The sequence below is a fragment of the Corylus avellana genome, chromosome 2, assembly GCF_965113065.1.
Source record: "Corylus avellana chromosome 2, dhCorAvel1.hap1.2, whole genome shotgun sequence".
In the NCBI taxonomy this organism is placed as follows: Eukaryota; Viridiplantae; Streptophyta; class Magnoliopsida; order Fagales; family Betulaceae; genus Corylus; species Corylus avellana.
This window is the reverse complement of record NC_142491.1, coordinates 34,788,811-34,849,758: the sequence shown is the minus strand read 5'-3', so window position 1 is coordinate 34,849,758 and position 60,948 is coordinate 34,788,811. Positions and strand designations below refer to the sequence as shown.

Below are 60,948 nucleotides of genomic sequence, written 5' to 3'. Positions count from 1 at the left end.
TTGGTTAATCCACTATTGACACCGAGTCTAACGTGCTAGTTTTCAATGAATTTTTGTAGAGTATTTTTACTTGGTTGACTCAGGCTATGGCTGCTACAAGGGGTTCCTTACCCCGCATCGCAATGAAAGATACCATCAGGAGACATTTCGTCAATCTCGGATACCGCCTAAGAATGCTATGAAACTTTTTAACTACAGACACTTTTCCCTATGTTCAATTGTTGAAAGAACGTTCGGAATTCTGAAGAAACGTTTTAAAATCTTGAAGTGTATGCCTCCGTTTTCCATGCGATATCAGCGATATTTTGTGATCGCGTGTTGCACCGTGCACAACTTCATTCGAAAGGATTGCGGTCTTACGGATCTGTTATTTGTTAACGCTTTAAAGAAGATATACGGGGAATAATGGATTGATGTCTCGCAGGTGGCAACTATGCCACCTGTTTCATACGTTGCACGTGATGTACCACCGGACCGATCTCGCCAAAGTAAAGAATTCATGGTAATATATCGGGATGCAGTGACAAGTCACATGTGGCAACCGTAAATTCGGGCTAATTTACAGCTCCTTTCATCTTTCCCGTGTTTTGTTTAGTTGTTTGCCTATTATAAAAACAATTTTTTTTATGTTAAATATGCGAATGGTGGTTGTGAAAACAATCTACAGAAAAGATTGTCTTTCTCTATTATTTTAGTATTGCTTTGTTTTATTTTATTTTTTATAGTCACGAATATCTGCAATACTCTTTTATTTAAGTACTTATAATAAAAGAGAGGGTTATACTGATTAGATAAAAACAAAAAGGAACATAAGAAGAAAAACTAAGGGAAACACTTGAATACAACAATTAAAATACATTAGCATTGAAGTGTAGAGCCAAACATAGACCGTCTATAGTGAGTCAATGAAAATAGGCTAGTTTCGTAACACTATGTTATTACATATAGGATTGTCTTATAGCCATAAACATTTTCCTACAAGGGCAGCCTACGCCGAGCAATATCCTGAGGTATTCCAAAAATGAAATACATGAGCATTGAAGCTAGAGCCAAACATAGACCGCATAGTGCAATAAGCAGAAAATGGAGTCGACTCTCAACAGCTTCTTTATGGCGAAGTTGATCCTCCAGCAACTTATTCTTTGTCTTCAGCTCAGATATCATCACGCGGGTACGATCATTGACAGGGTCATCAACCCAGTCAAAAAACTTGCAATGTGTTCCAGTTCCATCTTTAAATTTAGGGCACCCAAAGTAGCGACGACCCGGGTTATCTTTACTCGATGAGGTCTGAAGCGGACATGGTAGTCCGTAGAAGCATACATGCGTCTCCTGGTGACCATAGTTGGAGGCAGTTGATGAACGGTCTGACATCTACAATCACAGAACCACAGTTATGACAAAATGTATGGGTTTTCAATTAAAGGTCGTCTATTATGTATGGTTCAACTAAATGTTATCTATTGAAATTAGATAGTGAGACTTTTATAGTTAATTTCGTATTAACAAATGAAGAGGTTGTTTTATATTAAATACGCTTCATTTGTAAGCCGAAGTAAAAAGAGACCAATTGAAGGAAATTATTATCAAGCTTTCTGAGAATTTTGCCATAGTTGAAACTACTACTCATGCAGACACAGCTTAAGCCAGACAAGTGCAATTTTTGGAAATTATATCACATTGCAGATGCCCTTTAAACTTTGATTACAAGTCAAAATAGATACATGCAAATGAGACATAAAAAAACAAATAAAAAAAAAAATCGGAAAGTAAAAAATTGTTCAGATGCCCTTTAAACTTTGATTACAAGTCAAAATAGATACATGCAAAGGAGACATAAAAAAAAAAAAATAATAATAAAAAAAAAAATAAAATCGGAAAGTAAAAAATTGTTAATTATGCTATGTTGTTATACATTGTTCAAGTAGTATTGTCTTGTGTGATAAAGTTTTGAGCTTTATTCTTATCAAAAAAAAAAAAAAAAAAAAAGGACAAAAAACTTATGAGCTTTATTCATTTTTGGGTAGTGTTTTGGTTGTTACTAAGACAAATGCTTATGAATCATCCTCTATTTTTGCTTGAGAGGCATAAAACACAGTTAAAAAAAGACATAAGTACGGGAAAAACAAACGCTCATGGGTCTGAATCTAAAATCTGTTATGTCTCAAGAAAATTACTTGAGTTCGGGCTTTAGTAAGTGGAGCCGTGGTGGAGGGCCTTCACAGTTGCTGGGTGACAGAGGAAGAAGCAGCTCAGACAAACGTTGGACACTGAAGAAGGACTCACGTTCACTGAGGGACAAATGAACTAAAGGAAAATAAGAAGAAATATGCCTTAGTCTTGCAAGGGCATTTTAGGAAGAATAGAGATTAAGTGTGTTGGGCGCATTTTTTAAAGTTTTGCTACTGTTCAAAACTCAGAAGCTTTTTGACTTGCGTTCCTTTTGGCAGGCATACACTTCTAGAATGTACAATAACTTGCCCAATACCATATGCCCAAACACGGTTGTCAAATGAAGCCCTAATAATGTAAGTAAAAAGAAAAAAACACCGTCAAATCTCACGTTTAACTCCCGTCAATTTCTTTTGTTTATTTCTACCCAAACCCAAACCCCACCCCAAGCCGTCTTCTCTCTTTTCTCACCATACCCAAAATCAATTATTACATTGCTTATCCTCTGGACCTCTGCAACATTCTTTTGAAGTTTATCTCCAGTAAGATGACTATGGAAGTGTTTTGAAGCTCCTTGAGGATGAAACATCATTTACACTGCAAGTTTTCATCCTCGGGGGAGTAGAAACCTCAATTCTCTTCTGCAACAAAGCCTCACAAGCTCCTTCTAGAAGAGTTGAATCCGAAAATCATGACATCTACTGGATTAAAACCCTCAACTGCAGCACCAATTTCCACTCTACCCACAACACATTCAGAGCCACAAGCAAAACGATTTTTTACACAAAGAAGAAGAGGGGGAATTGGGACGGTGGAAGAATGGGAATGAGGCAAAAAAGATAAAAGCAATTTTGCTGGAAAATAGATTTTGAATTTCATCTTCATTAACCCCTTTCTTCTTACATCATACAACTTACAACCACCTCCAGATTTCAACTAGTGCAGAGTATAACTGCGGCCTCAGACTTGTCGGTAACCCTTTGAGCCCTGGTGGATAAAAAAAAAAAAAAAATTAACGGGAGTTGACCGTTAATTATTATTATTTTTTTTACCTTACACTTTAAGGGTTAAAAAACCCTTAAAAAATAAATCCCAGCGGCAGAGCAAATTACCGCAGACATGCGGTAGTTTTGTCTACCGCATCATGCAAGCCTGTCCCAATTTATATTAAACAGGCCGTCCAAGCTATTCAAAAACAAAAAAAAAAAAAACAATTTTAATTTCGTTTTTCGTTCGGCTGGTCTGCTCCGTGGCCACCCCATTCTCACGCTTCTTCAGTTCTTCTCTCCCTTTCTCTTCTCCCTCTCTCTCTCCCACAGTCTCTCTCGAATGCTCTTTCTCTCTCTCAGACGCTCCAACTCCAAGGCATAAATAGCATTTGTAACTTGTAAGAGTAAAGGTCCGGAGATCTGATATCAGGTGGGTTTTGCATCCTTTGTTTCCCTTAAAATTGATTTGGGGTTAATTTTATGCATTTATCCTTGATTTTTTTTCCCCTTGATGAAATAAGAGCACCCAAAAATTGTTTATAATTTGAATGGGTGTAATGTCTTTTCAGGGCAGAAAATAGGTGGTCAGGAACTGATTGTGGCCTGGATTTTTACCAGCGACACTGAGGTATCCCAAGATTTCTGATCCCCTTCTTTATTGGCATATTCTTTTTCTTCTCTAGTTTTTAGTGTTAGACATGTAATTATTTCTCAATTCGGCGAACCTAGTTACCCATATCAAACAAACAAAAAAGAAAAGAAAAAACCCAATCTGGACTAAAGGTTTGTTAAAATAAAAATGGGTTTTCGGTGACTGAATAATTGGACTTTGTTTTTTTTTTTTTTTTTTTTTTTTTTTTTTTTTTTTTCATTTAATGGGTGGTCATGAACTGCGAAGTATGGATTTTTGTGTTTTAGAGTGTAAGAATCTGCTTACTTTTTTTATTCGGGAAGTGTTATATTGCTGCTGTTGTGCTATGATATTGTTTAGCCTCTTTAGGCTTTTGATCAAATTAAGGGAATAATACATGTTAGTGGTACCCATTATAAATAGTTGAATTTGTTCTGTTATCGGTAACATATATTGGTAATTCGATCATCTATCTTATAAACTTTGATTGTCTCTTACGGGGTTGTGATTTTACTTGAAAGGACCTACGTGTTATCTTATTAATATATCAATATTGATACATATTTATGAATTTTCACTGATATAATTTTTGTTACACACATTGTGTAATAAAACATTTCATTTCTATTTTAAATTCCGTTTATCATATATAATATATAAAGAAAAAAAAAAAGAAAACACCGGCCCCTCCAAAGATCAACTCCTGGCTCTGCGACTGGGCGGGTGATATATGGAGGCTATTTCCACGTATCATTTGTTCTCTTCATTTATTTCCCTCTTTATTGTTATGTACTATCAGTTTTTGACATTTTCATATGATGCCACTGAGTTTTTTGTGTTGGGTATGATGCATCAAGCTGCAAAGTAACATCAAAGCCATTTAAAATTGAATGAATGATTGTTGCTTGTGGACATAAATATTTCTCATGTTACAATAGTAACTGATGCTTGTGGAAGGTTAATATCTTTCATGTTCGATAAATACAAGTAGTCTTTCATCAAGGCATATGAATTCAAATTCTATTTTTCACAGTTTTCTTATAAAGTTGCTTGTTATATGGCCAATCTGTTTGCATTAAATATGTATTTTAAGATACATTATATGTTAGACAAATTACTTAGAAAAGTTTAGCTGTTTGCAATGTTAGATCAAGGAGAGATAGAGAATCAGTATTTAAGTTAGTTTGATTATACCATATTTGGGGTATGAAGCTCTTAATATGTGTCTGTAGTAGGTTTGTGCAACATGTATGTGGAAATTTATCAAAGCATGTTTGTTGGCGCTGTACGATACTCTATTGGATGCTTGAGTTGTAATTAGTTGAGGGAATATAATTGGGATCACTATAAAGGAAGACATAACAAAGGGAAGAGAAAAAAGTCGATTTTCAACACAAACTAAATTGTTGAAGCTCTTCAAGAAGTTTCTCAAAGTAAATGTGGCAAACATAGTTAAGTTATAGTAGAACTCCCATTATTTTTGTTAGTTACTATAAAATGTTTGTCAGCTTTTAAACTTATAGTAGGGTTGTTATTGCAATATAAGATTCAATAAATTTCATATCCAATTGGATTTTCCCAATGAATTCCACATCGATCTAAACAATCGAGCTATAATTCTTTGAAGTTCTAAATCCATGAAATTTAGCGGCATGCAATCTGAAGCTGACAATCCTAAAGCAATACCAATTCCACGACTATCTAGGAAGCCCCGTTTCCTGACTTGACCCATAAGAGGATGCCTACACCATGTTCGGATCATTTTCCTTCTCCTTGATACAGAGGTCTTCATGGAGATGGAAGGTATTTTTAGTTTGAGAACATGTGGATACAATTAAAGGGTTTTGTAGATAGGGCGAAACAACGGTGAGCTTCTTATCACTTTCATTGTTCTTCGAGTTACATTTTGGCTCGCAAACTAAAGGCTTTGAAAGCTGATTTGAGAGTCGGCAACGAGGAGGTGTTTGACAATGTAGAAAGAAAGAAAAAGGCTCTTTTGGAGGATTTACAAGTTTTTGAGGGTTTGGAAAAAGGGAGTCTTAGCTGAGGATGAGAAATTGAGGAAGGCTACAATGATTAATGATTTGGAGAGAACAACACTTCTAGAGGAGGTGAGCTGGAGGCATAAATGATTTACCTATATAAAAGAAAAAAGAGTTGGCAAAAATTCCATGTTGTGGTTAATAGAGGGTGGCAAGTGCACAAAGTTCTTCCATGAGTGGCCAATTCGAATAGGAGGAATAATTTCATTAAATAGTTGGTGGTTAATGGTACAGTTTCTTCAGATTAGTCTAAGATTAGAGAACACATTGTACAGTTCTACGATAGCTTGTTTATTGAACAACACTATTGGCGGCCTAGGTTGGATGGCCTTGCTTTTGATTCCATTGAGGAGGATGAGACTTTTGGTTTGAAAGAGCTTTTAGAAGACGGGGTCTTTGAGATGGTGAAAGCCCTGGAAAGTGATAAGGCCCATGTCCTTGACGGTTTTACTATGGCATTCTTCCAAGCTTGTTGGGATGTTCTTGAAGTAGATATCAGGAATGTTTTCCATGATTTTTGTGCTAGAGGTATGTTTGCAAAAAGTTGCAATGTCACCTTCATCACTCTCTAAAAGACATAGGGCATTTGATATGAAAGACATTCAACCTATTAGCTTAGTGGGTGGAGCTTACAAAATTGTTGCCAACATACTAACCAAAATTTTGAAAATGGTATTGGAGAAGATCATTTCCATGCCTCAGAATGCCTTCATCAAGGGGAGGTAGATTCTAGACTTTGTTCTCATTGCCAATGAGTACCTTGATAGTGGGATTAGATCTAGGGATCAGGTTTGCCATGCAAGTTGGATATTGAAAGGCTTATGTTCATGTCAATTGGGACTTTTTTTATTTTTTATTTTTTATTTTATTTTTTATGTTGAGGAGATGTGGTTTTGGGGAGAAATGGTGTTATTGGATAGCCTATTGTATTTCTTTAGTGCACTTTTATGTTTTGGTGACGACACTCTGACAAGCTTTTTTAGTAGTTTTCGTGGCTTTAGAAAGGGAGACACTTTGTCTCCCTTGCTGATTGTTATTGTAATGGAGGTGTTAAATAGAATGATTTTTGCTTGAGTGAACCAGAATTTCTTATTAGGCTTTTCGGTGGTGTCAATGATGTTGGTGCCTTCAACATTTTCCACCTTTTATTTGCAAATAATACTTTTATTTTTTGCGGGGCAAATCCAAATCATCTTCGTAAGTTGTGTTTGTTCTTATTTTAGGTTTGAGGATTAATCCCATGTATGTAGTGTTTATAATGTTGAAGGTATGTCTAGCATTTTGGGCTGTAGGGTCTCCTCTCTACCTATGAAATATCTAGATCTTCTGGTGGGAGCTTTGTTTAAGGCCAATTCCATTTGGATGGCATCATTGAGAAGATAGAGCGCCCTTTGGCTAGATGGAAGATGATGTATTTGTCAAAGGTTGGGATGGTTACCTTGATTAAAAGTTCTCTTATCTAATCTACCTACTTCATGTCTCTTTTTCTCCTCTTGATTGATGATGCCAATTGCATAGAGAAGTTGCAGTGGGACCTTTTGTAGGGTGTTATTGGTGATGAGTTCAAATTGCACTTGTTTAGTTGATCTAAGGTTTGTTCTCTGGTCTTTGAAGGTGAGTTGAGGTCTGTTTGTCAACCGAGCTCTTTTGGAGAAGTGGCTTTAGCGTTATGTTCATGAGAGGTTCATGGGTGGGCTATGGAAGAATATTAGGAGAGGTTGTGGGGATTTTTTTAGTCTTACTAGATTTGAGGTCCGTGATGGCTCCACAATTACATGATGGCATGATATGTGGTGTGGTGTGGGGATCAAGCCCTCAAGGCAATTTTTACAAGTTGTTCAATTTGGCCCATTGTTTTTATTTTGACAAGTAATGTTGTATATATCAAAAGGTGTAGAGGGGTGCAACCTTTAATATGAGAGAACGCCCAAGTAGAAGAAGAAAAGAAAACAAGGGAATCAGAAAACTAATCGCTAAGGGAGCTAAACAAGCAGCTATCCAAGTAAAAAGAGAGAAAGAAAAAGGACTTGAGCTCCTCCAAAGACCTCTCTTGATCTTCGAACATTCTCTCATTTCTTTCCCTCCATAGACACCACATAAGGCAAAGGGGGACCATTTTCCACACAACAGCACTCCAAAAACGACCACCCGTCCACCAACATGCAAACAAATCCGCCACACTATTAGGCATAACCCAAGAGAGCTCAAAGCGACTGAAAATAGCATACCATAAAGCATTGGCAATCTCACAGTGGAGGAAAAGATGATCGACGGACGACTCTTTTGATTTGCGTAAGCAACATCTATTAACGACAATGAGACGTCTTTTCTGATTGTAAGATGCTTTTGTAGCATATCATTTAGACTTTTCTAGTGATCAATAGAATGTTAACTTTCTTAGAGTGGCTTACGACTAGGAGGTGTATTTCTTTATCTTGTTCTTCAATTTATTATACTCATTTGGATTGAGACTGGGTGACGTAGACAAACTTTGTTGGGTACTTTCCAACAGAGGGTTGTTGGATGTTAGATCATACAATAGTACTTATTCCCCATAATGACACTCTTTTTCCTTGGTGGAGTATTTGGCGGAATAACGCTTCCTTGAGAGTGGTGTTTTTTTCTTGGTCGGCTGCCTTAGGGAAGATTCTAACCATGGATAACTTAAGGAAGCATCATGTCATTGTGTTGATTGTTGTTGTATGTGTGAGAAGAGTAGGGAGTCAGTAGACCACCTTTTACTCCATTGTGGGATGGCTAGTGCTTTATGGAATACCATCTTCAGCCTTGTAGGGTTGGCTTGGGTTGTGTCTAGTCGAGTGGTAGATCTTTTTGCTTGTTGGAAAGGGCAATTTGGTAGGCTTTGGATTGTGTTAATGCAGAAGATGACTTAATCTTGCCTTATGCGATGTCTTTGGAGGGAAAGAAATTATCAAAGTTTTGAAGTTTGCGAACGGACGATGGTGGAATTAAAGAATTTTTTTCTTCAAAACTCTTTACCACTGGACAATTTTGCCTTTAGCAAAATTGTCTTGACATTTTGTCTTGACATTCCCTAAGTTTTCTTTTCTGATGTTCAACTCTTGTTTAGATGATGTTATGTTTCAACCCCATTGAAATTTCAGAAACATAAATTTCTTTTCTGATGTTCAACTCTGTTACCCTTTACAGATTATCAATGGCAACCACAGCTTGTTTTATCATTGTGAGCAGGAATGACATCCCTATATATGAAGCTGAAGTTGGATCAACGGCTAAAGTATGGCATTCTCTATTTCATCTTTTTATTACTCCTTTCTTTCTCAAACAGTAAATTATTTGTGCCTTTTGAATGTCTCTTTTTCATGTGCTAAAAACTATTTTGACTATGAACTGAATGAAAACGTTGGGAAGGCATACAGATCATGATGTTGACCATGATAATGCTTTTAAGCATTATATTCTTTTTCCTTGTTATTAGAGATGGAATGCAATAGAAATCTAGATTCCACATCCAGGTGAATATTAAACAAAATTCAATTTCAATCAGAAAAAAAAGGTTTTTTAACCAGGGTTAGTTTTGAAAAATATGGATTAGTTTGGCATTGCTTACATGACTGTAAAATAGAAAACACTAAAAGTCACAAAAAACTATGGGCCTATTTAGAAATTCTGAGAAAAACTATTTGTTTCCATTCAAGAAAATCAAAACCATTGAAAACATCATACATGTAAGGTTTCTTTTTGCCAAAAATAATTTTTCAAAAATCTACTGCACTCCATCTCTGATACCAAGGAAAAACAATATAATGCTTAAAAGCATTATCATGGTCAATATCATGATATGGCTTTCATTTGGATTCATTGTATTGTTTCATGGAGTTCTGTTACCTTCCTTGATGCATTTTACCATCATGATTATTTTGTTTCTCTCTTGATTTTTTTGAGCTTATTATATGTTTTGTAGATTACTGCCCTTTTACAAGCTACTTGTTCAAATTGTATTTCCTCATAACAGAGAGAAGATGCTGCTCAACTGCATCAGTTCATATTACATGCAGCTTTGGATATTGTTCAGGATCTTGCATGGACTACTAGTGCCATGTGAGTTCTGTTCCTCAAGATAATCTATATGTCAATGTTTTCCAGAGTAACACCTGCGCTTTGCTCATTATTCTCATGTTGCACTTATTTTTATCATCATCGTACCTCCTAACAATCTTCTTCCTTACATTCTTGATACAGGTTCTTGAAAGCAATAGACAGGTTTAATGATTTGGTGGTGTCAGTATATGTTACAGCTGGTCATATCCTCTCTACTTGTGGACTAATTTATAGATGGCATAAAATATGAGTTATTTCTTTCTATTTTTGTCGTAAAAGAAACATAACTTTAATTTTTTGTTTACATCTAATACTCTGACATCATGCATTGGCAAGACTTTGATTCCTGTTTTAGTCGTGCTAACTTTGATGTCTAAAATCACTTTAAACAAATCCCCCTGTTATATGAATCCTCCAAACTGATGAGGCCATCTTGTTGGATCTTCTCTGGTCAATGGAATAATTTCAGTGGTCTCTTGTGTTGAAGTTGGACTATTTTAGCCTCACATTTATATAAAATCCTTTTCCCTAGTTTAAGCAAGGTGCTTATTTAGAATCTGAGGATGATATGGACTTAGTGCTATTGTCTTACCACACATGAAGAAAAACACATTGGATGGAATATGTCTTGTTTGTCGTCATTACTACCCATTGTGGTATTGTTTCAGCATGCTACAAAGCTGTGAGAGTGAAATGTCTCTAATTTATTCTTGTAGTTTTCTGTGGTATACCAGTGAAAATATGATATTTTCTTTGACCAAGCTTACATACGCGATTTATGCTGCTTCATGACTCTCGTAATGATGATGGAATTAAGAGCTTTTTCCAAGAGGTTCATGAGCTCTATATAAAGGTAAATTATCACTTTCAACTTTTGTATTCAATTCTTTTTTTACCCTCTCATACTAGTTCTTTTAGTATGTAACATAGCATGTTCTTTTTGGTGGAATGAAACAGAACAAAAAACAGAAAAGAGTGGTAGAAAAAAAAAAAGGAAATGAATTGAGAAGAGAAATGAAACAGAATGTAGAATTTATTTGCTATACACGATTATTGCAGTGTTCTGATACCATGAAATGAAATGAGACTGATGAAATTGAAATAAAATGGGGCTACTGATTTGCATAGCTCATTCCGCTTCATCCATTAAATAGAAAAAGCCAAAATACATGAACATTCTGTACTGTGACAGCCATAAGAGACAGCTCACTAGGATACCTGCTCTTCTTCTAGAGGGTTTACATTATCACTCCCTAGACTCTTCGAAAATTAAATATTATTCAACAGTTCACTGTAACATTCCTCAACTCCCTTCTTTGAAATTGGTATGTAGATGTCACCAATTTATGCCTTATGCATGCTCATGACAAGTCTAAACTGATATATGGCAATCAGAGCTTTTCTAGGTTTGTTGATTTCAGTTCTTCCTATTGTATGGCATTGTCGATTCTGACATTTCAGCATTCTCTTACAATATTTATGGCTAGTAATGTTGAAATAATGGCTATTAGAATTAGATCTGTCAATAGGCATCCCCAACACACATTCAAGATGATTAGTTTGTAATAGGTAGCCATCATTAGCTGCGAAAGGGCCCCCTTTTTTTTTTTTTTTTTTTTTTTTTTTTTTTTTCTGGAGAAAGGCATCTATGATGATTACATCTTATTCAGCAGACTTATTCTGACATTGCTTTCCATTTTGAACGAAATCATTTATTGGCTTATATGGTTTTTGGGAATTTTCAGATTCTTCTTAATCCCCTCTACTTGCCTGGATCTCGCATTACATCATCACACTTTGATACAAAAGTTCGTGGCCTTGCACGGAAATATCTGTAGAGTTCTTCATGCTCATTTGATTTTGGGAATGAGTTGCAAGTTTCAATATAGCTGGAGTTAAATCTCCCTTGTTTCTGATACTTTGATGTTTTGGATAATTCTAAGTTTCAAAGGCTTTTATTTTAGGGGTTTGTTATTTGAACAGTGCATGAGATATTTGTACCTATGTTACTAAAAAAAGTAAATACTAAAATTTGTTCTCATGGAATATTCCACTGCCATTAGCTACTTTCATCCAGTTGAAACCTTTGCCTCTTTCTTTTGTATCTACTGCTTGATTTGACGACTGTTTTTGGAGCGGTATTAGCCATTGTCTTCCTCATGTCACCCGCTCCAGTGATGAATATAGACACTCAACAGTTTCCTATTTTGGTTGTCCATCTGGCTCTGGCAAGCTACCAAATTCCATTTGATCTGGGTACATTATATGCTGGCTAATTGGCTAATATAATTTGATATGGGATATATAACTTATGACTTTGTCCAGGACAATTGCCTCACATAATCTGATTTATGGTACATTTCCATAAGTTGGCCAATTTTCCAATATATTATGTTGAGGTATATTATCATATCCTAGCCAATTGCCCAATATGTTCTCATTTGGGATACACAACCTAATGTTGGCCAATTGCTCAATATAATATAGTTGGGGGTATATGACCTTACTCTGAACAATGTCCAAGAAAGTACGACTTGAGGTACATGATCGTGCTCTAGTCAATTGTTAACAATTTGTAACAATCCCCTAAACTCTTGTTAGCATAGTTCATCTAGATTGTTATTGCCCTAGTGGAAACCCATTTTGTTGAATCATTAGGATGAGCTTGGGATGTTTCTCGAATTAGGCTTTCATTTAGTTTGGCATTTAATATGGGCCGACCCTTTTTAGTAGGGGTGTGCATGCGATTGTGGTTAGCAATTACTGCCTCTAGCCGCTAACTACAATCGCCTTAGGCAATTATTAGATTTTCGTAACCATAACCGCATTGCATTAGGGGGTTAATGATTTTGAGCGGTTAGCGGCCTTTTAGATATGAGCCTTTCTTGGGCTTATTTTAGATGATTCTAGGACTGTTTTGGGCATGTGTTTAGTGTATATTTTTTTTCTTCTTTCTTTTAAGCTTTAGTGTTTTAGATGAAAAAAGAGTCAATTAATTAATTTGTATACTAGAAGAAATTAACATAGAAAGAACAGTGAAGAATAAGTAAAAGAGGAAACCCTACGGCGTTTTGGTGTATAATGTATATATATATATATATTAAGGGTAGGTGAGCAGCTATTATTGGCTTTGTCTACTCTAAAACTACAAATCACACCGTCCTTAATGATTAGTGATTTTTGCATATCCACCGACCAAATCGATTATGTGGTTAGCGGTTAATAACCGCCCACTTGTGCATCTTTATTTCTTAAGTCCAAAAATGTGAGCCTTCGACAAATCATCTTCATATAATGAATAGATGAATCTACCATTGAATTTGTATAGAGTTCACATGAGTCTACAAATTTCATAGTAGATCTATTGAATTTGTAAAAAAAAAGGTTGAAAGATGGTTGTGTAACTCCTCTATTCATAAATTTTTTTTTTTATTTTTTTTTTTTGACTTACAACTCATACATATTAAAAAGAGGAGAAATGATTGATATCAATAATTTGCCTATATTTTTTCAATATTTTTTTACAAATTTAATAGATCAATCATTAAATTTTTGGGTTCCACCATTAACTTATGTGAGATCTACAAATATAATAATTAATTTGTAAAATAAAATGAAAAAAAATAGAGAAAACCTTTTATCAGGACCATCCTTGATAACACCCCTTTTACAGCTCCCAATCAATAATTGACACATAAGCAAAAACATAAAAAAGTGTACAAAAATAAGTTGGACCAAAATACACTAAATTTTAAGGTTATAAAATCCCTAAAGGGTTAACCTTCCACCTCTAGGCTTTAATTTTGAATCCAAAAAAGAGTTTTGAGGCATTAGAAACGGGTTTTGAGACATTAGAAATGGGTTTTGGGGCACACGAAACGGGTTTTGGGGCATTAGAAATGGATTTTGAAGCATTAGAAACGGGTTTTGAGGCGGGTGGCATGGGTCCGTGGGTCTGACCTGGGCCTTATTTTTTTTTTTATTTTTTTTTCTGATTTGGTGTGATTGTTCTCACTCTTATTTTTTGCATTTTTCTTAAATTAATGATGTGTCACATAGTAATTAAAGGCCATAAAAAAGTATTATCATGATGGATGTGATAATAGGGGCTCTCAAAAAAATATTCACTCCAATCATTTTTCTAAAAAGAAACATAGGGTCTCGCAACGCTGACTAGCCCAGCCCAACGAAACAAAACCTATTTGCTGTGGGCATAAGATTTTTGGGCTTGCTACGGTGGTAGAAACGTCGGCGTCCCAATACTCATCATATTCTCTCTATGAATTCTATAGTTTACTCCGATTGTAAAAATTAACAGAGAAACCATGGATTTTAGTCTCCTCACAGACGCCTTGGCGTCCAACTCGTACGAAAAGATCGCTGATATCTGCGACAACCTCTTGCTTCAGGCAATTCTTCTTCTTCTACTTGTCCTTGCTTTGGGTCTTCTTCTTCTTCTTCTTATTGGATAAACCCTGAGCCCTTATTTAGTTGTATTCTGAACAGGCAGCGGCAGAGGGCGTTGCTTATCAGGATCAATGGCCCTACGCCATTCATCTTTTGGGCCACATTTACGCTGATGATATGTAAGTTCTTTTCTTTTTTCCTCTTCAGTATTTGGAACTTTAGATTGCTGAATCCGTGAGCTCCAAAACCCTACTATATGGTCTTTGAGTGTACGGTTTGCGGTTCTGCATTTTTGGGCTTTTGCGTTAATGTCCTTGGCAATACAGGGTTTGAAGGGTTTTATTTATTTATTTACTTTTTGAGGGGTTTCGAGCCAACCCTATTTGCTATTAAATTTTACGGTTCTGGTATGATGTCCTTTTCCTGATTGAGGTTTTGGAATAAACCCTGTTTTGCAACAATGGGTTTTGGTTTTTTTGTTCTTCAGTGAGTGGGGGTCTTAGTTGTATTCAGGATTCTTTTCTGTGGGGGTGGTATATTGCAGAAACAGTGCGCGGTTTCTCTGGAAATCAATACCTTCTACAAGTAAGGAGAGCCAACCTGAATTGGTTGCGGCCTGGAAAATTGGTCAGAAGCTATGGACACGGGACTACGGGGCTGTGCATGAGGCTATTCATGGGTTTGATTGGAGTCAAGAAATTCAAGGTCTTGTTGCTGCATTCTCAGGCAAGTTTTTTAAATTACATTTTACACAATAGCGTTATTCGTATCTACAGATATGTAGGCTAGTATTTTAAATTTCATCTTGCACAATGGCACCGATTAGTATCTAGACACTTATTTTTCTGTTTTAATTGTTTTTTGGTGGGGAAGTATTGATGTTCAAGAGTTAAGAATCAATCATTTGGATGGTGGATGAATGATAGCGAGACTATATATGTTTTTCATTTATCTCTGGTGGCTGGCAAGAATCTTGATACTTTGTTATTATTGATATTGAATCTAACTTATCAGATAGGGTTTGAGTATGAGAGACTTATTGACCACAAGTAAGAGGGGCAGTCTCTTTTTTTTTTTTTTCCTTCCGGCGCCCTTTCTTCCATTTTCTTCTTCTTTTTCCTTTTGATTTCTCTTCTCTTCTCGATTCCGTAGTTTAGAAGCATTTTTCTTTCTATAAGAACTAAATTCATATGAAAATGAACAAGCAAATGGGGTACAAGAGATTTAGGAAGCATGTAACCCTACATTGTTTCAGTTTGCATGGATGAAGCAAATGAAAGTGCAAGTGGACAGGCATTCCGAAGTTAAAGGGTTAATGAAAGGATAAATTGATTGTATAATGAAAATTTGTTCTTGGGAGCTTTAAAGGGTTGCATCAGGAGGGGATGTTGTCATGTGGTTTAAGAAACCTACTTGCTTCTTTCTCCCCTAGTTATTTGGCCCGCAACTGTGATGGGGTATTCAAGGTTTTTTTTTTTTTTTTTTTTTGTGTGTGTGTGGAAGCCAAAATGTTTATGCTTTTGGCAGAGGAAAGGTATTTAGTGTTAAGAATTGTTGAAAGGAGTAGGGATGTCTCTCGTGCATTCATTTGGGAAAGGTTAGTGTGGCATGATTGTTGGAGACGGTGGGGCTATAATTTGAGGAGGAGGATTGAAGGAGTTTGTGAAATCCTGGAAGGTTGGCAACACTCCTTTTATTGCACAAAGATGCCCAAATCGTCATGGTTGATATATGGTTTTGGCGGAATATGGCAGTGTTGGCCTTTGTGTTGATAAGGTAACGCCTAATTCTTCTAATTGAGTACTGATGGTAAAAAGGGGATTGTTGGGATTGAATCTCCCTCCGTTTTCATCACTCTCAGTGCAGCCTAGGGTCATTTGTATCATGGTATGGAGAGTGGGTTGGTTCCCAGGGAGGGAGATGCTATTTTTTTGGGTGTTAAAGATTCTGCTACTTGGCTTGATGTGTGTTGTGTAGAAATTAATGTCATGTTCGAAATTGGTGTTATACTCTTTGGAGGAACGCATTCTTTGTGACCCTCTGAATTGTTGTTCCTCTGGTGTGTTTGTCAAAATTGAGCGTTCAAAACCAAGGGCTTCAAGTTGGGTCCTACAGTTGGTGAAGGACATCCACCATTATGTTGGATTATCATGTGAGGGGTTGGAAGGAGAACTCATGGCGTTGCTAACAATCATTGAAGCGAGTCATAATTGAGACGAGTGGGTTTCTAACTCCAATTCAGCCATCAGAAGTAAAAGAGAATTAAAAAGATTGTCATGCTCTATCATTTATGATTTTATAGATATTGACCGCAAGGGTTAATTGGTTGGGGACCACACCTTATGAAGCAAAAGTCACTAGTTTGAATGTCTCATTCCCCCTCCCCTGTTCAAAAAATTTATTTAATTTTGTTATTAATCGAAATAATATTATAAGTGTTAAGTACCCCTAGGCATCCAAGAAATATACAAGAGAAAATACATAACTAGAAGAAGAAAAAGAAAAGGAAATCATGATAATTAAACATCAAAGGAGAAACAACATTGTCTTAAATACAGAGTATTGAAAAAATAAGAGTTAAGCTTCTCCATTGTTTTCTCACGGTTTTCAAAACTTTTGTCATTTCTTTCCTTCCATAGATACTATAAAAGGCATGAACACACCATCTTTCATACAACAACATTAGTTCATCAACAAGCGTACATGTCCACTACTTGTCTAGGCATAACCCAAGGTAGCCAAAAGCGCTTGAAAAAAATTCCATAAAGCACAAGCAACCTCACAATGGAGAAGAAGATGGTCTACGGATTTCCCTCTCCTTTTACACATACAACACTTATCAACCACAATGATATGACTTCCTAAGATTGTCCATTGTAAGGTTCTTTCCTAGGTCTGCCGACCAAGCAAAAAAAGTTGCCTTCAAAGGAACTTAGTTTGCCAAACACTTTTCCAAGGGAAAAGAAAGCCATCGTTACAAACTAGGACATTTTCAAGGATCTAACATCGAACAACCCTCTTTTGGAGGGGAGCTTTATTCTCTAGTTTCATCTGTTCCTCATCTGACACTTTTTCAATTCCCTTGTCACTCTCCGTGTCATCCTTCATTTATGTTAGTTGATTTTATTGTTGCTTAGTGGGACCCTTCTTCAGTTCCTCTATTGAGGGCCTTGCTGAGTCCAATAAAGATGCTATTCTTAAAGATGAAGACTTTCCTGACAACTATGAGGGGAATAGCTGATATAGAGGACTAATTGCTAAGGTTGAACTTTAAGTGAGTAAATTTAGACGCTCTTCTTAAAGATGAAGACTTGCCTGACAACTATGAAGGGGAATAGCCGATCTAGAGGACTAATTGCTGAGGTTGGACTTTAAGCGAGTAAATTTTAGTGAGGCCTGAGGAGTGTTCTTTGTTAAAACGAGAAACCCCCGCCATGTTGAAAGTCTTATAGCTTACAGAATATTTGAGTCACTCTTTGCTAAACTAAGAAATTATGTGAAGAAGAGGTCCTATATTGGTTAGAAGCAAAAGAAGATTACAGTGAATGCAAGTTGGAACATTCAGATTGATTTAAGCTTGAACTAAGATGGTCAGTGAACTCTTGAAACTAAAAGTCGGTGCTCCTTAATTGTCATGTTTATTGTTCTGAGTATGTTGTGTATTGATGTTTTCTAGTAACATGTTGGATCATGATGTTACAAGAAGCCATGCTTTTTTCCAGATTACATGGATGGTGATAGTGAGGATTAAGTGCTAGCTGGTGTATGGAGATGGTATGGGATAGTATGGAGATCAACACCATAGTACTTCAGAATGCATCAAAGAATTAGCAGACAGCTGTGGTGCCAATAGTGATGCAAATGACAAGTTTGAAGTAATAGAAAATGAAATATCAGCCTAATAGTATGGTTGGACTCAATAATGAAAGAAATCATTTGAGGTAGCTATTGAAGAAAAAGTTGGGAAATGCTGGATATTCAGGAAGAGGGTTTCAAGTGTCAACGACCTCAACATGATTTTTAAAGTCATGTCAAATTTGAGGTGGGAGATGGCACCAAGATTAGATTCTAGCATGACCTATGGTGTGGGAATCAAGCCCTAAAGGAAGCTTTTTCGGATTTATATAGTACTATTGTTAAGGATGCTTCCGTAGCAGATCATTTGGTTGTTTTATTAGAGCGGCTCATGATTGGGAGGTGGATGTCATTGCTTCATTTTTTAATTATTGTACTCCCTTGGATTGAGATGGGGAGGTGAAGACAAGTTCTGTTGGGCCCCCTCCAAGAGAGGGTTGTTTGACGTTAGATATGTTTACGTTGTCCTTGAAAGAGTTTTTGGTGCAGTAAGGCCTACTTGAGAGCAACCTTCTTTGCTTGGCTGGCTACCTCGGAGAAGATTTTCACCATGGATAACCTAAAGAAGCAGCACCATGTCATTGTGGTCTATTGGTGTTGTATGTATAAGAGCAGTTGGGAGTCTGTGGATCATCTTTTTCTTCATTGTGAGTTTGCTTGTACCTTATGGAGTTCTATTTTCAGTCGAGTTGGGCTGACTTGGGTTATGCTAGACAAGTAGTGGACTTGTTTGCTTGTTGGAGAGGGGTATTTGGCAGACCTTAGAGTGTAGTAGTGTGGAAGTTGGTGCCATCTTGCATTTTGTGGTGTATTTGGCGTGAAAGAAATGATAGATGTTTTGAGGACCATGAGAGGACGATGGTGGAATTTAAGTCTTTCTTTTTCAATACTCTTTACCTTTGGACAAATGCTTTAGACTTTCTTAATGTGCTTGGTCTTTATGACTTTCTTGATCTTTTTTCTCGTTTTAGTTAGTTGTTTTTTCTTGTATACTTTCTGTACTTGAAGTGCTTTTTTTTTTCTTAAATTATTGCAGCCATTGAGTAGAGGAACAGAAATGTTCTGCAACTTGTAATATCTCCTGATCCTGCACTAGTTAAAATTGTATTCTCTTGCTTATGTATGTATCTGGTATGATGCCTCGCTGACCTAACCACAATGATGTAAAGGGAACAAGGTGTGTTTTCTCAGTATAAGTTCCTGTAATGATGACAAATAGGAAATTACAAAATCCACTACGTCTTAGTTATAAAGTTCTTGGATAATTTTGAATTCAATATTTATCAATAAAATGGTAGACAAAACACTCAAATAACGGTTTTTGGCAACTTTAGTGTATTGTTTTCTATCATATTGCATGACTGACCTTTGTAGCTTTGTGGTTAGGTGGGCAAATGGTGATCTCTTGATCAATAGTTTGTGGTTTGCCATCTAACGATTTTCTGTTATTGGGAGAACTAAACCAAATTTCCACAATCTATCTCCATTTTCAAAGCACTGCCTGATAATCTGGAATTACAAATCTTCCTTTACTGTTACCATGTTAAAGTTGATTGGCACCATGACTGATGACACTTAGGATTAACAACTCAGTATTAATCTTCTTCTGAACCTTTTGCAGAGCTTTACACAAAGAGGATGTTCCAGCTGCTGCTTTCTGCATATTCTACAATAAGCATCCAAGACACTGCTCTCTTTCTGGGAATGAATGAGGATGATGCCACTAATTGTAAGTTTCTTGATTATCTTTGTTCGACTCAAAACAGATATGGCTGCGTTCTTAACTCGGTGTAGAAATCTCTTTCCTTTGTTCCAATCCTTTCTGATTTAAGTCGGTAATCTTATTGGTTGTGCTTCACAATTAGAAAATACAAAGATAAGTAACTATGGAAAAGACACATGAAAGAAAGAGAACCTCAAATATATGGAAGCTTCATACACTTGGTGATGGATGGGTTATCAAAAAAAAAAAAATATTTACTTGGTATTTCCCCCCCCTAAATTTCTTTTCATTTGCATAATTCATATTGTCAATTGAAAAAATGTTGTACTGCCTAAATAGCCAATTGAAAATCCTGAGAACCTATGCCGGACCTTATGGGAAAAGGTAGCCCTGGGAGAAAAACGAAGCTTAATGACGGTCCAATTATGCTAAGTTGATTTGTAAATGCAATAATTTGCCATTTCCTATAATATTGTGATGGTTCTACTGAAGAAATATTTGAGTTAGGAACCTAATTGTTCGTTGAATGAATGCTTGCTTGAGTGTTGGGTTGTTCCCTTAGCTGCTGCTGCTGCTGCTGCAAAGTAGTGTTAGGTTTTTGTCGTCTAGGATGATTGCAGATGACTGCATGTTGGGTTTTTGGATGTTATAGAGCATGTAAGATAGACTGCTAATTAATGGGCTGTTTTCTTGGTTGTCATAAGCAGATGTTCTACGGCTAGGTTGGGTTGTGGACCCCGCTTCCCGAATGCTTACGGTGAAGAAGCAGACTATTGTGACGGAGCAGAAACTAGATGCCACTAAATTGCAGCGATTGACAGAATATGTCTTCCACCTTGAGCATTGATCCACTTTTCAGCAACTTCTCAGTTCTTAAGATTTCTTTCTGGTTCCATTGCATACTTGAAACTGGTTTGCCCATTGGGGTCAAATAAAAAAAAAAAAAAAAAAAGGTTCCGCTTGTTATTATTATTATTATTATTATTTTTGGTCTTTTCTTTTTAAAACAAAAAAATTAACAAATGATCTAAATATAAAAATAATTTTTACTTTTACGTCACGTTAGAATATTTTTAAGTACTCTTTTCATGTGTGTAATTTATCTTTTTAATGTGGAACTAACTTTTTGGGGGTCACAATCATAGGGTGTTTGAGTGCCACATAATGTTATTAGGTTTCTTTGATATCATTTATAACCAATCAAGGGCTAGTTACATGTGTTATCATTACAAAAAGATTAGTCAAGTTGCAACTCAAGTTATTTAAAATTACTTATAAAGTTCAGTCTCACTTAATGAATAACTAATGTGGAACTTAGAATTCATAACTTTTATAACTCACCTTTTTTCGTATGAGCAATTTATCTTTATAATATGAGACTTAAGTTTATGGGAAAATGATCATTTTTCATTTTAAATCTCCTCAATTTCCCCCATTTAGTGCATTTAGAAGGGTAGTGTTATCCAAATTTTTTCGAGATTCAAATTTTTGGATAACACTACCCTTCTAATGTACTAAATGGAGAAAATTTGAAATGGGTAGGATCCTTTTCCAAGTTTATGAGATGTCACGGGATGAAAGCTTATGCCATGTTTAATGCATAAATGTTGATACGAATTTAAGACATTTGCCAAGAAAGTGTCGATGTAGAAGAATTAGCATTACACTATCTTGGAAGAGCGTGTGGCACTCTTGAGAAAATAGCCCTGATCTTTTGTATTATAAATATGATTATAGTTTCAATGATTCTTATGTGTTTCAATGATCCTGATGTGTTAAGGGAAAAGATGTTAATATGCATAATTTGTTTAGTGTCCGTTCGGTTTAACGATTTTTCAAAATGTGTGGTTTGAGCACAGTTGTCGATCATTTTGGAAGGCAGAAATAAGAATCAGTAGAAAGGAAGAAAGAGAATATTTTTTGAATCTCAAGCCACAGAGAGAGAGAGAGTGACAAGAATTACATTTGCTTCTTTGCCTTCGTTGTTATTAATGAAGTATGGAGTGTGTCTATACATGAATGAATTTTCTGGTTGTAAAAAATCCACGGCAACTGGCTAATTCCCCGAGCCATTTATCTCCTCTAAAAAGACTAACCAATTCCCAAAATTGGACCAAAGGTACAGTGAAAAAAACCTTTAGATACACAAGAATCAATATCTACAAAAAGAAAGGGGACAATTCCCAGACGTGCTTCAACCTCGATATGGACCGACCTACTTCTCTACACAACTCTATTAGAAGCTACAAAGACAATGTCCGTGTGAACCAGTCTGATAGGCGCTCTATTTTCTCTGACATTTTCGCATTTTTTCCAAAGAAAGATTCGGCATTTGACAGCATGACTCTGATATCATGCTTCAGTGCCTCCAAACTTCGATAGTAATTGTTCTCTAATCTTGACAGGATCACTTCAAGAGACAACGGAACAGGAAACCTGGAAAAAAGCATTCAAGAACCCAAATACCTTTTCAACTTGGAAAAAAGGAACATTATAGGTAGATAACAGTAAAGCACGGCAAGTGTATGATGTATCAGCATGCACTCCTAGTTGATGCTGTGGTTAACTTCACCCAAAATATCAGCAACGTACAAAACAAATCAAATAATGATATACCTGTTTGTAAAAAATGACTTATCCGAAACACTATTCAATTTTTGAACCCCATAACGATCCTGAAATGTTCACAACAAATTAAGTAAAATGGAAATCCATAGTCAACCTTAATAAGAAAAGTTTTCTGTCCAAATACCTGAGGTTTGTTGCCTGACTTCTCTAACTTGGCAAACGCAGACAGCAGCTTATTTCTGATCTCATCATCAATATGAGGCTGCTCCCATTGAGTATCAGCATTAAAGAGCTCCCAAGGACTATGATTGTGCGTTTCACTGGGATCACTCTTGTATTGAATAGTGTACCTCTCCCATGGACTGTCAGAAAATTCTTCCGATTTGGCCTTTACAGACACAATCCGACCATCCCACCAACTACCATCTTCTTCACCTTCATTTTTCCACCAGACTCTGCATTTATCCCTAGATGTCCAATTTTTCTGCATAGCAGCATCAAACCGAGTTCGTTCAACAAGGAAGTCTGGAAAGCCAGTCACCTCAGGCAGAGTCAATTTGAAAGATTTACGAAACACACTGGAAGTTGGATCTACAAATTGAAGTGTCATTTTACAGCAACTATCCCCAGACCCAGCAAGTGAGGAATACTCGAGGCCTTCAACTTTACAAAATTCCACAGCTCTTATGTTTCCCTTAATTGATGTCCAAGGACCCACTTCTCTTGGAGAAAAGCAATTAATATACTCCTGATGGCCCTGAGAAATAGAGATTACTGTGTAAATAACTGAATATCGACCCTACATCACCAAAACACTTACAAAAAGAGAGAAGAAGAAGAATGAAGGAATGAGTGAATGAATAACAGTCAGCAAAAAACAAATCATGTGTATGTCTTAACTCTTAACAGCTAACCTGTCTCAAATATACAACTTCATCACCCTGCTGGGGAATATATCGGGAGCCCTCCTCATGTGTTGACAACAGTAACCACAATCCTTTTCTACCTGAGTGATGTGACTTCGTTCTAACTGTTGGACTTCTGTCACGCATATAATTAGTGCTCCTCCTGTTTCTAGTAGACCTCATCCTTGAATTTGATCCCCATTTTTCACAAGGGAGTTGACATCTGTCCGTGGAACTATTATGGGTATTTCTTAATGTATACCCCAATTCGTGTTCTTGCTCCGACTTGAGACTATCACCAACAGTATCTGAATCACATGTAGATGCCTTCAGCCCCATGGACCTTGTCCTACGAGCCCCATCAATAAAGCCTTCTTGAGAGTCCAGTCCCGCAATTAGATTGTGGTTGCTTGCATTTGACGTGCCTTCTCCCATGCCACCACTATCAACTTCTAAATTAGCCCTAGTTCTAAGTGATTTCGACCTCTTGTAAACAGCAGTATACATTTTGTTTGTATTTGAATGCAACTCTTGCGAATCATGTACAATGGACAACAAATTATTATCAATCTGAGTGTCCGATTCTTGTGCTTCATCTCCATGATCTGTATTGATTCTACTGCTTCCATCATCCTCAGGTGCAACTGGATCCTGTTCCTTGCCCAAAGGGCTTTCACGCCTACCATTGTTTTGTACTGAAAATCCCATTTCCTGCTTGGGCGGACTTTCTGGATCCCTTAAAGTCCTTGTTGACCTTATCCTTAACTTTGTTGCGATGGGTGTGACTATGTCATTTTGTTCAGGATGCTGATCAGTCCCATTTTTGTACTGCAAATAAGTGGTTTCCTGAGCAACCATGTGAACTGATTTGGGTGACTCACAATTAAAACCCTCAGAGGTACTGCCAACAATGTCTTTACTATTTGCTAGTGGTGGCAACCCGTCCATATTATCCCCATAATTTTGCATTTCTAAACAGGGGGATATCGTCTCACAATCCTTCTGAGATTTTATGTGTCCATCAACTTGATTCTCTTTTTCGTCATCACCAACAAGAAGTACACGAGATCTGGCATAGGCATCTGATGATGTGGCTTCTCCAACTCTCAGACGCTTTGATGTACGAGCCTTGACCCCTCCCCATCCCCATCTAATTTGCCCATTATTGTAACTTTCAGAAGACAGGTCTAAATGATTTTCAACATTGTCTAATCTCCTTCCCCCTGTTCTTTCGACAGAGCTGCAGTTTGCATCAGCAGAACCATACCCTGGATCCCGAGAGCTTCTATGATCCCCATTTTCTTCAATGGCTTCCTGAAGAGCCTTAGATGATGAGCCCACCAACTCAGACTGGTAGTGTAATGCGCTCCCTGGAAGCACAAGCTTATTTGAATCCCGAATAGGCAATTTCAGGACCAATCTCTTCCTGTTTCCACCGTTGATAAGAGATTCAGGCAGTTCATAAGGTTCAACAACATCCTCAGACTCATCCAGGGACACCCCTTTCCCTTTTGAATGCTTGAATTGCTCAGTTTGCAAAGATCTATCAGATTCATCACTCTCAATGACTGAATCTTGCAGCGAGGATTCACTTTCTGACAAATTGTCAGAGCCATCTTCATCTTCACCATCTGTAGACGTTCCTGTGATTTTTGAAAACAAATTAAGTGCATTGCGTGCAGCAGCTCTTTGGGGTCTCAAAGACTTTGATTTGGAAGACTTTCTCTTTGAAGCTTTTCGGCCATTTCTTGATTTCCTAGTTCGGTTACATTTGAGTGAATTCCCATCACACTCATCCAGATTCCTCCTTTTAACACGCCTACCAGAAGAAGTCATGATCTCAACCTGAAAGAGGGGAAAATCAATTCAAGCAAACACAAACAATAAGTCTGAAGTAAGACTTCTACCTTCCAAAGAAATAAACTTATTTCTTACTTATCAAAAAAAAGAAATAAACTTACTTCTGCCTTCGGTTTTTTCCTCTTTGATCTACGAAGGCCATCCACTTCAGCATCCTCAGCCTCACTGTCTTCTGCACTGCACTCCGGATCACCAGAGGAAATCGAACTTAAACTTCCTTGTTCCCCAGTAGAAAAATCTTCAGTAACATTGTACTCTGAATCGGTATCATCACTTTGCACTTGCACTTCATTTTCTGGTTCCCAATCCATGGGATCTACAAACTCTGGCAATGGTTCGGTCAACATATCCAAGTCTGCCAAAGGCAGCATTTGGTAATCCGGATCTACATTGAAATCAGGCCCGACAGCAAGTCTCAAAGAAGAAGAATGCCATTCTTTACCCAGAGCTCCTAACCGTCTTTGCTGGTATGCAGTCTGATAGGGATCTGGGTATGGTATCATGTCTAGCATTTCAATCACAAAACAACTACTTGAGAATATGAAATCATAACTGAGAAATAATTCCATAAAGAAAACTCATATTAAGGTTGGTGTATATGGAGTGAACCTGAGCCACAAAGGAGATCTTCCATATTCCGTCGGTATGGTGGAAGCTGAGTTTCCTGAATAAATGTTTTCATGCTTTAGAATTAAGGAGGGCTGATAAGAACATAACATATCAAAATGTAACAGTAAACCAGCAGTTAAATTGTCAAGAACTCTATACTTGTAAGTTGTAGTAAGTTTCCTAATATCAAGGAAGAAGATAGCACTAGCACCAAAGTGCCAAATCCTATGTCATAAGCCCTTCTTACGTATAAACACCCTCCCTCTCTCTAGTACCCGAGAGAACAAGAGTAAGATCTGTCTTGGGTTCAACTCTGTATTACACAGACGAAAGAATGTCCACATAATCAAAGGTTGCTTTGGTTCCAAACACTATTATAACAACCCTTTCTCGGACACATACCTAGCATCTATCTAGCAGGCACAGGGTGAACGTATCAGTGAGAGCAAGAACAAATTTTTTTTTTCAAGGGCATGTAGAACCAAAAATTGCACTTGATTCAAGCATCCCATTCTGCCAAGAAACTGCTCACAACCAATATATAGCAAGCATAGCCAATATTGCATCACTTCCTAGAGAAGTAGAGCACCACCATTAGCATGTCAATTTTTCCCCTTCGGGCAGTAAAGTTTGCATGTCTAGTAAAAAGAAACATAATGTAAATATGGAGAAACCAAGTAAAAAATCACCTATGACAAAAATTGCCAATAATGAACTAACCTGGTCAAGTGCATTGCCATTGGTATCATAAATAAGGGGGCGATAATCACCAAGGAAGAACTGTCAAACAAGAGCGCACAAAATAAGCACCACCAAGAGCCGCAAAAACCTTTTCTTATTTTTTCAGAGCAGTTTGGAAAAAGGGGGTTGGGGGGGAGGGGGGTGTTGTGGTTGGGAAGGACTTTACAAAATGCATTAGTACCTGATCATATTTGGCATCCATTTGGGACTCGCCCTGGCCTGTGTTTAATATGTACAGTTGACCAACATCATCTGAAAGTATAATTGATGTCCCATCCCTTACAAGAGATAAAGAAATTTCATCAGCAAGAAAAATAAAAAACTTGAATTTTACATGAAAATTTAAAAAATGTATATCATGCCTACCAATATTGTCTTCCAGAAAACTAGTATAGTTACAGATTCCATCTCAGCAACATTGCAGAGTATAATGTCAAAAATGTTTAACCGCATAAGGATAACATAACATTGGGATGCATTTAATCAAGGCCCATATCTTATAATCCAATAACGGGTTAAAATCTTTTGAGTTGCAAGCACTACATCATCCTGGGGAAACCCCTTAATCCAACCAGTTGGGCTGGAAGAAATACCACCGTCACACTGCCTAACTAGGGCCATATATTTTTTTTTATGAGTAATTCAATCTATTAAAAGCACAAAAAGGCGCAACTCAAGCATATAAGAAGTATACAAGAGAGACCTCTAGAAATTCAAAAAACCTAGAGAAGTAATGACTATTGTACACCGCCAACCAAGCATAAAGAGATTTGAACAAGAGAACTTTTAACTCTATTACCGATCTCTCATAGTCTTCGAAACTCATTGCATTCCATTCTCTCCAAATGCACCACATTAAGCACAAAGGAGCCAACCTCCAACTTTTAGAATGCACCGACTTCCCAACTGGCATCTCCAACTAGCCAAAACTACACCACCATTCTAGGCATGACCCACTCTACACCAAAAAGATGAAAGATCACAACCCACAATCCTCTAGCCACTTCATAGTGGAGAAGAAGGTGATCAATAATCTCCAAGCTCTTTTTTCACATACAACGCCAGTATGACATATGGGGTGGGGTTGTGTTCTTCCACCCACCAATATATATCCACTCATAGGGTGGGTGGTGTTCAAATGAGGTTCATGGGGGATGGAGTTATGGAAAAATATCATAAGGGATTGGGGGAGTTCTCTACTCATAGTACATTTGAAGTGAAAGACAGCTCCAAAATTAGATTCTTGCATTACCTGTGGTGTGGGGATTAGGTCCTCAAGGAAGCTTTTCTAGATTTGTTCAATATTGCATGCGTTAAAGATGCTTATGTGGTAAATTATGGACAAAGTTTTCCTCCAAACTGGGTTGGAGGAATTTCCTCCACCTAGTTTATAAAAGTGACATGTATCTCCTGAACATGTGAGATGCACATGTTTTTTTAATAGCAGGGACCAAGTTTGAATAAATTTTATTAAAAACTCATTTGCATCTCACATGTTATTAAAAAAAGGGACACGTATCACTTTTATAGATTAGGTTGAAAGAAATTTTTCCAACCCAGTTTGGAGGAAAACTTTATCTGTAAATTATTTGGAGATTTCTAGCAACTCCCATCAATGGAACATAATCTCTACTAGAGCGGCTCATAATCGGGAGGTGAAGAAAAAGCTTTGTTAGGCCCCCTCCGAGAGAGGCGGTTCGACATTAGATTGTTCTATAACGTCCTTGTCCCTCATGAAAGTTCTCATTTCCCTTGGAAGTGTATTTGGCGGGGTAAGGTTCTCTTAAGAGTAGCGTTCTTCGCTTGATCAGTTGTCCTAGGAAAGATCCTCACATTGGACAATCTTACAAAGCATCATGTCTTGGTGGTTAATTGGTGTTGTATGTGTAAGAAGAGCAAAGAGTTTGTGGAGTTGAAGAGGAAAGAAGAAAAGAATTGAAGAGAGAAGAAATTTTGTAGGCAGAAAATAGTTTTTCCATGATGATTTTTACATGCATTTATAAAGAGACAATATTGTCTAATATGGAAATACAATAAATGGGAAATATATGGAAATCAAATATGGGAAATAATATCAAAATCAAATCAACCACATATCTTCAACATGTGGATCATCTTCTTCTCCATTATGAGGTCATTGTGGAGTGTTATTGTGGGTTGTTTTGGGTTGTCTTGAGTTATGCCTAGGCAAGTGGTAGGCCTTTTCGCTCATTGGAGATGGTTATATGATAGTCCTCAGAGTGTAGCAGCGTGGAAGATTATGTCGTCATGCCTTTTGTAGTGTCTTTGAAGGAAATGAATAACAAAAGTTTTGAAGACCGCGAGAGGATAGTGGTGGAACTAAAGTCATTCTTCAATACCATCCTACATCTAAATTCCAACTTTGATAATTCCAATAACGTCTTGTCAAGATTCAAAAGTGAATGTGTTGTTTAATATTCAAAAATCTTCCTTGCATTTTCCTCTTGCTCCGGAAGAACACTTGAACAACTATATTTTTTGTATATAAAAATTCAATTTTTACTTATCCAAAAAAAAAAAAAAAAGATTCAAAACCTGAGCCACAAGCTACACTCTTCACAAATCACAGCCCCTAGAGCAACCTCTCATCATTGGTTTTCTATCCCCTAGACCAAACAATACTACTTTCTCTACAACATTGGAGAACTTCAAAATTGCTTAAACTTAGAAAAGAACACATGACATAAGATTTTAGTTAGAATTTTCTAGATTGAATATCATTAGTGCTGGCATTACTTAAAGACAAACTATGGATGTTATAGTTCCAAAAAAAAAAAAGCGTTTATATAACAGGCCAATAAACCAGCGTAGGAAAACTTAAGAACACCAACACTAGAAGCGAAAAAATTTATTGTCGACTAGTATGTCAATGCTTTAGATTTTCAAAGAAAATGCCAACTGATAATTGATCTCTAATGCAAAAGAGAATCAAGATTTGCATGTCAATATGAGAGAAGAGCCTATAAATGGCAACAGGCATCTCTAGGCATGAGTTAAGACTAAGATCACATTCAACTATGAAACATCTGGTCATATAACAATACAAAGTATGGACAATTTTAATGACATTCCAGAAAGCAAAATATCACAGGGAAAGCGTAAACATTCAAAGAATGGAATTCCCTTCAAAGTTGATTTTAATGGGGACCAAAACAAATTGAAGTGTTAATGGCAGGAATAAGTTCTACTGCCAGCATTTGTCTATCATCAACTTACGGTGAAAACTTCCCATCTACCAGCTTGAATCGTGAAATGTCGTATATCCGTATAGGTGTACCTTCCCATATCTAAAATCACAAAATACAAGATCATTCAGTAAAAAAGAAAATTATAAGAAACCATGAGATTAAAGAAACTAGAAACTTACATCCCACACTATGGTCTTTCCGTCATAACCAGCACTCATAGCTATCCGTGGATTGAAGGGATGAACATCCAGAACATATGTCTATCAAAAACAAGTTGGCGCAGTCAGAAATATAACTCTATATTTCTTGAATGAAGGAATCCATCTTAATGCATCCTCAAACAGAAAAGCAGAGCATAAGCCATCAGTAGATAATGTAGATAGCAGAGCATAATGCATCCTGGACGGCCGCTTGGCTAGCTCCTATAGGAATTAGTTTCTCTGATTTTCTTGTTCATTTTTCTCCCTCTTAGGCGCTCTCTTGTATACTTCCCGTGTATATGGGTTGCGCCCCTCTGCGCTCTTTTATATCATATTTACTTATCAAAAAAAAAAAAGTAGATAATGTGGTCCAATGACAGCAGTGGGAAGCTTGTTGGTTTGAAACATTGTCAGATTAAAATAGGCCCCCTACTATGAATGCTATGCAACTTGTGTTGGGCAAATAATAGTTTTGTAAATTTCCACTTCTAATGGAGAATTTAACTACTTAGAAATTCTAATACTACCACTTATGTATGGCGTCTCATACACAGACCTTTCATGAGAGCACAAGTGGCCCCTCCTTAGGTTGGCCATTCACGTGGATGTAGTTTAGCTTTGAAACCATATTAATTACTTGATTACTTTAAAGAGTTCTAACAATTCTCTTCACTTGTAAGCCCCCCTATGTGTGACCTTCCTTCAAAGAGTTTGACCTTATAGAGAATGGTTTACAATTTGTCTATGTTTTAACCGTTCCTCTCACGTGTAGCCCCCTCGTATGTGTGACCTTCCATAATGAAAACAGCTGGTCCTTCAATGAGCAAGTCTCAACACTTGGACTTAGAACTTTATTGTTGAAGGAATTGAGCTGAAACAGGATTTGGACATATATCCTTATGCTCTAGTACCATGATAAATTCTCACCTCATAGTTGACTAAACTTATGGGTGGTGAAAAATTTAATCAGTGTATTCTAACAAAGTTATAACAAGTGTTTTTTCCTTTTTGATAAGTAATCACAATTTTATTGAAAAGCGCATAGGCACAACCCAAATACATAGGAAGAGAGATACCTAGCTAGTAGCAGACAAAAGATCTAAAAAACATGAAAGTTCGTAACATTAAAGTCAGCAGCCCAATGAAAAAGAGTTCTAAAGAATAAAACCTTAAATCCACCAAAGTCTTCTCATGGACCTCAAAGCTCCGATCATTTCTATCCCTCCAAAGACACCACATAAGGGAATCATCTTCCAAACCGCATCAAGTTGAAACCTATCACTAATTGCTTTTCAGCAAGCAAAGAAATCTACCACCCAACAAGGCATAACCCAGGCCAACCCTACACTGCTGAAGATAGTATTCCAAAGAGCACGGGCAATCTCACAATGGAGTAGAAGATTCATTGACTCCCCATCTCTCTTGCACGTGTATAACTACTCAATCACAATGAGATGTCGTTTCCTTAAATTAACCATGGAGAAGATTTTCCTTAATGTTGTCGTCCAAGCAAAGAACACCACTCTCAAGGGAATCTTATTCCACAAACTTCAAGGGGAAGGAGTATTATCATGGGGAATAAGAACAATATCATATGATCTGACATCAAACAACTGTCTCTTAGAGAATACCCAACAAAGCTTGTCTTCACCACCCCCTCACTCTAAGGGAATATAACAAGGTGAAAAAAAGGTAACGAGATCCACCTCCTAATTGTGAGCCACTCTGAGAAAGTTAATATCCCGTTGATGAGAGGTACTAGAGAGTTCCAAATGGTTTGCCACTACAACTTCCTTTTCTTTTTCTTCTTCTTTTTTTTTTTTTTTTTGATAAGTAATGTATATTTCAAAAAGCACAGAAGGGCGCAATCCTAGTACACATGAAGTATACAAGAGCACGCCTAATTAGTAGAAGAAAAAAACAAGAAAATCATAATAACTAATCACTAACGGATCAAGCCAAGCAGCTGTCCAAGTGAAAAAGAGTACAGAAGAAGAAGGCTGTGAGCTCCTCCAAGGGTCTCTCAGAGTCCTCAAAGTATTTCGCATTTCTTTCTAACCATAAACACCACATGAGGCAGAGAGGAACCATTTTCCACACAATAGCACTTCGAGAACGACCTCCCGTTCACTAACAAGCAAACAAATCCGCCACACTACTAGGCATGACCCACAACAACCCAAAACGATTGAAAATAGCATACCATAAAGAACATGCAATTTCACACTGAAGAAGGTGATCTACAGGCTCCCCATTCGATTTGCATAAGCAACATCTATTGATCACAATAAGATTTCTCTTTCTAAGATTGTCAAATGTAAGAATCTTCCCTAGCACCGTTGTCCATATGAAGAAAGCCACTCTCGAAGGGGCCTTTGTACACCAAATACTCTTCCAAGGGAAAGGACTAGCCTCTTTAAATGCAAGAACAGAAATGGAGGCAATGGGTCTCCCTATTTCAGGCCCTAGGAGCTACTAAAGAAACTCGTCAGAGTGTTATTCAACAATACAGAGAAGTGCACTGAGGAAATACAGTAAGCTATCCATTTGTACCATCTATCTCCAAAGCTGCATCTTCTCAACAAATACAAGAGAAAAATCCTAATTAAAATGGCCATAAGCCTGTTCAATGTCCAACTTGCCCAACACACCTAGCTTTGCTGATCTAATCATGCTATGAAGGCACTCGTTGGCAATGAGAATAGAGTCTAGAATTTGCCCAACCTTTAAGAAGGTGTTCTAAGGCTTAGAGATTTTTTTTTTATGAATCATAATTTATGAGGAAAAATATCAAATACAATAAAAGTATACAGGAGAAGCAACCACCTTATTAGGGTCTCAAATCTAAAAAGTTAACAGGATCTACAAGATTAGAGGAAGAGAAAATATTACAGCCGTCATCGAGAGAATTTTTGGAGCATTTCATCCTCGTACCACCCTGACAATTAGTGGATCGTACTAACGTCCTTGCATCATCACAGAAGGACGCATGGGGCCTTGCACGACTAGCCAATGCCTCCTTATACAATCGTTTCACTACCTCCTTCCCTGTTTCTAGCATCATGGACGACGGGAAATGTTCCTCCTTACTTTTCGGTGCATGTCCAAGAGGAAGCTTTCTCCAAATGCAAAGTTTTGTTATCACCTCTATACAGTAGTTGAGTGTCCAATCCATCCATTTGACCACTGCCAAACAATATCGCAAAGGAAACTGCAACCTTTTGCAACTACTTCGCCCAACTGAACCAGCCTTTGCCTTCTTGATCCTTTGGTATGATGATGGAGCCACGCCGCCCACCTCCGCCATACTATCTCACAACCAAATAACACCAAAATCTGTTTGCACGTCTCTGGATGATAAAAGCTTTAGAATGTACTCTCAACAACTTAAAGAACTCATGGAGATGGAACATTAGTATAAAAAAGTACAAGAAAATCATTAGAACTAATCACCAAGGGAGCTAAAAACAGAGCTATCCAAGCAAAAAAGAGAATAAAAGGACGTGAGCTCCCCCTTCCTCTCTCCGCCCTCGAAATTTCTATCTTTTATTTCCCTCCATAAGCACCACAAGAGGCAAGGGGGGCACCACCTTCCACACTACAGTACTCCAAGAGCGTCCACCCATCTACCAACAAGCAAACAAATCAACCACCTGACAAGGCATAACCCAAGACAACCAAAAGCGATTGAAGATAGCATTTTATAAGGCACAGGCAACCTCATAATGGAGAAGAAGATGGTCTACGAACTCCCCATTCCTTTTGTATATACAACACCTATCAACCATAATGACATGCCGCTTCCTAAGATTGTCCATGGTAAGAATCTTTCCTAGGGCCACCGACCAAGCAGAAAAAGCCACTCTCAAAGAAACCTTGGTCCGCAAAATACTCTTCCAATGAAAAGGAAAGCCATCTTTACAAGCAAGGACCCTATAAAAGGAGCTAATATCAAACATCCCTTTGTGTGCAAGGGCCTACCAAAGCTTGTCTTTCCCTTCCCATCTCACTCTATGGGAATATAACAAAGTGAAGGAAGTCAAGACATCTACCTCCCAAACGTGAGCTACTCTAATAAAGTCAACATTCCATTGAAGGGAACCACGTTGCGATGGAACACATAAAACCTCAACTTTGTTCGAAGATCTGAAAAATAGGGACATCCACCTCCAACGCAAACTCGTACGATTTTGTTTCAACAAAACATCTAGCAAGACCCTCTCAGCTCACCAAGAAGAAAATTGAAGAGAAAAGGCCACACCGCCGCTGTTGCTGAAAAAGCCAGCAACAACTCAAAGAGGACGTGAATGGAGTTTTAAAAACATTCAATGCATAACAAGGCTAGCATAGTGTAAGTCACAACTCATAGGGGACATTTATTGTCACCTCACAAACAGGTTGAAAGCCTTGCACAGATCATAGATGAATGCTTCTTAAGTGTTGACATGGAACTGATTCAACAATAGGATATTCTATGAGAAAGCAAGAGGACAAAAGCAGGTTGTTGGACAGACTAATATTATTTCATAGTTTAAAGGGCCAGAATGACAGACCAGTGACCGACAACAATACATGATCATAAAAAGTTAGTAACACGTTGGCAAAGGAGGTAAAAAAAATCCTACTTGCTTCTAGTTCCCTTCTTCATATTGAATTTCTATCATATGTATTAATGATACAAGATGGTTCACATTTAAGGGGACAGTTAGTTACAAGGATTAAGCAGAAGAGAAAATTAAGACCTTTTTACCGAGTAAAACTGGGGCTGGTTCAACCCTTTTTTTCACTCCAAAAAAAAAAAAAAAAATACAAATGTCGCTGGGTAGCAATAAAATTAGCATGTACAAGGCAAAAGGAGAACCTAATAAACATCTATGACTGTTAAAGACTAGTCGAAAACAGCAGCACACAATGCACTCATACCACTGGTCCACTATCACGAGTATTGAGTATTTAACACATTCAAGTCATCCTGCCTTGGGGTAAGGCCAAAAAGCACAACTGAGTCACTTCCTTTCCTTCTATATACAAATGCAAGATAAAATAACAAGAATCAAGGAAAAAAAGTTCCATAACCAAAAGATTAAACCACTTACAGATTCAGTATGACCCGTCAAAGAATGTACTATGCTACCATCAGACGCATTCCAAACACATATTCTGCAATCTGCATCACAAAAAAAATATCATATGGCTAAAATCATAATTTTTGCCTCCACAGAAAAGAAACAAAAGAGCATAATGCGGCTTACTCCTAGTTCCTAAAAAGCAGTCAAACATAAATTTTTTGGACTTCGTATTATATGTGAGACATGCAAGTGAACAGACTAAAGATGTAATACATAAATGCATGAGGTAATGCTTTTATTTCAAGCTCTGGAGAAGGAAAAAACAATTTAAGAATTAAAATTAGATTAGCAAGAACCTTAGATGAAAACGGTGGCTTCAACTTGTTATGTTTAGAAAGTCAAACATAAACTTTTTTTTTTTATATATAAGTAAATCAATCTCATTAAAGTACAAAGGGGCACAACCTTAATACAGAGAAAGTATGCAAGAAAAACCCCCAATTGTGTATTTATCACCCTCCATTTGGCTCCTCCAATACCAAGAATGTAAGAAAATTGAGACGATTAATCAGCCAGGAACCTGATTCTCAAAATTTATGCTTCCAGGAAACAAGCCATGAACTGGACTCCCCCTTTTAAAAGGGAATAGAAGGTTCTTCCAAATGACATGCTAGACGCTGCATATTGTCATATCATATGCTGAACCAAGATTTACTAGACTTTTCAAACTACCACAGCTACCACTTACACGTCAAGCAGGTAAACCTGCTAATCCAGCGAATAGGAACCATTTATAAAATTAATCATCTACAACTACCATTGTGAACTTAAACCCTCTCCTAAAGCGCTTTCATTAAGGATTAATCCCTCCCCTACAACTATCTTAAATTTGAGGCGATAAACAGGGAAGGAGAGGAACAGGGACACTAGTGTATACGAGGAATGCACAATTAACCAATCAATAATGACCCATCCAAACAATGATGAACACGGAATTCCCATTCTCCTTAAAAGTGCATGATCCTGTTAATTGTGACAACCATCTACTCCAAAGTCCAAGCCGCCTAGAGATTGAAGAAGTCATAATTAACACAAGCATGCACTCTTTTCTTGAATACCATACAAACCAATTGGGACATCTATTGTCAATGCACTCAATTTGAGTTGATCTGAACAATAATCATGCATTCAAGCAAGTGCCAGCAACACATCCTGAAAATTAAAAGAATTAAATTAGAAAAGCAGTGGGCCAAGTTACCCATGATAGCAGCGAGGACAAAGCGATTGTCTAGGCTCCAAACAATCATATTAACACCACGAGGAGTTGGAAGCATTCTCTGACGAGGACCCCCTCGTGGAGGTTGAGGCGGCATCGGCGGAGGTGGAACTTTGAGATGATAAGCTCTTGTCCAACGGCCAGCTTTCCCCTGAACAATGTCATAAAAATACAATTTTCTATCAGAAAATCACACAACAAAAATCTTTTATACAAAGTGAACTGATCAAATTTAACTTCAAAGTTGGGAAATCAATTATGATACTTGTTACCCCACAACAAAATCTTTTAGAAGAAAAGAAAAGAAAAGGGCCACAATAACTAGAAAGTCAGAAGTAATCATCAGTTAAAGCTTACATGTGATCTACGCGATCTGGGAATCCAAATAATTGCACTGCCATCACGAGAACAGGTAACTATGTTGTCGTGAGTGAACCTGGAAACATATAGATAAAGTATATACTTTTTAGATCGCTATATTAAACGATAAATATGAAATAACTTTTAACCCTAAAATGCAATATCTAAATAGGCAGCTGAAGGAAGAACAAAATAAAGCGAAGGATGGGCCACATAACATGCTGCTTTTAACTCCCCAACCCCCCCACCACCCCTGAAGAAAAAGAAAAAAAGATAAACAAAGAAACACACCAGAAATTCCTAAATTTTGGAACATTCTCTTCCTTCGAGGTGTCAGATGAAGTAAATTTAGGTGCTACAGCACATCCACTGCAAAGTACAGAGTAACATATATCAGCATACAAAAGCTTGTTTACGATGGCTGGCAATATACCAAGCCAAACTAACCTAAACTGCACATAATTGACATCATTCTCATGGCCAGATAACACATCTATCTCATGATTTGGTTGGCCTGAATCATCTGCATTTGGTTTACAAGCATTCCACACCTGCAAGCATATAGTTCTTTATATTAAAAAAAGACGTTTTATATCTTTAGATGAGGAACTTCACTCTGAAAAATAATGCAGTAAAGAAGTAAAAACTGCAGAAAACATTGACATTTACTTAAAAAGAAAAAAGTGAAACAGAATAAATAAGCAGAAGATGCATAAATACAGGATAATCCAGAGTAGAAATGTTTGATGTACCCTTGCAAGAGTGTCAGAGCTACCAGTGACAAAGACAGTTCCATTAGCATTAAATGCACAACAGAAAATTTGGTGGCCCAGTGGAACAGTACTTGAGGATGGACCATTGTTTTTTCCTGCAGCCAATCAGTTATTCCAGAATTAACTTTTTTACACCAATGAATCAGTCAGTCAATCACAAGGGCACTTAAAAAAGAAACTAACCAGTGACAGAATCTGAAGGCCTCGGAACATATATCCTTGGACTCAACTGGGAATACCGAGCATCCCATATCCTACATGTTCCATCATCAGATGATCTGCACAGAATAAGTACACAGCAAGATAAATTAGATTTTATATAAAAAAAAATAATAAAAAAAAGAACTGAAGAATGTCCAATAAAACACTTTTTTCCTCCATAGCAAACAATTCCCAAGGCCAAAGAAACTCAATGTCCCAAAATGATTGATTGGTTGCAAATATTATAATCACATAATAAAACAACACTTCCGAACTTCAATAAGCACAAAAAGTAAAGGACTACATATGTCCTGGTTTTTAAGAAATATTAAATTTCAAATGGCAGATGAAAAATCATAAATCAGTTGAACTGATACCGAGACTGTTTGCACCAAGGTTTATAATGCTAAAACTTAACAAACAAACACAATGAGAGGAATAGTACCATAGAAAGAACACAAGTAAAAGTTATAATAATAACTTGGGGCCAGAGGAGGTTTCATATGCCATCGTGCAAAACCAGAAAATGGTCATTACCCAGTGCCATTCCCACTTAAAAGGGGCCTTGGGAGAAGTGCTTGGATATGGTCCTATCCTTTCAGCATTTTCTGCATAGTGTGGCCGCTCTCAAGACTTGAATCCGTGTACTTGAGCGTGTTAAAGTATTAATTAAATAATTAAATTTACAATTTCCTATCAACTTAACATTTTGGGATACTTAATGATTTAACTTAGTATAAAAGCAAAGGTCCTGAGTTCAAATTCGAACTCCACAGTTTACTCCCCATTTCAGTTAAATATTCTACGTGTTGGCTTTCACTTTTTGAAGAGAGTTTGAACCCATGTGTGAGTAAAACTGTTAAAATTTTAATTAAATGATTACATTCAAAATTTCCTATTAACCTAAGCTTTTGGAATACATGATGCTTTAGCATTGTGTGTCAGCCCAGGGCTTTACTAGTGTACCAAACAATAGCTTGTTTGAGAAAAAAAATTTTAAAAAAAATGCTAGCAAATGATCCAGGGGAGGGAAGGGAAAAAAAAAATACAAATATAACTAATAGGATAATATTCATATTCTTCCTATATTTTGGAGGGATTGAAAACCACTTTTTGTGAATCTATATTAAATCCCAAAAGGGGACATTGGCTTGTAGCACTCAATAGCAACAGCTGTAATATTGTCTACATTGTAACTGTTATGCTCCAGTGTGTGATGCAGAAGTGTCCAAGAAGTCCTCCAAAACCACGCCAACAGATTAGACCTAGTAATTTTGGCCCCCTTCGCAAGCATTCCCCCTAGCGGGTATGGATCTTCAAAGTAGTCAATAGTCAAATTTGTTTCAAAAAGGAAAGAAAGATCCATATTTTAAAAACAGAAAGAACCATTGTGATGCATAAAAATAAAAATAGAAAAAGAAAAAGAAAAACAACAGTTATACAGAAGACCAAGTTATCTGCAGCAAACTAACAACACCACCTATGCACAAATAAATAAACACATGAATCTGCCTTACGATAGAAGGTGGTACACAGAGCTAGGCTTGGGGCTAAATGCAATAGCAGTAACAGCTCCAGTATGCCCCTTCAAAACTGAGATGGGAAACCCATCTGGCAAACGCCACTATCAAAACACAGGAGAATAGTCAAATAATCATTAAGCAACCAAAAGCAAAAAAAACACAAAAGAAACAAGGGAAAAAAAAAACTTTTTAATTAGCAATAAACGAAGCTTACAACTCGAATGGTACAGTCATTTGAAGAGGATGCCACCAAAGCATTGTTGGAACTCACGGCCAAGTCAGTGATGTCACCCTTATGAGCATAAAACATGATGTTACATTTATTGAGACATAAGGACAAATCATACCAAAAAAAGGTGGGTACTTTATGGGAAAAACAAAAGGCCCCTTAGTTTATTTTTTGGCTCTGAATGTGAGAAATGATCAAAAGATGCAAAAGAGTTTGTCTTATAGACCGTCCAGACTCACTTCATGTCCACGGCAGCTGGCCAAACAATATGCGGTTTCCATTGACCAGATTTTTACAAGGCGGTCATCTGAACCAGTAATAACATATCTCCCAGATCGATCAAAACTTGCTGCAGGATTTACATGAAAGTAAACATCACTAAAGCCTTAAAAAAAATTTAAAGGTGTGTTTAATTCAATTTAAGAGAAGAAGAGTCTAAAAAAGAGGTAATGAACTACATGTAGGGAGCAATAATCGAACAGAAAAGTAAAAATAAGTAATTAGGCCAAATGGTAGCATAACCTTACTTGATTAAAATATTATCCTCCCTTAGAAAGTAAGAGGAGATGAAGCTTATGTTGCCCCACCAAGGTAGAACTTTTTAATGAATATTCCTTCGCAAGAAGGAAAATATGCACCATGTTTAACATTATGGAGTTAAAATACCCAGTAAAACAGTACAATTTCATTATCATTTTGGAAATTTTAATCAAAATGGGGTTTTAAAACACTGCAGGCAGAAGGAAAATATAATAGTCCAGCTTCAATTTTAAAGTCATATTAAACATTAAATAACCAATATAATGCAACCATGAAAATTGATTTGCTTTTACCTCACCACTTTGTATGATTACAAGATTTATTTTATGGCTCCCGTAACATCAAATGTGTCAAATCTTATATGGAGTCAAGCCATTAGGAGCCTACGGTTAAGATAGTTTTATGTTTGGGCTATTGTTTCATAAGCTGTGAGCATATCTGTAACGAGTGCCAGACATGAATTTTTTGCAACTCTCGATCAAGGGTATTTTGGTAATTGGCTCAAGCCTACAACTTTCTAAGAGTTATGAAGTGATGAGTCCAAGATAGTCTTTTATTGGATCTTACTAAGTGTTTTATTTGCTAGTCCAATTAGAAGTCCTCACCCTAATATCAATGTGTCCAAATAATATGCTTCATTGTACTCAAAGAATTAAAACATGATAATGGAATATTGAATGAGAGTTTTGAAACAAGAGTGCCTAGAGTGTAATGCTTTTTCTCCCTGCCCTTTGGTACACTGTTACATAGAGCCCTGAACAGCAACAAACTCCTTTTCTTCCTTCGTTCCAACTACAAAGCATACCCTTTTCCCTTGTACTTGAAACCCTAAAACCTCCAAGTTTTCATTACCTTTAGCCACCAATTAGTCCTTCAACTCCAACCCAAAACCCTTCCTTCAAACCATATCTTTTCCAAACCAAATTCCAACTACAAACAGCATATCCCTCACCATAACTTACCTACCTTAAAGCCTGCTATAATGCACATGTAAACAGATTCCCTAAATCTGTCATATATCACTAACTGGATTATAATAGCAAAACCGGTTCTGAAGAACCAGGAAAACAAAAAAAAAATAGTCAAGTCCAACAATTTACTTTCAAGGATATGAACTTGGAGTGGGGATCCTCAATTCAATTGTAATTTCTCCCCCATAATAAAGCTTAACAAAGAGAACAGGGGAGCATGAGATCCACAAACAGATATAATACAGCAGATTGAACCTAGCACAAATAGAAAGCGCACATACTTGAACAAGAAGCAACTTGGTACCAAGTTTAATATCTATATCTGCTGTTTGTTGATTATCATTCTACAATACACAAGGATCATCTTCCACACAGATCTAAAATTTAAATATAATTCTAAGAGCAGAAGACATACCACAATATACAGCATTCCGGTGTCCCCTTAGCCTCTTGATATTTTGCATCTTCTGTACCATGGTAGATGGTTTTGCAATGGCATAACTTGCCGCACGAATAGATGGTGCACGACAGTGTCTTGTGAAACCACCCCCAATTTCCCTCAAACTTAGACCACGAACCTGATCAGCTTTCATATGAGGCCAACGAATGTACGCAGGGGGGTGCAGGACTTCACTGCTTCCTTTGTCCCTATCATCTGAAAAAGGATAAGAGGTCCAGAATTAGATATAAAATAAAAGTACTACCTTTACCATGTGGCAGAAGTACTTCCAGAAAAGAAAGAGGACAATAGAACAGTCAATCAATTAAAAAATTCCCAACTTCAAGTGTTAATAAGTATGACATGCCATTAAAGCTAAAATGAAGTCACCTACAGCTTAAAAGTGAAAATGAACCCCTTCCGAGAAGAGTAGGTACATTGGCTGCATTTGGAGCATTTCCACCACTGATGTTGAGTGATGGAGGAGCTGCACTTAGTAACAACTGCTTCAAAAGCTTTACCAAGTGATCCTTTTCAATGTGAGGATACCTAAATAAGTATACATTATAACATGAAATTAATCATAATATTTTTAAGGGAAGAAAATGTCAAAAAGAAGTAATATGATCTATATTTGTCCCTTAATTACAACATAACCAGCATCATGAGTGCTGGAATAGGGAATAAATGGGAACCCACATGTCGTAAATAGTCAACAAAACTAACCATTAGGCATCATGCATAATTACAAAACAATTACCCCACCATGTTGGTGGGGTTGCGTCTCTGCACATGACATACCTTGGTCTTCCACTAGAGGCCTCTTATAAAGCCAAGCATATATGGGACAATGTTATTGAGAAGATAGAACGTTGATTGGCTAGTTAGAAAAAAATGTATTTGTCTAAGGGTGGTAGGATAACCCTTATCAAGAGCATCCTATCCAACTTCCCCAAGCACTTCATGTCTCTCTTTCTTCTCCCCACGAGTGTTGCAAACCATATTGAGAAGTTTCAACGCAATTTATTATGGGGTGGGCTAATCGAAGAGTTCAAATATCACCCGGTGAGTTGGCCCTAGGTTTGTACACAGATCTTTGAGGGAAGGTTGGGGATTAGGAACTCCCTGAGTTTCAATCATCCTCTCTTAGGTAAATGACTTTGGCACTATAGGCTTGAGAGAGAGACTTTGAGGAGAGTGGTGGTGGACTCTAAGTTTGAAAGTTCTTGGAGAGGGTGGTGCTCTAACAAGCCCGTTGGGCCGTATGGGGTAGGTGTATGGAATAATATTAGGAGGGGTTTGGGATGTTTTGTAGTCATATCAGATTTGAGATAGAAGATGATTCTAAGGTTAGGTTCTGGCATGATCTTTGGTGTGGGGATATGGGCCTTAAGGAAGTCCTTTTAGTTTTATTTGGTATTGCTTGCGCAAAGAATGCTTTTGTTGTGACTCACATGGAATTTTCTGGAAGTACTATTAAGTAAAACGTGAGTTTTGCTAGAGCGGCTCATGATTAGAAGGTAGATGTCTTTGCCTCGTTCTTCAAGGTGTTCTATGTAGTGAGAATGAGAAGCAAATGGTAGAACAAGTTGTGGTGGACTCCCTCTAAAAGAGGCTTGTTTGGTATTAAATCTTTCTACAGTGTCATGACTTGTAATGATGGCTTATGTTTTCCTTGGAAGAGTGTTTAGTGGACTAAGGTCCCGTTGAGGGAGGCCTTCTTTTTGTTTGGTCAGCAGCCATAGGTAAGAAGATTCTTACCATGAACAACCTCCGGAAGCGACGTGTCATTGTGGTTGACAGGTGTTGAGTGTGTAAAAGGAATTGGGAGTCAGTGGACTATCTTCCTTTTCATTGTAAAGTTGCTTATAGCATTTGGAAAGTTTTCTTCAATTGTTTTAGGCTATCTTCGGTTATACCTAGACGAGTAGTCGGCTTGTATGCTTGTATGCTTGTTAGTAAACTCCGAAATGCTGCTAGGTGGAAAATTGTGTCTTCATGCCTCTTGTGGTGTCTATGATGGAAAAGGAATAATAGAAGTTTTAAGGAACGTAAGAGGACTTTACAGGAGATCATAAATTTATTTTTCAACAACCTATATCTTTGGACAGTTGCTTTTGTTTTTCCTTTGGTAATTAGTTATCATGATTTTCTTGTTCTTTTTGCTCCTACTAGTTAGGTAGCTTCTATTACATACTTCCTATGGATTTAAGGGGCCTTACACTTTTAATGATATCTCAATTACTTCTCAAAAAAATAAATCAACTACCCACAATTTAGCTAGTACTGATAAGACTTGGCAAATGCAAACTAATTGTAGAAGAGAAAGACAAGAAACGTATTGCATACCTCTCCACCAACATAGTGTAACTTAATGGAAATGACATGCCATCATCATTTTCATCCCCACTAGGTGTCCCATTCCTTGCATACCAAGCATGATATCTTCTAGGTAAAAGTTGATGTTCAAGAAGTTCATTCCATAATTGTCCATAAGTTCTATGACATGGCCCAGCTGAGAGAAAATGCATAATAAGAAAATAAACTTCTCTGAGGTCAACATCCACACCACGCTCCATAGTACGACTTGTTTCTGGATCTACAAGTTGAGCATTCTCATGCTCCCTACTGGAAAATCTCAAAGGTTTCATATCCTTTTGTGCATCACCAGAAGAGACATACTTCCTAAGAGCCATATCTCCTGTAAAACCTAGAAAAAAAGAAATTAAGAATTCACTTTACAAACGTCATTGCAGTCAGAACATATACAAATCCCTCCCTCCCTCCACCCCCATGAGATTTATATTTTTTATTCTTAACCATGCCCAGACATTTGTCATTGATTTTCAATTCGCCAAATTGTTTTCGGTTATTCTTCAAATGGGTATTTTCTGCTTAAATTTTGTCTCGAGACTAGTGGAAATTTTTTTATCAAAATTGAACATTAGATGCTTCCCTATAAATAGGAATTTGACTGTTTTGCATGCCAAGTTCAGAAGAAAAGATGCATCTGAAGGAGGTTAAGGGGGTTAACATTTGAAGTAACACATAACTATGAAAAAAAAAAAAAGAAAAAAAAAGAACGCTATTTCACATATAAATTGTTTTACATGAAAAAGCTTTTAACCTTTTACATTGCCAATCACTATACATCTAAACAAATAGAGCATAAGTGAGCATGCCAAATCAATCGTCAGACGCCCTGGTATGGCTCCCCATAACACAATTGGCTAAACTAACCACTTAAAATACCATTGGATTGATTAAAATTAAGTGGAAAATCTTGAGCTTCATTCTAAATTTTACGCAATGTCTCCCAAACCAGTAAAAAATCATGGTTCCCAAATCCATGATTTTTTACGACTTATTATTACGTTAAAATGTCTTAAATTTAATTGACGTTTTTTAAACGAGCAATTGATACATGTAAAATACAAGAAATCGTAGCTCTTAATACAAATTACCTTTTGCATGTTCCATAGAATTTAACCAAACGGGCAGTCCCAGAAAACACGAAACTTTGTCCTACGCTTTCGAAACCCTGACCTTCCAGAACTCATAGTGCATTCTCTGCGGCACCAAAAACTAAAAACCCTAACTTCAATTCACCGCCACAAAACATCAAAAATCAAACAGAGACCGCCACCAAACAAGAAACTGAAATTTGACAATTCAAGAACTAATTAATTTGAAAAAGAGAGAAATGTTTCTTTAGAAATAGGTACCTTCAATGGAGTTGGTTTCAGTGGCGAAACGGCGAGTTTCGTTTGCGTTTCGGCGGCGTAGTGTGTATGTATTCGGGGATTGAAGGATTGGCAGTGAATGGGGATCGAGAGGCTTCAGAAAAACTAAAATCAGAGAGGGGCTTGGCGAGTGCGGGGCACGCGCCAGGACGAGGAACTGTTTAGATTCTTGGAGGGAGCTCTGAGTGTGAGGATTCGTTCGTGGATTTTCTACTCCACAACTCCGCAGGAGAGAGAGGAGGAGGAGGACGAAACGAACAGAGCGCAGGTGAAAACGATGCGTTTTAAATCTTTATTCCCACTCTTCTTGTGAAGATGCTTTTAGGAAGAAAAAACTAATAAACGAAAAAATATCGATAATCTACAGGCGGTTCTGCACGCGAGTTATGGTCGCGTGCTATAGACGCCACAGTGCCAAACGACGCCGTTCAGCCTTTTCTAAAGTGTTGTTAGTAGTATGGCTTTCACGTACTTGCTTTGGTATTTTTTTTTTAATATGAAATAGTGAAATGACTTTTTTCGTCTATTAGAGTAAAATTGTAGTAAGAATGAGACCAGATCACAAAAAGTCAATAAATCAATCTTGTACGACACATATTTATCTATAGATCCGCCTCGCAATGTGTAAATTGATTATGTTTAAAAAATAGAGTGTTTAAATTTAAAAAAAAAATGTTGTTTTAATAAAAAATTAATTTTTAAGCTTTTGTTAACAGTACATTTTAACTATTTTTAAAATAAAAAAGTTAAGTAAATAATTTTAGAATTTTTTTACTGTCAAATTTTGTTTATCATAACTTTATAAATACTAAAAAGTACTTTTCAAGCTTTATATTAGAATCTCAAACATGCCGTAATTCTACTTGTATATATCTTCAATCAATTTTGCAGGAACCAATTATATTATACTATTTTCAAGGCCTCAACTATTTGTAATGCATCTATCATCTCCCTTAACTCATAGCAAATCCAAGTCTCAGCACCATTGCCTCCTTCAAATACTACCCGTTGAACAATTATTTGAAAGGTGCAAAAACTCTTGTTGATATTAAATAATATTAATTCAAAAAAATCTTAATACTACAATAAATAGAATGCAATTAATAATAGAGTAAAAAAATATCAAACAATACTATAAAATCACATAAGAGCAACAAAAATTTGATATGAGGAATAGAAGACACTAGGATGAAATTCACGTAATTGGTATAAAATTTTTATATGGCTAATTTTTTAGAATAAGACAAAGTAGAATAAGACAAAATAGAAAAGGACAAGACAAAAGTTATGTAGAAGTTCTATTTTTTATAGTGCCATCTTGGAAGCTGCCAAATTGAAAGAAAAAAAAAAATCTTCAAAAAATTAATATCGAACAGTCATAGAAATTCATGGGCTTCTAAATATTCTTAATGAAACAGTTATAAGCGTTAAAATTCTAAGGAAAATGATAGTGTTCTCCTTGTGTCATTCTCATCATAGGTGTAAATTATTTTATAAAAAACTAATTAAGAGAAATAAGAGCAACTTTTTTTTTTTTTTTTTTTTATAAAATAATTTTCACATTAGATCAGAAGAACACGAGAATAACACTAGGAGAACACCTAACATTTTCGTGAAAGGCCACTAAGAATTTAGTAAGAGCTCATCACCATGAGATGTCAATAAGAAAATATTAACAAGAGCAATTAATAAGAGCTTATCACCAATCGCAATAAAAGCAAGTGCTCATCACATCAAGATTTTAGTAAAAATAAAATATCCAAATAGGATATAAAAAAAATGAACAAAAATTTTCTCCAAACTAATTTAAAGAAAATATCCTCTAATTTATTTAAAATAGTGTCAAGTGTCTTTTGAACTTGGCCCTATAGATTTGTATCAAAGATTTCAATGAAATAGTTACAAGCTCGGAAAAATGGGGTGGTGGGGAACGAGCAAATAGCCAGATGGTCGGGTTTCGACAAGTGCTAGAAAACTATGAACTTTCAGACCTTGGGTTCCGGGGCCCGAAGTATACATGGAGCAATTGCTGGGATAATCAAGAGTTTACCAAGGAAAGGTTGGACCAGGGAGTGGCCAATCCTATTTGGAGGGGAATGTTTCCGGAAGTTGAGGTGGTGGTAGAAAATATAGTTTGCTCCGACCATGCTCCTTTGATACTATGTCTAATGGGAAAAAGAATGAATGGGCAGGGGCCTAAGCGATTTCGTTATGAGGCTTCTTGGCAGCTTGAGGAGGGTTACTCTACTATAGTAACAAAGGCATGGGTCCCTCCAAAAACAGCTGGGTTCTAGTTGGCAGAAGATTGAGTTAAATCTGTCACGGTGCAAAAGGGTGCTTGTAGTATGGTAGGGGGACGCAATGGCTCACTGTAGGAGAACATAACCAGCTTAAACAAAAGACTCCATGACCTTCAAGGGCGTGAAGAAGGCAGGGTGGGTGAGGAGACAAAAGCTGTTAAAAAGGAATTGGAGTTGTTGCTGGAAAAATCTGACCTTCACTAACAGAGAGCAAAAACAGAGTGGCTGCGGAGTGGGGATCGAAACACCAAATTCTACCATGCATGTGCGAATTCACGACGAAAATCTAATACCATTTATGCCATTAAGGATGCTGAGGAGCGGCTGTGCTCTGTGGAGGATGAGGTACAATTGGCTTTTATCAATTATTTTATTGAATTGTTTACATCTGAAAATACAGGAAATAGGATGTCTTGCCTCCAACCATTAAACTGTCGGGTCACTGAGGAAATGAATTGATCACTGGTATAGCCCTTTATAGCAAAAGAGGTGTCTTTTGCACTTTCTAATATGGCCCCTTTAAAACCCCCGAGCCCAGACGGTTTCCCTGCAAAATTTTTCCAGGAAAATCCGCATATTGTGGGGACGAATATATGTAATGCCATTCTTAAGTCGCTCCATTCCGGTAGAATGCCTGATTTTTTGAACTTAACACATATTGCTCTTATTCCGAAAATAAAAAATCCCATAAGTGGCTCAGATTATCGGCCCATAAGCCTCTGCAATGTTATATATAAGTTAATTTCAAAGATGCTAGCAAATAGATTGAAGAAGATTTTACCACATGTTATTTCTCCTGTTCAAAGCACTTTTATCCCAAGGAGATTAATTACTGATAATGTCCTTGCGGCATATGAGACACTCCATACTATGCACACACGTTTGAAGGGTAAGTAAGGATTTATGACCGTAAAGCTAGATATGAGAAAGGCTTACGATAGAATGGAATGGGAATTTCTTGAGGCCGTTATGTGGAGGTTGGGATTTGATTCACGCTGGATAAATCTAATTATGATGTGTGTTACAACTGTTCAATATGCAGTGGTCGTAAATGGGAAGCCGTGTGGAAGGATTAAACCACAGAGGGGTTTGCGGCAAGGGGACCTGATTTCCCCCTATTTGTTTATTCTCTGTACAGAGGCTTTGAGTGCTATGTTGTCACATGCAAATGAAGAAGGGGCTTTGACGGGGGTTGCCACTTCTCCAAGGGGACCTCGAATAAGTCATTTGTTCTTTGCAGGCAATAGCCTACTTTTTTGTAAGGCTAGTCTTTCCCAATGGGACTATCTTACTAGTGTACTACGGGTTTATGAAGCTGCTTCGGGACAACGGCTCAATAATAATAACACATCGATTTTCTTCAGTAAGAATACTTTGCCAGAAGATAAGAGAGCAATTTTGGAGGCTTCCGGTCTTCCAGATACCCAAAGATATGACACTTATTTGGGGCTTCCTGCTTTAGTAGGAAAATCCCGAACTGCCGCTTTTAAGAGTATTATTTATCGAGTATGGAAAAGGCTTCAAGATTGGAAGCTGAAATTTCTATCATAGGCGGGAAAATAAGTTCTACTTAAGGCAGTGATTCAGGCCATACCCACCTATTGCATGAGTGTTTTCCTTCTTCCACGTGCTCTTTGCACGGAGATAAATTCACAAATGCATAAGTTTTGGTGGGATTATTAAGAGAACCAATCTCGGGTGAACTGGATGAGTTGGGAGCGTTTGGGTTTGTCAAAAGAGCGTGGAGGAATAGGGTTTCAGGATTTTACTTGTTTTAATAAGGCTCTTTTGGCAAAACAGAGTTGGAGGCTGTGGCATCACCCGAATAGTTTGGTTGCTAAGATTATGAAGGCCAAATATTATCCGGGTAGTTCTATTTTGGAGGCTTGTGTTGGAAGGCGGCCTTTTTTTGCATGGAGAAGCGTACAGAGTTCTTGTGGTTTACTTAGTGAAGGGTTGATTTGGAGGGTGGGTAATGACTGTAAAATAAGGATTTGGAAGGATAGATGGGTACCAATCCTAACTACTTTCAAAGTTATCTCCCCACCATCTTTATTAAGCCCGGATGCTATGGTTAGTGAACTGATTGATGCAAACACTAAAGGGTGGAACCGCCCTCTTTTAGAAGTATTATTTTTAGAAGAGGAGATAGCCAAGATCCATGAGATCCTAATTAGTTGTACAAACCAAGTGGATACTCTTATTTGGAGGGGAACAAAGAACGGGGTGTTCTCAGTTAAGAGTGCCTATCACTTGCAAAAGGAGAAGGAAAATTATGCCATGGCCTTAGGTTCTACTCCTAAGCTGGGAGGTGCAGTTTGGAAGAGATTATGGGCTCTACCCGTGCCTCAGGTTGAATTTTTTTTTTTTTATAGAGGGCATGCCACAATATTCTCCCGACTAAGGAAAATCTCTTTAAAAGGAAGATTATCTCGGACCTTCTCTGTCCGGTATGTGGTTTAGAAGTTGAGACGGGGTTCCATATTTTGTGGCAGTGTACGTTAGCTATGGATGTGTGGTCTACGGGGCACATAATATTTCAGAAAATTTTTTTCACTGGGCTTGATTTTCTGCAGGTGGTTTGTTCTCTGTTTGAAAGGTGTTCTCAGGAGGAACTTTACCAATTTGCTGGTTTGGCACGACGCATTTGGCTGAGGAGAAATGAGTTTGTTCATGGGGGAACCTTCTCACACCCTAAGCTACTCATGGACAAAACTTATTCTGCTATGCAGGAATTTAGATTGGCCTAGGATCGAGGAGAACAGTGTGCATCTTCTCGTGAGGAACTACATGTTGTTCATTGGATTGCTCCTTTGCTGGGCTGGGTAAAAGCTAATTGGGACGCTGCTCTATATAGGAAGTCGGGTTGGCTGGGGCTGGGCGTGGTAGTCCGAGATCCATACGGCAATATGTTGGCGGCACAGTGTGCTATCCAGAAGGGGTGTTTGGCCCCGGCGGTGGTTGAGGCGAAGACCATCCTTTTGGCCGTCCAACTTTGTCGAGAGCTGGATATGTCTACTGTCGACTTCGAAGGGGATGCCAAATTAGTCATTGATTCTGTTAACTCGGAGACTGCAAATTGTAGTTGGATGGGGCATGTGATCGAGGATATAAAGGTGGAGCTCTGAGTATTTCATCAGTGGCAGGTTTCTTTTGTTAGAAGGGAAGGGAACAAAGTGGCTCATCTCCTTGCACAGTTTGCTGTGAAAAATATTGAGAATAATTCCTGGCTTGTATTGCCTTCTGCTTGTATTTGTGATGTTTTGATTTTGGAGCAATTTGCTCCGGCTGCTTGATTTCTTAATGAGAAGCTTCTATTATTTTCAAAAAAAAAAAAAAAAAAAAAAAAAAACGTTAGTCTAAGTTAGTAAATTGCAATTAATGACCTTAAGAATTTAATGTGCGTTTTAAATGTTTATAGACACTTGGTATTATTTTAAATGAGTTTGAAGATATTTCCTCCACAAACTTGTTTGAATGAATTTTTTGTCATAACAAAGTCCCTTCTAGATCTCACACAAACATGATATAACACAATCAAGAAGGGACTGACAACACATTACTACAAAAGGCTTACTTACTGGAAACAACACAAATACATAAACTTCTCAACGGGCTGGTTTTCTAGATCTAGACTTGTTTTTCGCTTTTCGGTGCCTCACTCATCTGTATAAACACAGACACGTATCAAGTAAGGAAAAAAAATACATTTTACTCCATGAACTATCCACTCATTTGCACTTTTACCTCCGACGTTTAAAACATGACACTTGACCTCCAAACTTTCAAATTGTTGCAATTCGACCATTCTGACTTTTTTTTTTTTTTTTCCAAAATGCCCCCATCCCAAGTTTTTTTTTTTTTTTTTTTTTTAAAAAAAACATATTTTATTTTAAAAAAAAATCCAAGAAACAAAAGAAATCCAAAAAAAAGAAAAAGAGAAATATGCTGGGGTGGCTGAACCACCTCATAGGGGTGGCCCACCTCGTTTGGCCTGGGGGTGGTTCGGCCACCCCCTAGGGCCAAACCCTCAAATATTTATTTATTTATTTTTTTTGTTGAGGGTTTGGCCGCCCCTTGGGCCAAACCCTCAACCAAAAAAAAAAAAGAAAAGAAATTTGAGGGTTTGGCCCTAGGGTGTGGCCGAACCACCCCAGGCCAAACGAGGTGGGCCACCCCTATGAGGTGGTTCAGCCACCACAGCATATATATATATATATATATATATATATATATTGTTTTTTGTTTTATTTTTATTTTATTTTTAAATGTGATGGGGGCATTTTGGAAAAAAAAAAAAAAAAAAAAGTCAAAATGGTCAAATTGCTAAAATTTGAAAGTTTGGGAGGTCAAGTATAACGTTTTAAATATTGGAGGTAAAAGTGCAAATGAGTGGATAGTTAAAGGGGTAAAATGTATTTTCCCCTAATAATAAATATCAATTAATAATCTCGGTTCATATCTTTTATAAGTAAACCCACATAGACTTGTTGGAATTTGCAAACAAACAACAACTGCTCCCTCAAACAAGTAAATTTAGACCCATACAACCCCATAATGAAATCAACCAAAAATATTTCCTCAAAACAAAACCTATAGAGCAAGCAATTTAGAGTAAAATTATATGTAGACAAGTCAGTCATCTTCATTGAATGCACTTTTTTTTTTCCACGACTCAGAGTTATTTTCATCACTTACCAAGAAATGATGAAAAACAAATATTTTCTTTAATTCTTTATTTGTTCTTGGTACAAGTGGATTAGAATATATGAGTTTAAAAACTTTTTTTTTTTTTTTTATTCTTTCTTTTTGTTGTTGGTAGATGAAAGAGATAATAAAAATGAATATATAAGTTTAAAGACTATTTTTTTTTATTCTTTCTTTTTGTTCTTGGTAGATGAAAGAGATAATAAAAATGAATATAATTAAATCTTAAAAAACTAAACAATTTTTACTTTTTGGTGGAAATTTTATTTATAGAGTTTTTTTTTTAACAAAACAATCATTTTTCTGAGTTTTCTCAAACAATATTAGAGAAACTAGATTTAAAGAACTCAATAGAAACATTCTTAGCTTGACTGCCACGACTTATGGTGTTGTTGTATGAATTTTCATCTTTGAAACAATTACTGCATTTTGGACACAAACTTTAAAAGGGGTTTGAATAGATTCAAGAAAAAAGACAAGAAATCAAAAACTCAGATATGGTGACTAATTAAAAAAATGTGAAAAGAAAGATATGACTTCTATTCGTTTTGTGATATTCTGATATTCAGAATATATATATATATATATATATATATATATATATATATATATATATATAAAATTACAAACCAACTAACGATTTTGTTAGCTATTGTCCAATTTATCCATATATGTTGTTCATATGTACATCTATGTGGATGTCCTTCTTGATGCAGGAGAATAGTAATAATAAAGTAGATTTGTTATTTATGTTTTAGGTTTCCTTTTTCAATAAGGATTGAGTTTTTTCTTTCTTATTAGGATTTGTTTTCCTTTTCCAATTAGGTTTGCTTTTCCTTTTCCTTGTTAATTTAGGAGGCGCCTAACCTATATAAAGGCATCTAGCCTTTGTTATTTTTCAATCCAGTTTATACTATCAATTAAATTTAAGTCTTTCAGAGTTATTTCTCTGTTTGCTTATTTGGGGGCACTTAGAGATTTTCTCTTCCCTATTTCTTATTTTCTCTCTTTCTGAATTCCCTTTTCTATCTTCAAATCTTAGTTTTTGCTGTTTTTATACGCTATCAAAACAATCATAGTTCTGTTCGGCGTCAATTGGTATCAGAGCTTAGCGTCTTCTTGGGGTGAATCTTTCATCAGTTTTTATGGTTGGTGGTCGGCGTGGGTAGGTTCCGAATGAGGAAGTCCCTTACCATGAACGCCATGTACGAGACGTGACGATTGAAGATTTGGAGAGGCAGGTTGCGGAGTTAACCCAGCGTCTAGTGGCGCAAAACTTGGAGAGGGATCGCGAGACGGATGATCGCGATATAGAATCTAATTTTGAGAACTTGTATCACAATCCTGTCCTGGTTCAGGAACAGCGTGTTCGGGATTGGCGGCATAGAGACTTAGGCTTCAAAGTAGAGCTTCCAGAATTTTCAGGCACTTTACAAGCCGAAGGCTTCATTGATTGGCTGCTTGAGGTAGAGAGGATCTTTGATTATAAGAAGGTTCTAGATCGTATGAAGGTGAAGCTTGTCGCCATCAAACTAAAAGGTCGCGCATCTGCTTGGTGGGAGCAGCTAAAGCGTTCGCGAGATAGACAAGGCAAGCCAAAGATTTGTGATTGGGAGAAGATGAAGGGACACTTTTTACCCTTCGGATACACACAGACATTATTTTTGCGACTTCATATGCTGAGACAAGGTGCGAGATCTGTTTATGATTACACTGAAGAGTTCTACCAGTTGGTTGCTCGGAACGACTTGTCAGAGACTGAGGAGCAGTTGGTGGCGCGGTACTTGGGCAGTTTGCGGCAATCCCTACAAGACGTCCTTAGTTTCCACTCAATTTGGACGGTTTCTAAAGCCTACCAACGTACCTTGATTGTAGAAAGCAACAAGCTAGGAATAATACTAGATCTACACCGAGAGGAGATCAAAATACACGAGGAACCCGTCCTCAAGAGCCTCGTCCTAATCCTCAATCTACGCAAGGTCAGAGTTCCAATTCCAACATTCGTTGTTTCAGATGCAGGGAGCTCGGTCATCGATCGACAGATTGCCGAAAATCTGCTAGCAGAACGGGTAAGAATCTCTTGATTGAGGATGAGATAGTAGAAGAGCAAGTAGACATCGGAGATCCTATTTTTGATAAAGGTAATGACGGGGATATTTTGTATGGAGATGGGAACGAAACTCTTGTTGTCAGAAAAAGCTTGCTTACTCCAAAAGCTGATTCTGAAGAAGACTAGTTAAGAAGCAATATCTTTCACACCACATGCACAATCGCGGAGTAGGTTTGCAAGCTTATTATTGACAATGGTAGTTGTGAGAATGTGGTGTCAGTGGAGGCAATTAAGAAGCTTCAGCTGAAGATTGATTGCCATCCAAAAAACCATACAAGTTGTTATGGTTAAAAAAGGGGAGTGAGGTAACAGTAGATAAGAGGTGTTTGGTCTCTTTTTCAATTGGTAGAAAATATTTTGATAATGCATGGTGCGATGTAGTGTCTATGGATGCATGTCATTTATTATTAGGAAGGCCTTGGCAGTATGATCAAAGTGTTATTTATGATGGGCGACGAAATACCTATACCTTGAGCATCAAGGGAAAGAAGGTGGTATTAGCGCCTCAACGAGAAAGAGTCATTCATGGACCAGTGATTGAAAATGGCACTAATCTTCTATCAATGTCTCGATTCCTAGAGGCAGCAAAAGAAGAAGGAGTTGTATACGCCTTGATGCCATGGGAAGAAGGTGCCAACGTAGGTGATGAAGTGTCCATAGAGTTACAAGAGGTGCTTACAGAGTTTGCTGATTTGATGACAGAGAATCCACCCCCCTTGTTTACCACCCATGAGAGATATACAGCACCACATTGACCTTGTGCCAGGGTCAAGCTTGCCCAATCGACTAGCTTATTGCCTTAGCCTAAAGGAATCTGAAGAATTGCAACGCCAAGTTACAGAGTTGCTAGAAAGAGTTTACATTCGAGAGAGCATGAGTCCATGTGCAGTTTCTGCTCTCTTAGTTCCAAAGAAGGATGGGTCGTGGCGTATGTGTGTCGATAGCCAAGCCATCAATCGAATCACAGTGAAGTATAGATTCTCAATTCCTCGCTTAGATGACATGCTAGATCAGTTAGCAGGTTCTAATGTTTTTTTCCAAAATTGACCTTAAAAGCGGGTATCACCAGATCAGAATCAGGCCCGGAGATGAGTGGAAAACAGCGTTCAAAACGCATCATGGGTTGTACGAGTGGATGGTCATGCCTTTTGGGCTATCCAACGCTCCCAGTACATTCATGAGGTTCATGCATCAGGTGTTGCGGCCTTACATGGAGAAGTTCATTGTTGTGTACTTTGACGATATTCTCATCTATAGTTCATCGCAGGAGACACACTTAAAACACCTCAGGGAGGTTCTTGACACGCTACGAAAAGAGTGTCTATATGTCAATCGGAAGAAGTGTTCCTTTCTTACTACTACTGTCACTTTCCTTGGATATGTTGTGTCTATTGATGGTGTTCATGCAGATCAGTCTAAGGTGACAGCAATTCTAGAATGGCCAACACTGAAGAGTCTACACGATGTCTGAAGTTTTCACGGATTGACATCATTCTATCAACGATTCATCCGAAATTTCAATACATTGATTGCACCAATCACTGAGTGCTTAAATGGTTGGACTTTCCAGTGGACTGAAGAAGCCAATGCAAGCTTTCAATTGGTGAAGAAGAAAATGAAGGAAGCACCTGTTCTTGCTCTTCCAGACTTCAAGAAGATTTTCGAAGTTAATTGTGATGCATCTGGCGTTGGCATTGGATGTGTCCTAAGCTAAGAGGGACGTCCGATTGCATTTTTCAGTGAAAAGTTGTCGGGGTCCAAGAAGAACTATTCCACTTATGACTTGGAGTTTTAAGCCATTGTACAATCTTTGAAACATTGGCGTCATTACCTGGTGCAAAAGGAGTTCATCCTTATCACTGACCATGGGGCCCTCATGTATATCAATGGCCAACAGAAGCTTAGTCGTAGACATGCCAAATGGGTTGCTTACCTTCAGGAGTTCACACTTTCTTTACGGCACCAATCAGGGAATTTGAATTGAGTTGCTGATGCTCTAAGTAGGAGGGTTGCACTCCTTACTACTATGCATACCAAAGTTGTGGGTTTTGACACTTTCCAAGAGTTGTATATGGAAGATCTTTCATTCGGGAAGATATTTGCTGAGGTATCTGTAGGTAAGCGTAGTGATTATGTTACTCTTAATGGTTATCTATTTCGAGGTTTATAGTTATGCATTTCGGACAGTTCATTGAGGGAGCAAATAATACAAAAGTTGCATGGAGAAGGTCACTTTGGGCGAGACAAAACCTTGGCCTTGGTCTCATCAAACTATTATTGGCCCAAGCTAATTAGTGATGTGACCCGTTACGTGGAACGGTGTTTTATTTGTCAAAGGTCTAAGGGAACCCTCACAAATGCGGGTCTATACACCCCATTACCAGTGCCCAATGGCCCATGGCTTGACGTCAGCATGAATTTTGTTTTGAGGTTACCTCGCACTCAAAGGAGCATGGATTCTATTCTTGTGGTGGTTGATCGATTTTCCAAGATGGCCCATTTTGTTGCTTGCGGGAAGACGATGGATGCCGCCCGAATTGCTCACCTGTATTTTCAGGAGATTGTTTGCTTGCATGGGGTTCCAAGATCTATTACATCGGACCGGGATACAAAATTTATGAGCCATTTTTGGAAGAGCCTGTGGGAAAAGATAGGGACCAAGCTTAATTTTAGCAGTGCCTACCACCCTCAAACAGATGGTCAAACTAAGGTGGTAAATCGAAGCTTGGGGAATCTTTTAAGGAGTTTAGCTGGAAATAAGCCAAAGCAGTGGGACTTGGCTTTGTCACAAGCAAAGTTTGCTTACAACCGGTCCAAGAATAGAACGACTCAATTGAGCCCTTTTGAGATCGTGTATGGGCAAAACCCATTGGGAGTGCTTGACCTAGCACCTATTCCCCGTATTGGTCGATTGAGTATTAAGGTTGATGAAATGATGGATTATCTATGAGGAGTTCATGACCAGGTCAAGAAAGCGATAGAAGATAGCAATGTTAAGTACAAAGCACAATTCGACAGCCATAGAAGCAAGGTAACTTTTAAGGTTGGTGATTTAATTTGGGCCATACTCACACGTAATCGTTTCCTTGTTGGCGAGTATAACAAGCTATGAGAGAGGAAGATTGGGCCTTGTGAGATTCTGCAGAAGATAAATGACAAAGCGTACCGACTACGTCTTCCACGTCATTTAAAGACCTCTGATGTGTTCAATGTGAAGCATTTGACTCCATGTTTTGTTGATGCAGACAAAGACGACTTGAACTCGAGGGCGAGTTCTTTCCAACCTGGGGAGACTAATGCAGGAGAATAATAATAATAAAGTAGATTTATTATTTATGCTTTAGGCTTCCTAAAATAACAAATAGGGAAGAGAAAATCCCTAAGTGCCCCAAATAAGCAAATAGAGAAATAACTCTGAAAGACTTAAATTTAATTGATAGTATAAACTGGATTGAAAAATAACAAAGGCTAGATGCCTTTATATAGGTTAGGCACCTCCTAAATCAACAAGGAAAAGGAAAAGCAAACCTAATTGGAAAAGGAAAACAAATCCTAATAGGAAAACAATCCTAATAGGAAAGGAAAAACTCAATCCTTATTGAAAAAGAAAACCTAAAGCATAACTAATAAATCTACTTTATTATTATTATTCTCCTGCATCAGTCTCCCCAGGTTGGAAAGAACTCACCCTCGAGTTCAAGTTGTCTTTGTCTGCATCAACAAAACATGGAGTCTTTCAGAGTTATTTCTCTGTTTGCTTATTTGGGACATTTAGAGATTTTCTCTTCCCTATTTGTTATTTTCTCTCTTCCTGAATTCCCTTTTCTATCTTCAAATCTTAGTTTTTGCTGCTTTTATACGCTGTCAGAACAATCATAGTTTTGCCCGGCACCACTTTTGTACATCCATCTAGTTTTCAATCCATATGTACGTCCACCTAGCATGCAGAAGAAAAAAGTAGTGAATGGCTGTCGCTAGGGTTGAAAAACACTTTGACCATATGTACATTCACTTAGATTCCGATCCATATGTACATGACATGCTTTTGAGTAAATAAGGTGTACGTCTATAATTCATCCCTAGATAGTAGACATTCAAGTGAAGATTAATAAATTCTTTGTTTTTGTATAATGTGGTAGAATTCAAACTAACTTCAAGCTTTTGCCACAATCATATTGCTAAATACCAACTATTGTGCTTTTGTGTAAACAAGACGTACCAATCTCAATAAAAGCAAGTGCTCATCACATCAAGAATTTAGCAAAAATAAAATATCCAAATAGGATATAACAATGGTCATTTTCAATTCATAAACAAGATGTTGTACAAGAGCTTATTACCACTAAGATTGTAATAAGAGATCATATCTCAATAAGAGCAATTAGCAAGTGTTCATCACAGATTTTAGCAAAAATAAAATATCCAAATAGGATATAACAAAATTCATAAGATACTCGTGACACATTACTACAAAACACTCACTAAAAACAACACAAATGCATGGAGTTCTCAATGGGTTGTTTTTCTATGTTAACTAAAATTTGGCTAAAATTGAGGAACATATTTTAGATTTTTTAAATTGAACGGCTCGATGTTAGAAAATACATTGATTTTAGCTAAAATTTGGCTAAACTATAGAGAGCTCATTGGTGATGCTAGCTAGTAGCGTTTTTTAAATGTCACTAATCACATAATAAACGACAAGAAATACGATCCTAACGTTTATTTCCTAGCTTATTTTTTGTGTTGGCAACCTAGTGTCAAATAATTTTTGCTGGCAAATTTTTTTGTTGCCATTAAGCTCTTACTAATGCTCATGCGCTAGCAAAATTTGAAACTTTAATGACACGTGCTTATGCGCTAGGAAAATTAAAACTTTAATGGCACATGCTCATGCCCCAGAAAGATACATTATTCCTGGCATATGCCCCATGTGCCAAGAAGATGCACTCTAGCTAGCACAAGAGTATGTGCAACTAAATTAGTGTAATGCATTAAAAAAAAATTGGTTATACGGGATTTTGAGAAGATTATAATGAACAATAGATATTGATTTGTAAAGCTTCAATTGAGGACTTTGTCTTCTCATGTATTTATAAACAGACTTACACATGAAATTTAAAATATACAAACAACTATGATCTTATCCTAAGATAATGTTGTTACAAGTATTCAAAAAATATACAATCGAGATAAACTAAGATACAATCAAAACAATCAGAGATGATGAGATATGATTATCTCATGCAATCTCTAACTTGATGTCAAACTCTGATTTGGTCTTCTATCTGTTCTTCAATAATAGTTGGTTGGCGTGTTATATTAGGAGATTCAATAAAGATAACCCTGCTCCTCGAAGTCCCTTTATGATATTAGTGATCTTCTAAGGCTTAAACTGCAAATAAACAAACACAAAACAATGAATAAATGAAAGAACTAAAACACACATCCACTATATATGGTGTGTTTTCAAACCACACCATACACATCACTCAACCGCAAAGAAGTCTACCGAAGGGTCGATAAGGAGATGTGCTGCATGAAGGTGGTCAAGATGGAGACAAGTTGGAATGCTTGTTGTTCTTACTAAGCCTAGAGGTCTTCCAGGGAGTAAGTATTGTCTAGTTTGTAACTGTGAATCTTCATATAGTGATTTCCTGAGTTTGGCTACCCCAGAGTGGTTTTTCCCTTGAGGTGCTCAAAGGATTTTCCACTTTGTCAACAAAATCTTGTGTTGTGGTTGTGTGAATGTTCTTTATTTTTGTGTTGGTTTATTTTTAAGCATAGCGTTTTATTTTTCTTATATAAATCGCTTATGCATTTGATTTGGGGGTAGAACATGATCCTCGTTGTTCTTTCAATTGGTATCATAGCGGGTTCGCTCGGTTTAGACTCATGTCTTGAGTGTGTTCGATGACCCCTACTGTTTTGGGATGATCTACCTCTGTTCAAGTGCGCCTTCCATTTTCATTGGAAGTGTTTTTGCACTTTGGAAGGTTCGTTTAAGAGCTATGTTTAAGAGGTTTATTTGTCCATTTTCGTTTAAGCATGACTAGAAGTTTTGTTGCTTATCGTATTGTATTCTAGTGCATGCTTTAGGTAGTTTCATTTTGTTTACTTTTGTGCCATATTTTTATGAGCTTTTCTCTTGGTGGGTTTTTAAGTTTTTGTTGTTGTTGTGTGTCTTTCCTTGGGAGTGCTCTCTCCCTTGATCTTGTTGAGCACTTTCTTCAAACTCTTATTGTACTATTTATGAACCTCTCATTATTACTAATTTGTGTTATACTGGTTATTGAAGTTGTCTTACATGATGGTTTGAGAGTTTGTGTGTGTATTTTGATGCTTATGTTCATTCTAAGCCTTGTCATATTAATGCACACCGTTTTCACAAGTTTTGAGGGATTTCACATCTGCTAGTTGGGCAAAAACTCTTATGAGTATTTTTGGTTTTCCCTATGCAAATTGGCCTTGCAAGTCAACCTCAAGACTTAATTGTTCATGACATCACCTCTTTTAATGACAAGCAAAATATGATCAAAGATCAAACGTTTAGCAAAAATATGACTAAACATATTCTTATAAATTTGCTTTTGAAATCCTTATAGAAAGAGCCGGTGTCATAATCATTGCAGAAAAAAATGAAACACCTATGAAGTTTAACTTGTATAAATTCTCTTGGGTTTGACTTTTGCATTAAGAGTTGCCATTTTTTT

General features: G+C 37.2%; 5 protein-coding genes across 5 annotated transcripts; 3 read left to right on the top strand and 2 right to left on the bottom strand.

Annotated features, from left to right (window-relative positions):
* Nucleotides 1-975: 975 nt before the first annotated feature.
* On the bottom strand, nucleotides 976-1,374 carry LOC148587687 (uncharacterized). Its single transcript, XM_088512758.1, has one exon. The coding sequence runs from the start codon at nucleotides 1,372-1,374 to the stop codon at nucleotides 976-978; it is 399 nt and encodes a 132-aa protein (XP_088368884.1).
* Nucleotides 1,375-3,359: 1,985 nt separating this feature from the next.
* On the top strand, nucleotides 3,360-11,993 carry LOC132185322 (SNARE-like superfamily protein). Its single transcript, XM_088513354.1, has 7 exons — nucleotides 3,360-3,591; nucleotides 3,731-3,789; nucleotides 9,006-9,093; nucleotides 9,832-9,917; nucleotides 10,059-10,123; nucleotides 10,688-10,770; nucleotides 11,663-11,993. The coding sequence occupies exons 3-7, from the start codon at nucleotides 9,013-9,015 to the stop codon at nucleotides 11,753-11,755; spliced, it is 408 nt and encodes a 135-aa protein (XP_088369480.1). The 5' UTR covers nucleotides 3,360-3,591; nucleotides 3,731-3,789; nucleotides 9,006-9,012; the 3' UTR covers nucleotides 11,756-11,993.
* A 2,158-nt stretch (nucleotides 11,994-14,151) lies between these two features.
* COP9 (COP9 signalosome, subunit CSN8) lies at nucleotides 14,152-20,883 on the top strand. Its single transcript, XM_059573913.2, has 5 exons — nucleotides 14,152-14,326; nucleotides 14,424-14,503; nucleotides 14,869-15,050; nucleotides 19,801-19,908; nucleotides 20,610-20,883. Exons 1-5 carry the CDS (start codon nucleotides 14,243-14,245, stop codon nucleotides 20,747-20,749), a joined length of 594 nt encoding a protein of 197 aa, XP_059429896.1. The 5' UTR covers nucleotides 14,152-14,242; the 3' UTR covers nucleotides 20,750-20,883.
* A 966-nt stretch (nucleotides 20,884-21,849) lies between these two features.
* Nucleotides 21,850-45,407, bottom strand: LOC132177677 (uncharacterized). Its single transcript, XM_059590107.2, has 25 exons — nucleotides 45,101-45,407; nucleotides 44,840-44,960; nucleotides 43,725-44,085; nucleotides 41,770-41,924; nucleotides 41,352-41,591; nucleotides 39,665-39,774; nucleotides 39,411-39,488; nucleotides 39,191-39,297; nucleotides 37,656-37,750; nucleotides 37,452-37,567; nucleotides 37,147-37,250; nucleotides 36,991-37,068; nucleotides 36,697-36,775; nucleotides 36,322-36,490; nucleotides 35,091-35,161; nucleotides 29,974-30,054; nucleotides 29,823-29,893; nucleotides 26,767-26,863; nucleotides 26,565-26,624; nucleotides 25,845-25,899; nucleotides 25,337-25,740; nucleotides 23,385-25,220; nucleotides 22,655-23,227; nucleotides 22,519-22,577; nucleotides 21,850-22,338 (listed from the first exon to the last, which is right to left on the bottom strand). Exons 2-25 carry the CDS (start codon nucleotides 44,853-44,855, stop codon nucleotides 22,146-22,148), a joined length of 5,208 nt encoding a protein of 1,735 aa, XP_059446090.2. The 5' UTR covers nucleotides 44,856-44,960; nucleotides 45,101-45,407; the 3' UTR covers nucleotides 21,850-22,145.
* Nucleotides 45,408-47,064: 1,657 nt separating this feature from the next.
* LOC132189072 (uncharacterized) lies at nucleotides 47,065-47,412 on the top strand. The gene has a single exon (XM_059603612.1). It carries the CDS (start codon nucleotides 47,065-47,067, stop codon nucleotides 47,410-47,412), a length of 348 nt encoding a protein of 115 aa, XP_059459595.1.
* Nucleotides 47,413-60,948: the final 13,536 nt, after the last annotated feature.

Coding starts and splice junctions, on each gene's coding strand:
- LOC148587687 (XM_088512758.1), bottom strand. CDS start 1,374: ATGTCAGACCGTTCATCAACTGCCTCCAACTATGGTCACCAGGAGACG.
- LOC132185322 (XM_088513354.1), top strand. CDS start 9,013: ATGGCAACCACAGCTTGTTTTATCATTGTGAGCAGGAATGACATCCCT. Junction 9,094..9,831: donor AAGTTGGATCAACGGCTAAA/GTATGGCATTCT, acceptor TCCTCATAACAG/AGAGAAGATGCTGCTCAACT. Junction 10,124..10,687: donor ATATGTTACAGCTGGTCATA/TCCTCTCTACTT, acceptor CAAGCTTACATA/CGCGATTTATGCTGCTTCAT.
- LOC132177677 (XM_059590107.2), bottom strand. Junction 30,055..35,090: donor TGACGGGTCATACTGAATCT/GTAAGTGGTTTA, acceptor TGTTTTTGATAG/ACATATGTTCTGGATGTTCA. Junction 25,900..26,564: donor ATGGCAATGCACTTGACCAG/GTTAGTTCATTA, acceptor ACATTTATTCAG/GAAACTCAGCTTCCACCATA.
- COP9 (XM_059573913.2), top strand. CDS start 14,243: ATGGATTTTAGTCTCCTCACAGACGCCTTGGCGTCCAACTCGTACGAA. Junction 14,327..14,423: donor GCGACAACCTCTTGCTTCAG/GCAATTCTTCTT, acceptor TATTCTGAACAG/GCAGCGGCAGAGGGCGTTGC. Junction 19,909..20,609: donor TGAGGATGATGCCACTAATT/GTAAGTTTCTTG, acceptor TGTCATAAGCAG/ATGTTCTACGGCTAGGTTGG.
- LOC132189072 (XM_059603612.1), top strand. CDS start 47,065: ATGGTCGGGTTTCGACAAGTGCTAGAAAACTATGAACTTTCAGACCTT.